Source organism: Pipistrellus kuhlii, unplaced genomic scaffold (genome assembly GCF_014108245.1).
Source record: "Pipistrellus kuhlii isolate mPipKuh1 unplaced genomic scaffold, mPipKuh1.p scaffold_m20_p_8, whole genome shotgun sequence".
NCBI classification, from domain to species: Eukaryota; Metazoa; Chordata; class Mammalia; order Chiroptera; family Vespertilionidae; genus Pipistrellus; species Pipistrellus kuhlii.
This window is the reverse complement of record NW_023425584.1, coordinates 53,934,183-54,004,112: the sequence shown is the minus strand read 5'-3', so window position 1 is coordinate 54,004,112 and position 69,930 is coordinate 53,934,183. Positions and strand designations below refer to the sequence as shown.

Genomic DNA, 69,930 nt, shown 5'->3' with positions numbered 1-69,930 from the left:
TCCAGGGAGATCCCAGCTTATGCCATTTGGCAAGAGACAGATCCATGGTACCAGCCACCACGAGGCTTCAACCTCAGCATAAACTGAAAACTCAGGCAACAGCTGTGAGTAATCTGATTGTGAAAAGTGGATCCCTCTTTGGCAAAAGAGCAAGAAGGGACAATAATAGAATGCTCAAGTGCCTTCCCGGGAGGCCTTCCACACAGTGGAAGGGATTAAATCCTTTCATATGCTTTTAAATTGTTGCCAAACATTCAAAGAATTAGTTTGTAAGTTTGTTTGGTATATACTGGTATAGAATATCAAAATTATGATGACATTGTAGAATAATATCATGTAAGGATATTCTTTACTCAAGGCCATGGAAATTCAATTTTAAACTGGCTGTCAATTTCTTTTCAAATAGATAAGGTCTTAGGTACATTTTCTGCATCTCTCCCAAGAGAAAGTTGTGATAGTCCCCTACTTCTTTGCCCCATCCATGTTGCTCTTAGATACTACGTTAGGTGGGGGATCAGCCCATGTAAGGGTTCTTACCCATGAAGGGTCAGGAGCATACATATGAAATACTTCCACATTTGCCCCAGGTAATATTATGGTACAGATGATTACTGTTAGCATGGTAAGAAAGACGTTCTTGGGCATTAGGTGTCTATACTGTCTTCTTTACCATGCGCCAGGTGGTCTCCGGGCTGTTTGTTGTCTGGCTCATCCTCCTTTTGCTTCTCATCTTCAGTGGACTCATTGGAGTCGCTGCTCTCTGTGGCTGAGGTAGTTGATTGTCTGCAGCTGCATGGTGTGGCTCCAGGTGCAAGGTTCTCATTAGTCTGGCTAGTTTCTCTCTTGGACTCCTGTTGCAGTTTAATATTTCTAACAGGAATCCACACTGGTTTTGAAAAATTCTCTGGGAATATACAAGCATACCCTCTGCCAAAGGTTAATAAAGAATTGTGTCCCTTCCATAAACCAGGATCGGGATCCTTCCATTTAACTAGATCATTTTCTTTTCTTTTATTCTGATGCCAATGTAGTTCCATCGGTGTCCTACCTTCATCATTAGAAGTGAAAAAATTTAAAGTAATTAAGGCTTGGTGCAGCCCACCTGCAGGTGATTTCTCTACCATCACTTATGCCAAGAGAGGTACTTGAGGAGGAGGAACCAAGATGGTAGCATATGTAAACACCTGAACTTCCCATTTCGCAAAACCACATCAAAACTACAACTAAAAGAAAACATGGATATCATCCAGAACCATGGGAAGGCTGGCTGAGCAGAATTGCTACAACAAGAAGGAAAGAGAAAAGTGCATTTAGACTTGTAGGAGATTCAGAGGTGCAGAAAAGTGAAGGTATGGAGGCACACACAGAAATGGACTGTCAATTGGATATGCTGTAGTCTTTTAAAAAATATATTATTATTATTATTATTATTATTATTATTATTATTATTATTAATGGTCTTTTTCAATTGGGAGGGAGACACAAGCTCCCGACTGCTCTGAACTCCAGTTTGGATGAGACTCTGGGGTCTCATACTCATATGGGGAGAAACAGGACCGTCTGGCATCAGGCAGGAACACGAGGGTGGCTTTCTTTCAGAGGTGATTGCAGTGTTCGTTGTTCTTGCACATTGCCGAGGGACACAGAGACCCAGGGACCATTGCTGTTTGCACTGCCCCATGATTCCCTGAGACCATGCTCCAACCAATTTACAACCCCACCCAATCTGTGGGCAGAGGTGTTTGCATATGAATGGCCTGGCCTTTTGCAACCTAACCTAACAAACTGCAGCTGGGTCAAAGAACCCCAGAGCTTCCAAAAGAAGGCCTAAGGCTCGTCAGCAGCATGTATTTACAGCTGCACCTCATCTGAGCACCTCCAAACCCCAAACTAAGAGGAGGACTCTTCGGATCTCTGTAACTCCTACTGAGTGGCCCCAAGCAGGGTTTGACTTTGCACCTCTTTGGAGATACAAGAGCCAGCTTACCCAGTGGTCGAAGTGAGACCACACTAGATTACAACTCTTCAGATCCATAAGAGATACACTCAGGGGGCAGACTCAGTGAGCACCAAAGCCCCACTGAAGCAAGTTCTGCTCCATAAGGGTGTTTCCAGCACAGCAGTTCTCCCATTGTAGAAAAAACTGGTCCTCACAGCCAATTGGTCTGGAGGTCAATTCTGCCCAGTGATACCAACAACAATCAAGACTTAATTACAACAAGACTGTGCACACAGCCCACAAAGGGGTGCACCAAGAGTGTCCAACTCAGGTGACTGGGGAGGCTGAGCCACTGGGCCATATAGGAAATCTAGCACACAAAGCCACTCTATCAACACAGGGAAGCAGCCAAAATGCAGCGACAAAGAAACATGTCACAAATGAGAGGAATGGAGGAAGCAAATGACTGGATATAAAGTTCAAAACCACAGTTATAAGGTTACTCAAGAATCTTCTAGAAACCTCCAAGAAATTTATTTTTTATTTAAAATATATTTTATTGATTTTTTACAGAGAGGAAGGGAGAGAGATAGCTAGAAACGTCAATGAGAGAGAAACATCGACCAGCCACTCCTTGCACACCCCCCACCGGGGATGTGCCTGCAACCAAGGCACATGCCCTCAACCAGAATCAAACCCAGGACCTTTCAGTCCGCAGACTGATGCTCTACCACTGAGCCAAACCAGTTTCAACACCTCTGAGAAATTTAGTGAGACCCTCAAGGATATGAAAAAAGACCAACTAGAAATTAAACATACTCTGTCTGAAATAAAGAATAATATACAGAGATCCAACAGCGGACAAGAGAATCCCAAGAATCAAGTCAAAGATTTGAAATACAAAGAAGCAAAAAACACCAAACCAGAAATGCATAAAAGCAAAAAGAATCCAAAAATATGAAGATAGTGTAAGAAGCCTCTGGGATAACTTTAAGTGTACCAACATCCAAATTATGGGGGTGCCAGAAGAAGAGAGAGAGCAAGATATTTAAAACGCATTTAAAGAAATAATGACAGAAAACTTCCCCTACCTAGTGAAAGAAAGATACAAGTCCAGGAAGTGCAGAGAACCCCAAACAAGAAGAATCCAAGGAGGACCACCGCAAGACACATCATAATTAAAATGCCAAGGGCAGCCGAAACCGGTTTGGCTCAGCGATAGTGTCGGCCTGCGGACTGAAAGGTCCTAGGTTCGATTCCAGTCAAGGGCATGTACCTTGGTTGCAGGCACATACCGGGTGGGGGGTGTGCAAGAGGCAGCTGATCAATGACTCTCTCTCATTGATGTTTCTAATTCTCTATCCCTCTCTCTTCCTCTCTGTAAAAATCAATAAAATATATAAAAATAAATAAATAAATAAAATGAAATGCCAAAAGCAAAAGACAAAGAGAGCATATTAAAAGCAGCAAAAGAAAAAACAGTCACCTACAAGTGAGTACCCATAAGACTGTCAGCTGATTTCTCAACAGAAAATATGCAGGACAGAAGGGAGTGGCAAGAAAGTATTCAAAGTGATGAATAACAAGAACTTACAACCAAGATTACTTTAGTCAGCAAAGCTATCATTTAGAATTGAAGGTAAGATACAGAACTTCATAGATAAGAACAAGCTAAAGACGTTCATCACTGCCAAGTCAGTATTGTATGAAATGTTGAAGGGTGTTCTTTAAGAAGAGGAGGAAAAAGAAAAAGGTAAAGATAAATGTGAACAACAAAGTGACATCAAATACGTATCTATCAACAAGTCTAAAAATCAAGTGAATAAAAAATATGATGAACAGAATAAACTCGTGAATATAATAGAATAAGGGGCATATGAAGAGAGTAGACTGACAATTCTCGAGGGGGAAGAAGGTGTGGGAGGGTGCGGGAAGAGTCTGGACAAAAAATGAACACCTATGGATGAGGACAATGCAGGGGGAGGGTAAGGTTATGGGGTGGAGTGGGAACCGGTAGATGGGAGATTCACCCTATGCGCCTCTGTCAGTTAGAGCGGAGCTGAGCGGCATGGTGCCCAGGATGCCCAAGGAGCCAGGGCTGTCAGGCCAGACTCACAGGGAAGTTCCCGGGGCAGATGTGCACCTGGGCTGGGCGCTCGCCTGAACCCGGCATGTGCAAGCCCCACGGGGACCAGAGAAAATAAGACCAAAGTTGGCTTTTCACGGACCCCATCCCATCCTGAAGCCTCCTCTTATAACCTAGCACACTGGACCAGCCCAGCTCAGGAAGAACTGCCTCCTGCCCTGGTGGCTGTAGGGGAGGGTGGCTTCCCCTGTCACCTCCCCCCCACCCCTCCCCCCCACACACACACAGTCTACCCCAACGCCACCCCCAACTCTCCTCCCTCCTCTACTTTTGAGCACTCAGATCTTCCAGCCTGCCCCCCTCCGCCATTTCCGGACCTTCGAGATCAAAGCCCCAGTCATCTTGACCTCTCCACCTATTCTGAGGAGCCCCATTCATTCCGTTGCATTTAGACATTAGTCTCAATGATTTGTTTTCTAATGGATCACCAACGTTTCAAAATAATAGAGCTTCACATTGCTACCAAATAATGAATGTTTTAAGGCTTATTTTACTTAAATGAAATATCTGCTATAGGATTAAGTCAAACTATTGTAAATGCCCATGTTAATCTATTTATAAGTTTTAGGAACTTTTCATTCTAGCACCCATCATTAATGTACATTTCACTAATGTCTAATTGGAATCAGGAATTATGGCAAACAGTAGCTTTTTACCTCCCAACACTTGCATTCTTCTTCACCCCTTGCAGAGAAGTAGCACCTTGCAATGGCTTTTAGAAAATGGAAAAAGAGAAAAGAGTGTGTCTCTTCCTAGTATTGGCTGTCAGTTCTCACGGTAGCCACTCAATGCACCCTCTTTCTCTGGCTGTAGTGACCCGTGCTGTGACAGCACATGATTGAGGGAGGGAGGTCCCTGGGTGGGTAATAGAGCAACACCCTGCTGGACTACAAGACACTAGTTTATAAGATAAGCACCTGAGATCACCACAGCAGAGCAGGGCTACTCTGATCAATGCAGGGAGAACTTGTACCTCAATGGGAGCTCTGCTGAGCATTTTTTCAAGATATGGAGATAGCCAGAACAGCTTGGCTCAATGGATAGAGTGTCAGCCTGCGGACTGAAAGGTCCCAGGTTTGATTCCGGTCAAGGGCATGTACCTTTGTGGGCACATCCCTAGTAGGGGGTATGTAAGAAGCAGCTGATTGATGATTCTCTCTCATTGATGTTTCTAACTCTCTATCCCTCTCTCTTCCTCTCTGTAAAAAGTCAATAAAATATATTAAATTAAAAAAAAAAAGATATGGAGATAGTCAAACAGTACAGAGATATGCAAACTACAACTTTATTTCCAAATTGTTAACAATTCACATACAGGCATACAAACAGAAGCATGCTCAAAGGTGGGCAATTTCACATAAGGTCAAAAGCAACCATGTGACCTTTGGAGGTCATACAGAGATTGTCAAAGGCAGGTTTACAGCCCTGTCTGGGTGGCTCAGTTTGTTGGAATGTGGTCTCTTACACCAAAAAGGTCGCAGATTGGATTCTCATCCAGGGCAGTTTTCAGGTTCAATCTGGTCAGGGCAAGTACAGAAAGCTACTGTTTTGGTGCTTCTCTCTCTCATAGATGTCTCTCTCTCTCTCTCTCTCTCTCTCTCTCTCTCTCCCTCTCTCTCTCTCTCTCTCTCCCTGTCTCTCTCTCTCTCTCTTCCTCTCTCTCAATATCAACAAACATATCATTAGGTAAGGATTTAAAACAAAAGTATATAGTATTTACAGTGGTTAATGCACAAAAGTTTATTCTTGTATTATTTATTATTACTGTACGTATTTGTATCCTTACAATCAATCTGCTTTTCTCAGCCCTATACATGAAAATTTTATGAGTCAAAAATAAGACAATTCGAATTCCAAGAAAATTATGTGAAAATAATACAAAGTAAATAATGTGTTTCTTTTTAAAAAATATAAAAGTTTTATTGGTTTCAGAAAGGAAGAGGGGAAAAGAAATATCAATGATGAAAATTATCCATTGGCTGCCTTCAGCACGCCCCCTACTGGGTATTGAGCTAGCAACCAAGGCAAGTGCCTTGACCAGAAATCAAACCATGATTCCTGGATTATAGGTCAGCACTCAACCACGGAGACACCACTGCTGGGCTGGAATGTGTTTCTTACCAAAACTTCTTAGATCAATTAAATCTATAACACAGCCTCCTGTTGGGAGCCTGCAGAGTTGAGGCAAGCAACTCAGTCTTAAGGAAATAGAATTAAGTTCCTTCTAGCAGAAGTTATGAGGTGCCCTGAGGGCTTGGCCAGAAGATAAGATTAACCTGGGGTTTAGCATCTCCTGTCTTCCTGCCTCTTACCCTTCCTGATCCTCCCCCCCTAGATAGCCCAGCCTTGGAATGTTGCACCTTGGAATGTCACACCGCCTCTGGCAATTAGTCAATCCTGTGTTGCCATACCAAAGACCCCCCTGCATAAGCGGCCCTGCCCCCCTTTGTCTCTGCTGTATAAATACAGCCATTTCAGAGAATAAAACTGAGGCTTGATCAGAACCTTGTCTTGCCTCCATTCTTTCCGCGTTCCTTGTTTGATTCATTCTCTTAGGTGGTTCCTGCGTACCCCCCATTGTTGTCCCGCGGGTCGGGACAGCCTCCCTAGAACTCAGCAATTGCGGAACAAACTTCAAGGACACCCTTCCTAGGGAACCAGGATGTGGTGCAACCCAAAGCCAGAGGAGGGAGCCCTGGAAGGGTGCTTCATATCTAGAAAATCCTGCTCACAATGTCAATGGTGGTTACCATTTTCATAGGCAGGGTAGAGCCATCCAAAATTGGTTTCAAATGTTCCCCGATGACTCAGCACATATCAGAAGAGTATGAAAAAGTTTATTACTCACATGATGAGGTTTTGGATGGACAGAAGGGTGGATATTAGAGTAGGTCCCAAAATGACTGAGAGAACAGGAAAAAGGGACTAGCTAGCAGTATTTATGGTGGTTAGTGGGTGTTATTGGTGAAAGCTTGCTTGAAACTTTCCTCCTGCACCCAACTTTCTCATCAGCACCTGGACTTTCTCATCAACTTTCCTAGGCTTAAAGTCAGGGAGGAGAGAAGTGTGCATCCTAAAATCTCTCAACATTCAAACATCAAAACTCGAATCAAGATCTTTATTGTAAGTACTAGAAGCCCAATGCATGAAGATCCATGCTAGAATAGGCTTTCCTTTCCCTGGCTGCCAGCACCGCCTTTACACTCTGGCCCAGCCCCTTTCTGCTCAGGCCCTGGAGCCGTCTCCTTCCGCTCCAGCCCCACCTTCCCATGCTGCCCAGAGGCCCTGAGACACCAGGGGTGGGGCAGAATGACTGTATATGCAAATCAACCGCCATCTTTGTTGGGTTAATTTGCATATCACTCCTGATTGTCTGGTGTTATTGCAGAGGTATGGTTAATTTACATGTTTGTCTATTATTAGGTAAGATTGCTTTCAATAAGAAGGGAAGAAAATAAGCACATACAAAATTTCTTCCAGATTTTAAAAAATATATATTTTATTGATTTTTTTAGAGAGGAAGAGAGAGGGATAGAGTTAGAAACATCGATGAGAGAGAATCATAGGTCAGCTGCCTTTTGTACACCCTGTAGTGGAGATGTGCCCACAACCAAGGTACATGCCTTTGACCGGAATCGAACCCGAGACCTTTCAGTTCGCAAACCAACACTCTATCCACTGAGCCAAACCAGTTTCGGCTCTTCCAGATTTTTTTTTCTCATTAGACTCTGATGATTCTGATTAGAAGAGAGTCTAAAGATGCAATGGAGAAATAAGGCCTAAGTTTTCCTGTAAATGTAGCAGTGATTCCATACAAGTATGAGTAGTTATTCAAATTATAAAATGAAACCTCTCCCAACTCATAGTCCAGAAAAACACCAATCTGTCTTTGTCCTAAAGGGAAAGGGCCAAATGTATGAATCCAGCATCCATTGCTTGGGGATGGTGATATGAGAGTATTTCTGGGGAAAGATTCTTTACATACACCTAACGAACATTCACCTATGCCTCTTATTTCTACCTGCCAAAAATGCCTGCCAGCTTCAAAACCCTCACAACTCAGGACAGCTGGGTAAGAAGTGTGTGCCTGGGAATTATGAAGATCAAATGATGGCCTATAGCACACAATTTTTCTCTTTCTTGAGATAATGAGACTTGGATGGGCAGTTTCAGGATCCAGTGTCAAATCTACAGGAAACGTGTGGGTCATTTTATGCAGGCCCAAATAATTTGGGGGGAGAAAGAAACTATCCTTCTTTAATTCACATGCAAATAATGCTGGGGGCTCTAGGTTCTCATAACTGTTATGGTTACTTTCAATACCTATAAGTAAGTCCAGGTCTGTCTGCAAACATTTCTCTTCTATTTCAATTAACAGATTGCTTAGCCTAAACATGTGGTTTGAAATGTGCCTTCCATTCTCAATTAGTTTTTCTTCAACATCCTTCTCTTCTATAAACAGATTAATATCAATCTCATCTTGCTCTATTTCCAAGGAATACTTAAATTGATTACATTCACAGTGCAATTCCTCCCTCCACTTTTCCATCTTTTCCTTCACTTTCCAAGTATTTGCAACTTGTGTAAATATCGTTTCAGAAACTTCAAGGTGATTAGTGAAGATCCAAATGAGCCCTTTGAGCATCCACCTGTGACTAGCTGCAGCTTTCTCAATGGGGATCAGGCGCTGATCCTGGTGATCGGAGGAGAGCCTGCACTGAGCACACAGAAGCTCCATGTTTTCCTCATCGAACAGGGTCAGAACCTCATTGTGCTTCCCACACAGGGGTATTTCTCCCTGCAGTTTCCTCTGGCTCCCTGAGGTGGAGATCTGCTGAACAATCTTAGTCATGTCACATAATTGGGGGTTCCTCTTCAAGCTCCTGTCAGGGCAGTGGTGGAGGCAGACAGGACAAGGAAAGGTGCCCCGTAGACCTTCCCAGCGCTGGCGGATGCAGGAGGAACAGAAGTTGTGCCCACAGTCAATTGTCACTGGGTCTCTCAGGTGAACCAGGCAGATGGGGCAGCTGGCCTCTGCTTGGAGCTTGGCCAGGGAAGCGTCAAAGGCCATTGTGCAGTGAGGGTGTCTATTAGAAAGGGCTCTCGTCAGTCCGTGTGATCCTGCAGGAGTGAGGAAAAGTGAGTAGCTGAGGTCTGCTCAGGCCTTCCGCTCTATGTTCCTAAGCAGAGCTCCCCTGGGCAGCTGACATCCAGCATTCCTTTCACCTTCTCCTGTATCGAATGTCAGATTCCCCAAGTGAAAATCAGCTATAGACTCCAGTCAAAAACCAAGCAACATGCAAGTCAGAAGTGGTTTCTGTGGACAAAAAGAGATTACCATTAAAAGTTCAGTCAGCATTAACCCTTCCCTTCCTGTATGAACAGCTTGTCAGGTAGTCCAAATCAGTTATCTATACTAATAATCTTCTATACTAATAAAAGGGTAATATGCACACCAAAACCAGTTTGGCTCAGTGGATAGAGCGTCGGTCTGCGGACTGAAAGGTCCCAGGTTCGATTCCGGTCAAGGGCATATACCTTGGTTGTGGGCAAATCCCTAGTAGGGGGTGTGCAGGAGGCAGCTGATCGATATCTCTCATTGATGTTTCTAGCTCTCTATTCCTCTCCCTTCCTCTCTGAAAAAAAATCAATTATATATATATATATATATATATATATATATATATATATATATTTTTTTTTTTTTTTTTAAAGGGTAATATGCAAATTAACCATCACTCCATGAAAAAATATGGTGGCCCCCATAGCCACAAAGATGGTGGCACCACCTGGCTTTATGGTTGCTACCAAGCCACACCTCCCCAGGGCGACGAAGGAAACCAAACCTGGGGCCAGCTGCCGAGGGAGACATGCAGGAAGAACTCAACATTCCCTGTCTAAAGTTCTAAGTCCACTGTTGGTTCCTTTCACCACTGACTAGAGATATGCAGAGTGTCCCCCAAAAATGTATACACACTTTGAATACCTACTAATTCCAATGGGTTTAAGCATGAAAAAAAAGAAACAACAATGCAGCTGTCATCCCTGAGGGGTCCCAGATTGGAGAGGGTGCAGTCTGGACTTAGGTTCCCCAACACCCCCACCTGAACCCCCATGCACCAATTGCATGCACGTGGCCTCTAGTTATAACAATATTTAAGGGGGAGTTAGAAGTAAAGTCTATCTATTTTGCAACTTAAAAGGAATTAATCAATTTAGGTAAATTCATCATTGCCCTCAACCATCACACACAAAAAAAGTGATCTTGTGCTGTGGGGAAGAGAGAAGGATTTGTGGACTATGGCTTTCAGAAGCGAGGTCCTGCCTACCAGATGTTGCCTCTGTGCAGAGACCCCAGCTGAAACACCATGCATGTGGGTGACCAGGAGGCAAAACCCTCAACAGGGAACTTGGGGAATAAGGAAGGAGGATATTCAACTCCAAGTCATTGGACAGGACAGCAATAAGATTCACTTTAAAGTGAAAATGACAACACACCTCAAGAAACCCAAACAGTCATGCTGTCTAAAATGGGGAGGAGTTCCAATGAACTCAGGTTCTCTTGGAGGGAATGGAGGAGGAAGATGTGAGTGAAGTTTATCAGGAACAACAGGGGTCATTTAATGGTTTAGAAGATATTCTTTCTTTTTCCTCAACCCTTTCTTATCGCTAAAAAAAAGTTTCTTGGTAATTGAGTATTCAAACTGGAATTGATCAGTCACCACACTACCCCCTCCTCCATCACTTTAAAACCCCTGTTAATTTGAATTCTAGTGGCCATTATTCATTATTGTTTTCATTGTGCTGATTTTGGGTGATCAAGACTCAGCCTCCTTCACATTGCCCTCTCCTTTTGAAATATTACCTGTGCACAGGGAGGCCAGCCTTTCCAGGACTATGCATTCTGAGGCTTGTGATAAATGAGGTGGACAATGCAAGTGATTGTAATACTTCTAATTGGCCCGGAAGTCCTAGCAAGTGATTACCTCACTCCTGGACTATGGCTTTCAGTGAGGTGAAAGTTTTTCAGTGAACTGAACTGTGGAAAAATGACCTTTCATGAGCTTGAAGCTACTTTTAAAATCTGAAGGTCTGACCAAAAGGAGAGAAGATCAAGTTGGAGTCAAGATGACAGATAAGGTGAGAGTAAAGACTCACACCAAAGATGGCTTCACTGAAGAAAAAGCATTTCCATCGTAAAGAAAAATCCTGTCAGAAGATTCCAGAAAAGTTTTCATTTTTGTCAACATTTAATAAGGTTATTCATGCAGAAGTGTGTGAACGCTACTCTTTATTTTTACTTTATTTGTACATTTCGGCCTGGGATATGACTTTTATTTATTTATTTATTTATTTATTTATTTATTTAGGAGACCAGTTTAATTTAGAAATAAGCTTTGAACAGCCTCCTGATCAGAAGGAGCCTAAGGCCCCCAAGTGGGGAGGGAACCAACTGCATGGGAGCTGGTCCTCCCTCAGAGGATACTGGCAGAGCCTGACGTGGTGAGTGGAACAGCTTTCTCAGAGAAGGGGCTGAGATTGCAATTGCGCTTGCATTTGCACTTGCCACTCAGAGCGAACATGATTCCAGCGATGCAGAGGAGTGCAGCGCAGATCATCCCGCCCAGCTGCAGGGTCTCCCAGTCGTAAGAAAAGGAACTGTCTTTATCAATCAGGTCACTGGCTTCCAAGGCAGGCAGGCCTGCCAGCACAAGGAGAAGGCCCCAGGTCACTCCCTCCATGTCACAGCTGCAGGGCAGGGCTGAGAGCAGGGTGGGAAGAGCAGGTCTGGGGAGGCCTCTGGGGCTGTAGGGATAAGACTTTTAAATGGGCATTGTCTGTACCAACTTCATTAAAGTAAAAAAATATTGGAAAAAAGGTGATCTTGGCCAGAGAGCTCAGTTGACTGGAGCATGGTGCAGATCTGTCAAGGTTTCAGGTTCAGTTCATCACCAGTGCCCAAGTAATAATCAAGGAATGAATGCAAAAACAAGTTGAACAAATCAGTCTCTCTCTCGCTCTCTCTTACTCCCATTTCTCTAAATCTAAAATCCTATTAATAGAAAAATATATAAGCATATATTTTTTATAAAAGTGGGGTTAGAATGTTGTCCAGTGCACCAGGTCACAGTTCCATCTTTGGTTGGGTCATGTAAGAGAGATAACTAATCTAGGCATCACTCTCACATTGATGTTTCTCTGGCACTCTCCCTCCCTCTCCAAAAACAAACAAAAAAATAGACATCATAGAACTGTTGGAGGGACTATACTATACCATTATTTGTAAGGAAGTTCTGCCAGATAAATGAATATAAATCCAGAGTTCCAAAGCACCCATTTACAGGAAACATGAGGGACTGAGAAAACTTTCAAATAATCTGGTTAATTTAACCTGCCAACTTGATAGCCAGGTAACAGCTGACACACTGATTCTGGGTGTGACCGTGACTGTGAGGAGATTACTGGGAGAGATTAGTATTTGAATCTGTGGATGAGCAAAGCAGCCCTCCACATGTCAATGGGCAACATCCACTCCACTGAGGGCCTGAAGAGAACAAGCACCTGGGAAGGCTGAATTCCCTCTCTGCTGGACTCAGTACACCAGCACATCCACCTCCTGTCCTGGGTGCACCTGGTTCCCAGACCCACCCTGGAATCTGTACCGCCTCTTCTCTGACTCAGGCCTTCAAGTACACAACAGTGGAGTTGACTAAAAGCCATAGAAGTCAGTTATTATGTATGTACTGTATAAATCTAATTTCATTTCATTTTGAAATATTTGATCAAAATTCAGTTGGAAGTTGGATATTTGAGGATTAAAAAACCTTGTTGATAATTATGTTACATTGTGGTAATGAATGGCATTAGTGGTATGTAAATTGACCTGGCCAGTTAGTGCAGATGGTCCCAATATGCAAAGGTTTCAAATTAAATCCAAAATCAGAGTGCTTATAAGAAGCAACCAATAAATGCATGACTGAATGGAACCACAAATCAATGTGTCTCTCTCATTCCAAATCTCTCTTTCTCTCTCTGCCTTGCCGCATCCTCTCCCTCTTTATAAAAAAAATAAATTAATTAAAAAGAAAATAATTTAAAAAATTTAAAGTAGAAGGATGTAAAAGGAGAGTCTCTTTTAGAAATATATAATGAAAACTTTACAAGTAAACTCATAGAAATTTAATGCCCAGAAATGGCAAAAGGTTGGTAGAAGTTGCAAAAAGGTTAGTTATAGAATATGGGTTCTTCATAATGAGTTTATAAGATTTTCTCTCCTATTCTGAATACCTAGAATACTCTATAATTTACTTTTTAGAAACCTGACAATTTGAATTCCATTTCAGTGTTTCTCTGCTCTCTTCTAGCCAAAGGTTTCTCTTACTCCTTTAAGCTTCATCCATTTCCCTTCATCTCAGAGCTCTCAGATCTACTTCATCTCCTTTCTCCCCCAGTTGTTTCAAACTAGTCCCTTTCTCCACTCCAAATCCATCATCTGCTTCCCTGTTCCCAAATCTCAGCATTCATATCCAATTAGATAAACTTTTTGGAAATTCTGGCTTTATTTTTATAATATATTTTTATTGATTTCAGAGAGAAAAAGAGGAGAGAGAGAATAGAAATATCAATGACAAGAATCATATCCTGTCTGCCTCCTGCAGGCCCCACACTGGGGATGGAGTCCACAACCTGGGTATATGCCCTTGACAAGAATTGAACGCTGGCATTCTATCCACTGAGGCAAACCGACTAGGGCAGAACCTCTGATTTTAAGCAAAAAGAATTTGACAACAGACACTGAGACATTCTAGAAGAAGATTCCCACAGGCAGCTTCAGACCACCACTTCAAGGTACTTTGCAAGAACAGATATTTGTCACCCCATAGTGGGATCCTGGTATCTGTATTTTTAGCAAGCATTTTTATGACATGGGGCAAGGCTAACTGAGTGACACCAGCAATAATGAAAGCATGTGTCTTAAAATAACCTGAATCCGAGTGATCATTGGCTTATGAGGTAAAGTCAAGGCCCTGCTAGAGTAATCACCCAGAAAGCCAAGGGCAGGGAGCAATACCTCCATGGCTCTCAGTTTGGTCCCACCTTCTGCACCAATATCATCCCGATTCCCAGCTTACCTGGAGCCTGCAGCTTTGAGTGAGTCCTGAAGTGTGTCTCCAAGAAGAGTCTCTGAAGCCAGTCTCCTTCCAGTTAAATGCTTAGTAATGTGACCCTGGCCTATATATATATACCACTAGGAGAGTCAATCCCTTTAAGACCTCACCCACTAAGGCTCCTCCCTGGAGGTGGCACTCCTGGGCGAGGGCAGGGATAGGAGGATGTTTAGAAGTCTAGTTGATGGGATCTCCTCTTATTCCTGCAGGCTAGGGCAGACTAACCTTGTTAATATGTGTAATCTAATTTGCACCTTTATAATCCTCCCTTAAATTTCTCTACACTTTCAATCCCATTTGGCTGAGGTGGAAACTGAAATGAAAAGTAAAATCTTGTCCTAACTGATTTGGCTTAGTGGATAGAGCATGGGCCTATGGACTAAAGGTTTCCAGTTTTGATCCTGATCAAAGGCACACACCCAGGTTGCAGGCTTAATCCCCAGTAGGAGGCAGGTAGGAGGCAGCTGATCAATGATTCTCATCATAGATGTTTTATTTCCCTCTCCCTTCCTCTCTGAAATCAATAAAAATATATTTAAATAATGATAAACGTAAAATCTTTTCTTCCTTTCCAATGTGGGCCTGGCATAATGGCTCCCGCAAAGAAGAGTGGAGAGAAGGGCCTTTCTGCCATCAGGGAGGTAGTGACCAAAGAACACATCATCAACATCACAAGCGCCTCTCTGGAGTGGGTTTCAAGCAATACATGAAATATGTCTGCATGTGGCTGTGAAAACAAAACAAAAATCTGTACATATACTTTTTGTAAAAAGAAATTATAGGGAACATTTGATATCTTGCTTCCCAACAGCTGTCATCATTTTGGGCTCAAATAAATGCTTGTAAATTATTTATTTATCTTTTGTTAATCCTCACTCAAGAATAATTTTTCCATTGAAATTAGGGAAAGTGCAAGAGAGAGGGAAAGACCAAGAGAAACATTGATGTAAGAAACAACAATTGGTTCCTCCTGCATGAGCCTGCAACCAAAGTATGTGGCCTTGATCAGAGTTGAACTCAGACCCTTTGGTCCACAGATCAACAGGCTATCAACTGAGCCAATCTGGCTAGAGTTCTTCAAATTACTTTTTAAAGAGGAAATTGTAGAACACACCACATAGTAGTCTCATATAATATTATGAAACAATTAAAATATAATGAGTGCCTATGCTTGTGTATTGCATATTTTTAGGATTTTTCCCCCCACTTGGTGGATATGATGACTGTAAAGATGAGCCAAGTTGTTTATCCTGGGATCGTGTCTCGAGATGCTGAATGAGCTACATGGACCAGAAGATTTAAGCAAGAGTATGGAAAATTTATTAAAGCCGGTTTAGACTCCTGGCAAGGGGAGAGGGGCTCAATAGTGGGATGCCTATTAAAGCCTTGTAGTCAAGGGACGTGTATTTGCCACAAGCCTGCTTTTGTCCATCTGTGTGATCACCTGTGACTCCCTGAATTGTTTTTGCCCAGCAATGCACTTTCTCTGTTTCTGTGTTATTTCTCTGTTCCTATGATGAGCTTTTTCTGTCGCTACCTGTTCATACATCTTGTTTACTGCAGGCACTGCTTCAGTTTCCCATGACTCCTGCTTTGAGTCCACAAACATTTTATTACTGGAGGCCTAGTGCACCACTGGAGTCCCTCAGCCTGGCCTGCAGGACCGGGCCAAAGTTGGTTCTCCTTGAAAGGTCCTGGGTGGCAAGAGGATGCAGGCCAGGCCAAGGGCCCCACCAATGCACCATCAGGGCTGGGGAGGGATATGGGAGAGCTCCAGGGCATGCCCAGCCAATCTTGTTCAGTCCCAATGGGTGGGACGCCAGCACCAAGCTAACCTAAAAGTCGGAGCATCTGCCTTCTGGCGGTCAGTGCACATTATAGCGAGTGGTTGAGCAGCCTTAACATATTATTAGCATATTACATTTTTATTGGTTGAATGGACACTTAATTCGGCTTTTATTATATAGTATTTCTTGTGTGGTTGATTCCTGTGATTAGACTGACTCAGCCTTCCATGTCTGCCTCTGCCAATGTTTCACCTGATTTGTTTTCCACTGGACCCCTGCCCTATCTGCCTGCATTTCTTTTGTGTGTGTGTGTGTGTGTGTTTAATTGATATTTTACAGAGAGGAAGGGAGAAGGATAGAGCGCTAGAAACATCGAAGTGAGAGAAAAATCGATCAGCCGCCTCCTGCACACCTCCTACCGGGGATGTGCCCACAACCAAGGCACATGCCCTTGACCGGAATTAAACCTGGGACTCTTCAGTCCGCAGGCCAATGCTCTACCCTCGGAGCCAAACCGGTTTCGGCTATCTGCCTGCATTTCAAGTTAACCCTCTTCGATACAGAACACAGGTAAGGATGGTCAGACAGGAAAGGTCTAAGGAGATTGGGTGAGAGATGAGATGAGAGAGAAATTTGCTTTTCAGTGTGTTCTACTTAACAAGTGATTTTCATTAAATTTATCTATATTGTTCTAATTTTTAAAATGCTTCCCAACAAATAACCCGAAATGATATCCATTGGAAAATTGCTATAATCCAGGTGTTAGTTTTGCTCACCCTGTTTGGACACAGCCATTCCTGTGGAGAAAGTCCTCAAGTTACATGATCTCTATTGCCTGGGGGGTCAGTTCTTTCATAGTGGGGACTGAGGTGATCTGTGCATCCAGGCTTCTTGCTCAGTGCCACATACCTATTAAGAGCTCATAAAAGGTTTGCTGGATGGCCCTGTCAGGTTTGGCTCAGTGGATGAAACATTGACCTCAAACTGAAGGGTCCAGGGTTAGATTCTGCTCATGGGTAGATTCCTTGGTTCCAGGTTTTGTCCCAGGCCCTGGTCAGGGTTTGTGAAGGAAGCATCCAATGTATGTGTCCTTCACACATCGATATTTATCTTTCTCTGTCTCCCCACTACCTTCCACTCTCTCTGAAAGTCAATGGGGGGGAAAAAATTGCTGGATGCATAATTTAATAAGATGTCTAAATGGGCTTGATGAGATAAAGCAAACCTGCATTAGAAATTCAGATCTGGCCAAAACCGGTTTGGCTCAATGGATAGAGCGTCGGCTTGGGGACTGAAGGGACCCGGGTTCGATTCCGGTCAAGGGCATGTACCTTGGTTGCGGGCATATCCCCAGTGGGGTGTGTGCAAGAGGCAGCTGATCGATGACTCTCTCTCATCGATGTTTCTAGCTCTCTATCTCTCTCCCTTCCAATCTGTACAAAATCAATAAAATATATATTATATATATATATATAAAAAAGAAATTCAGATCTGTTTTCAGCCTCCCATGCAGATGATTTTGTTAGGATCAATGGACAGAATACGTGAAAGTTTCTATCCCAACCAAACCCGTGTTTGCCTCTAAGCCTCGAGGGAAGCCTGGATGGCTGCTGCCCCCAGGCTGCTTGGTAGAATAACAGTGCAGTGCAATGAAGCTGTAACTGTCAGGTGGACCCTGTTCTTCCAGGGAGCCCAGGGCTGAAGAACCGAAGATGTGATTTGAGCATGGAACCATAAGAAACCTGTGAATTCCACGCTTTTTACATCCTCACCTGAGGGTGTGTTATAGAAAGAACTAGGCAGAGGGAGAGGGAGAGGGGTCTGTTGTACCTCAGTGAAATCTCTGCTGAGAAACTCTTACAGCTATGAAGAGACAAATAGTACAGAGATATGCACAGTAAAACTTTATTTCCAAACACTGTAAACAATACCATACAGGCATCCATACAGGAGCGTGTTCTTAAAGCTTCACAATTTCACATAAGGTAAAAAATGAGTATGTGACCTTGGCAGGTCATACACTGTAAAACACAGGTTTTCAAGCCTGGCCCAGTGGCTCAGTTCCTTGGAATGTCTTGTCATACCAGAAAAAGTGGTCTGGGAGCACAGGGAAAAGGGACTAGCCTGTGGGGTTCATGGTAGTTACTGGGTGCTGTTGCTGGGAGCCTGCCCACACTAATTGGAACTTCCCACCTGCACCCAAGGATGGAACACCGGGGTTTTCCCATCAGCTTTCCCAGGTGTAAGGTCAAAGAGGAGAGGAGGGTGAGTCCTTTTAAGATTTTAACATTCAAACATCAAGACTGGAATCAGGATCTTGATTCCTTTCAATAAAGTATTCCTTTCAATAAAGAGGGAAGAAAATAAGCGCATACAAAATTTCTTCCAAATTGTTCATCACTAGACTCTGATGATACTGATTGTAAGAGATTCTGAAGAAGGTGCAATGGAGAAATAAGGCATGAGTTTCTCTGTGAAGGTGTCACTTAATCCATTCAAGAATGACCTGTTATTCAAATTATAATATGAAACCTCTCCCAACTCATAGTCCAGAAAAATGCCAATGTGATATTGTCCTGTACAGACAAGGCGGAATGTTTGATTCTTCTGCTGGTATTCCCAGCATGCATTGCTTGGGGATGATGATATGAGAGTATCTCTGGGGATACATTCTTTACAGAAACCTAATAAACATTCACCTGTGCCTCTTATTTTTACCACCCAAAAGTGCCTGCCAGCATCAAATCCCTCAGAACTCAGGATAGCTGGGTAAGAAGTAAATGTGTGGTGATTAGGAAGACCATCTGATTTCCTATAGGTCACACTTTTTCTATCTTTTGAGATATTGAGACTTGGATGGGCTATTCGAGGATTCAGTGTCAAATCTACCTGAAACGTGCGGATCATTTTATGCAGGCCCAAATAATTTGGGGGGAGATTGTAAGACTCCTTCTTTAATTCACATGAAAACACTGCTGGGGTCTCTAAGTTTCCATAGCTGTTGTGAATCCTTTCAATATCCGTGAGTAAGTCCAGGTCTGTCTGCAAACAGTTGTTTTCTATTTCACTTAACAGATTGCTTAGCCTAAATACATGGTATGAAATTTGCCTCCCATTTTCAATAAATTTTTCTTCAGCATCCTTCTCTTCTATAGGTAGATTGTTATCAATTTTGTGTTGCTCTATTTCCCAGAAACACTTAAGTTCTTTATACTCCAAGTCCAATTCCTCCCTCAATTTTTCCATCTTTCTCTTCACTTTCCAAGTATTTGCAACTTGGTTTTTATACTCACTTTTGGCGTTTTTAAGTTTATTAGTGAAGACACCAATGTGCCCTTTGAGCATGCTCCTGTGAATAGCTGCAGCTTCCTCAATGGAGATCACGGGCCCATCCTGGTGGTCGGAGGAGACCTTGCACTGGGCACACAGAAGCTCCATGTTTTTCTCACAGAACAGGGTCAGAGCCTCATTGTGTTTCCCACACAGGGGTACTTCTTCCTGCAGTTTCCTCTGGCTCCCTGAGGTGGGGATCTGCTGGACAATCTCAGTCATGTCACATAATTGGGGGTTCCTCTTCAAGCTCCTGTCAGGGCAGTGGTGGAGGCAGACAGGACAGGGAAAGGTATCCTGTAGACCTTCCCAGCGCTGGTGGATGCAGGAGGGACAGAAGTTGTGCCCACACTCAGTGGTCACGGGGTCTCTCAGGTGATCCAGGCAGATGGGGCAGCTGGCCTTTGCCTGGAGCTTGGTCAAGTAAGCTGGATAGGCCATAGTGTAGTGAGGGTGTCTATTAGAAGAGACTGTCCTTCAGTTTGTGTGATCCTGCAGGAGTGAGGAAATGTGAGAAACTCTGCTCTGGCCTTCCTCTCTGTAGAAGGCACTAGGAGCTTCCAAGAAGAGTTCCAGTGGGCAGCTGCCGTCCAGTCTTCCTGTCACCTTCTCTTTTGTTTAATGTCAGGTTGCCCCAAGTGAAGATCAGCTGTGGACTCTAAAACAAACAAACAAACAAACAAAAACAAGCAACATGAAAGTCATAAGTGGTTTTGTGGACAAAAAGATATCACCATTAAAAGTTCAGTCAACATTAACCCTTCACTCCTTGTATGAACAGCATATCCAAATGAGTTATTATAATATTTAAGGATTTAGAAGCAAAGTCTATCTATTTTTCAACTTAAAAGGAATTACACAACCTAGACTAATTCACCCTTGCCCTTAACCATCACAAAAAAAAAAAAAAAAAAAAAAAAAAAAGTGATCTTATGCTATGTAGAAGAGAGAAAGATTTGTAAGCCCAGGAGCAAAGTCCTGATACCAAAGTTTGATTTTATGCAGAGACCCCAGGTGAAGCACCATGCACATGTGTGACCAGAAGGCAAAACCCTCAACAGGGGATTAGGAGAATAAGAAGGAAGGAGAATACATTCAACTCAAAGTCATTGGCAGGACAGCAATGAGTCATTGGGGTGAGTATTTTGATCGTCTAGTCTTCCTGAGACACATGGAACCAGGAAAATAGCACTCAACTGCCCCTTCTGTTTGGTGTCAGCATACACATCTACTTAGGTAAACCTCTTGGAATCTCTGGTTTTATTTTAAATTATATTTTTATTGATTTCAGAAAGAAAAAGATAAGAAGAGAGAGAAAGATCAATGATGAGAGAGAATCATTTATTGGCTGCCTCCTACAGGCCCAGCACTGGGGATGGAGTCCATAGCCCAGGACTGAAATTGAACCCAGGACCACTATCTACTAAGCCAAACAGACTACAGCAGAACCTCTGGCTTTAAACAAAAATATTTGACAACAGTCACTGAGACGTTCTAGAAGAGGATTCTCACATGCAGCTTCAGGCCAGTACTTCAGGGCCCTTTGCACATGCAGATAGATCACCTCTTAGGTCATATTGGGATCCTGTTATCTGTATTTTTAGCTAGCATTTTAATGATCTAGTAGGGGTGTTGAACTCAATCAGAGAAGGGGCCAAAATCTAAAATCCAGCCTAAATCGCGGGCCGAATGGTTTACTGAACAGTCATAAACTGTCATTGTGATGGAAACGCAGCGGAGTGCAGTGATGACAGCGCGGTGCGGGCCACATTGCAAGGCCTGGCAGTCCGGATTTGGCCCGCGGGCCTTGTGTTTGACACATGTGATTCTAGGGCAAGGCTGAGGGACACCAGCAATAATGAAAGCATGTATCTAAAATAACTTGAATCCAGCCGGGACTGGTTTGGCTCAGTGGATAGAGCGTCAGCCTGTGGACTGAAAGGTCCCAGGTTCAATTCTGGTCAAGGGCATATACCTTGGTTGTGGGCACATCCCCAGTAGGATGTGTGCAGGAGGCAGCTAATGGATGTTTCTCTCTCATCAGTGTTTCCAGCTCTCTATCCCTCTCCCTTCCTCTCTGTAAAAAATCAATAAAAAATATTTTTTAAAATAACAAATAAATAAAATAACCTGAATCTGTGGTTTTAAACAAAAATATGTGACCACAGTCCTGAAGAGGATTCCTACACGCAGCTTCAGGACAGTACTTCAGGACCCTTTGCAAGTCCAGATAGATATGTGTCACCTCATAAGTCAGTTTGGAATCCTGGTATATATATATATATATATATATATATATATATATATATATAAAATTTTTTATTGATTTTGTACAGAGAGGAAGAGAGAGAGATAAAGAGTTAGAAACATCGATGAGAGAGTCATGATCAGCTGCCTCTTGCACACCCCCTATTGGGGATATGCCCGCAACCAAGGTACATGCCCTTGACCAGAATCAAACCCGGGACCCTTCAGTCCCCAAACCGATGCTCTATCCATTAAGCCAAACCAGTCTCGGCTGGTATTGGTATTTTTAACGAGAATTTTTAACCTGAATCCGAGTGATCATTGTCTTATGAGGTAAAGTCAAGGCCCTGCTAAAATAGCCACCCAGAAAGCCAAGGGCAGGGAGCAATACCTCCATGGCTCTCAGTTTGGTCCCACCTCCTGCACCAGTATCATCCTGACTCCTGGCTTACCCGCAGCCTGCTCCCTTGAGTGAGTCCTGAAGTGTGTCTCCAAGAAGAATCTCCGAAGAAGCCAGTCTCCTTCCAGTTAAATGCTTAGTAATGTGACCCTGGCCTATATATATATACCACTAGGAGAGTCAATCCCTTTAAGACCTCACCCACTAAGCCTCTTCTCTGGGGGTGGGACTTCTGGGCGAGGGTGGAGATAGGAGGATGTTCAGAGGTCTGGTTGATGGGATCTCCTCTTACTCCTGCAGGCTAGGGCAGACTAACCTTGTTAATATGCATAATCTGATTTGCACCTTTGTAATCCTCCCTTGAATTTCTCCACACCCTTCAATCCCATTTGGCTGGGGAGGAAACTGAAATGAAAAGTAAAATCTTGCCTTAGCTGTTTTGGCTTAGTTGATTGAGCATCAGCCTGTGGACTGAAGGGTCCCAGGTCTGATTCAGGTCAAGGCTACATACCCAGGTTGCAGGTTGAATCACCTGTGGGGGGCATGCAGTAGGCAGCTGATCAAGGATTCTCTCTCATCATTGATGTTTCTTTTTTTAAAATATATTTTATTTTTTTATTTTTATTTTTTTAAAATATATTTTATTGATTTTGTACAGAGAGGAAGGGAGAGAGATAGAGAGTTAGAAACATCGATGACAGAGAATCATCCATCAGCTGCCTCTTGCACACCCCCTACTGGGGATGTGCCCGCAACCAAGGTACATGCCCTTGACTGGAATCGAACCGGGGACCTTTCAGTCCCCAAGCCGACACTCTACCCATTGAGCCAAACCCGTCTCGGCTATTTTATTTTTTTTAATATATTTTATTGATTTTATACAGAAAGGAAGAGAGAGGGATAGAGAGTTAGAAACATTGATGAGAAAGAAACGTTGACCAGCTACCTCCTGGACACATCCTATTTGGGATGTGCCCTTGACCGGAATCGAACCCAGGACCTTTCAGTCTGCAGGCCAACGCTCTATCCACTGAACCAAACTGGTTTCGGCTATCACTATGTAAATTGACCTGGCCAGTTAGTTCAGATAGTCCCAATATGCAAAGGTTTCAGATTAAATCCGAAGTCAGAGCACTTACAAGAAGCAACCAATAAATGCATGACTGAATGGAACCATAAATCAATGTCTCTTTCTCATTCCTAATCTCTTTCTTTCTATCTCTGCCTTGCCCCATCCTCTCACATTTTATAAGAAAATAAGTTAAGCCGGGACCGGTTTGGCTCAATAGATAAGAGCGTCGGCTTGGGGACTGAAGGGTCCCGGGTTCGATTCCGGTCAAGGGCATGTATCTTGGTTGCGGGCATATCCCCAGTAGGGGGTGTGCAGGAGGCAGCTGATCAATGACTCTCTCTCATTGATGTTTCTAACTCTATCTCTCTCCCTTCCTCTCTGTACAAAATCAATTATATATATATATATATATATATATATATATATATATATATATATATATTTTTTAAAGAAAGAAAATAAGTTAAAAAAAAGAAAATAATTTTAAAAACTTTAATGTAGAAGTATGTAAATAAGAGTCTCTTTTAGAAATATATAATGAAAAGTTTATAAGTAAACTCATAGAGATTTCCTGCTCAGAAATGGCAAAATGTTGGTTCGATTATAGAGGTAAGTTGCAAAATGGTTAGTCATAGAATATGGATTCTTCATAAGGAGTTCATAAGATATTCTCTCCTATTCTGAATACCTAGAATACTCTATAATTTACTTTATAAAAACCTAACCATTTGAATTCCATTTCAGTGTTTCTCTGCTCTCTTCTAGCCAAAGGTTTCTCTTTCTTCCTTCCTTAAGCTTCATCCATTTCTCTTTATCTCAGAGCTCTCGGATCTACTTCATCTCCTTTCTCCTCACAGTTGTTTCAAACTAGTCCCTTTCTCCACTCCAAATCCATCATCTGCTTCCCTGTTCCCAAATCCCATTCCCACCCAACAAATCTCACGAAAAGAGATTAAGAAAAGATCCAGGCTGGCATTAAAGTTTCATTTGCTTGTAGGTTCTGTGGGCTTGATTTCAGATTTGATCTCAGTCATTGACGATGGGATTTTTGAACATCCCAGAGACAGATGCAACCAGGAAAATAGCACTCAGCTTCCCTTTCAGTTTGGTGTCAGCATACACATCAACATAGGTAAACCTCTTGGAACCTTTGGTTTTATTTATTGTATATATATATTATATTGAATATTTTATATATTATATTGAAATATATATATATATTTCACAGAGAAGAGAGAGAGAGATAGAATCATTTATTGGCTGCCTCCTACAAGCCCAACACTGGGCATGGAGTCCCCAACCCGAGTATATGCCTTAGACCAGAGCAAACTCATTAGTCAACAGAGTCAATGATTGAAATTTCTTTTGAGAGCCGAAAACCAACTTCTGCGCATGGGCCAGGAAGTTTCAATTGCACTGTACATGCGCGTCAGCACTTGGTATTTTGTGGAAGAGCCACACTCAAGGGACCAAAGAGCCGCATGTGGCTCTTGAGCCACAGTTTGCCAACCACTGCCCTATACCAGAATCGAACCTGGGTGCTCTTTCCACTTAGCCAAATCTGCTAATAAGGAACCTCTGGTTTTAAACAAAAAGAATTTGACAGCAGACACTGAGACATTCTAGGAGAAGATTCCCACAGGCAGCTTCAGACCAGGGCTTCACACACTTTGCATGTGCACATAGATATTTTTCACCCCATAGGGCAGGATAGATTCTGGTATCTGTATTTTTAGCAAGCAAAATTAGTATGATATAGGGCAAAGGCTGAGTAACACCAGCAATAATAAAAATAGGGGTCTTAAAACAACCTGAATCCAAGTGATGATTGGCTAGTGAGATAAAGTCAAGGCCCTGTCAGAGTAGCCCCCCCAGAAAGCCAAGGGTGGGGAATAATACCTCAGTGACTCTCAGTTTGGTCCCACCCCCTGCACCAGTATCATCCCGACTCCCAGTTTACCTGGAGCCTGCTCCCTTGAGTGAGTCACCGAAGCCAGTCTCCTTCCAGTTAAATGCTTAGTAATGTGACCCTGGCCTATATATACCACTAGGAGTGTGAATCTCTTTGAGACCTCACCACCAAGGCTCCTCCTTGGAGGTGGGACTTATAGGAGAGGGTGGGAATAGGAGGATTTCAGAAGTCTGGTTGATGGGATCTCCTCTTATTCTTGCAGGCTAGGGCAGACTAAACCTGTTAATATGCATACTCTAATTTGCACCTTTGTAATTTTCCCTTGAACTTCTCAACAATCCCATTTGGATAAAAAAGGGGAAAAAAATAAAAGAGACAGTAGGGAAAGCTGAAACCAGGTGGAACAGCTGCCTCTGATGGAGAGACAGTGACCCAGAGCCAGAGCAGTACATTTATTTATACAGTATAATTCCAGGAAGTTTTATTAGAGTTTAAGACAAAGAAAATTATGTTTAATTATGGTTAAAGATAAGCTGTAATTCTTCTTTCTTGTGGCTTCTTTGTAATTGTCACTCCTGGCTAAGCCCAGATAATTGTGTCCTTTCCCTCTGCCTGGCTGAATTTAAACAATGAAAGCTAAGGGTCAGGCTGACAACATCCCTGCCTCTAGCATGGTATGTTTCCAAAACATGGTTCTGCCAATGCCACTGGACTCAGCTGACAATAATTTAAAAAAATGCTCATGTGCCTTCCCAGGCCCTCTCTACACCCCTATATCCATTGCAGCATTATTCGTGGTGGCCAAGAGTTGGAAACAGCAAAAGTGCCCTATAACAGATGATTGGATAAAGAAGCACTACACAGACATAAGAAACAGTGAAATAGTGTTATCTACAATAACATGGATAGACCTTGAGAACATTATGTGAAGTGAAATAAGCCAAACAGAGAAAGCTAAGAACTATATGATTTAACTCATATGCGGAATATAAAACTGAAACTTATGTACACAAACAGCAGAATAGTTGTTGCCAGAGGGAGGGAGATGGGGGAAGAAATGGGGTCCTAAATGAGGTGGCAGGAGAAGATTTGACTTTGGATGATGGGCACATGGTTCTGTATAAAGATTTTGTAAATGAGTAATCCACACATGTAACTTATATGTTCATGCCAGGGGTCTTCAAACTACGGCCCGTGGGCCACATGCGGCCCTCAGAGGAGTCTGATCCGGCCCGCCAGGTTTTTTGGGCAGTGAGCGCAGTCGAGGTGTTACAGTAGGAATTAGTAGTTCATATAGTCCGGCCCTCCAGCTCTCTGAGGGACCGTGATCTGGCCCCCACTTTAAAAAGTTTGAGGACCCCCGATTAGACTAATGTCATCCCAATGAAATGTTTAAAAATGGAGACAAAATAATGAAACTGAATAAATTATTTGTATTCAGGAGGCATCTTTCCTTCCCTTCACCTTTCATTCACTTGCAGATGGTAAATTAGAGAAATGATGGGGTGCTATTTGTATGGATTTACTATATTTCCTGTCAGATGCATTGGACAGTGTATTTGAAATAGACATGTACTTATTGAACATCAAATGAGAGACAGAGAGAAGAAACTGTATTGTAGGCCCCAACCCCTTCAATGTAGTCAGGGAATATAATACAAGGCAGCATAAGAAATATTCTAACTGAATATTAAGGGTAGTATGTTTCATAAGAATTTTAAAGTAGAAAGAAAACACTGGTCTAGACAAGATTTTTTTAACCTTTTTTTTTTTAATTAAATTATTATCTATGTACATATTTTAACATTCCCTCCTCCCATACATACCCTCTCTCCCCAAAGTTTTGTGTCCATTGGTTGTACTTATATGCATGTATACAAGTCCTTCAGTTGATCTATTATCTCCCCCAGATCTCCCTACCCTCCCTGCTGTAATTTGACAGTCTGCTTGTTGTTTTACTGTCTCTATATCTCTTTTGGTTCATCAGTTTATAATGTTCTTTATTATCCATAAATGAGTGAGGTCATGTGGTGTTTCTCTTTCATTGACTGGCTTATTTCACTCAGCATGATGCTCTCCAATTCCATCCAGGTTGCTGCAAATGATGAGAATTCCTTCTTTTTATGGCAGCATAGTATTCCATTGCATAGATGTACCATAGTTTTTTGATCTAATCATCTGCTGATGTGCACCTAGGCTGTTACCAAATTCTAGCTATTGTAGATTGTGCTGCTATGAACAGAGGGGTGCGTATATCCTTTCTGATTGGTGTTTCTAGTTTCTTGGGATATATTCTTAGGAGTGGGATTACTGGATCAAATGGGAGTTCCATTTTCAGTTTTTTGAGGAAACTCCACACTGTTCTCGGTCTAGACAAGATTTATAGAGAACATATGTTTTGTTTGGTTGGGATCTTGAAAGATGAGTTGGATTCTGAAAAGATTTTTAAAAAAGTGTATTTGTGGGCATTCCAGAAAGCTCATTCAAGCTAGAGGAGAAGTACATAAAACGGAAGTCATGGAAACAGCCATTCCATTTCCATCAGCACAGTGCACTCTACAACGAGACTTAGCAGGCCTTTAAGTGAGGAATTGTACAGGTACTTTGAAAATGCAGTTATATTAGCATTTTCTTTACAATAGCCTTTTCTCCATCTGCTAATCTTGAAAGAAGTGCTTCTTGACCTCATTCTAAAAACTGCCTCGGGTGCTCAACTTCAGAGAGTAATTCCAGCCTTTGTGTCCCCACCTTCTCCCTCAGTTCTAAGGGTTTTTTGCTTTCAATGCTTATTGATTTATAAATGTTTGCTTCCTGCTTCCTCAGGTGCTCAATGTAACTGTTTAGCCTTTTTCTGTAATGAGAGGCAGCCTCCTCTATGAGCCTCACCTGGTGGCCCTGGTGGTCAGGAGGCTCAGTGCCCAGGGCACACAAGAGCTCTAGGTCCTCCCCCCAGAAGAGGGTCAGGACACTGTTACTCTCTTGCACAAGTACCTCACTTCCTGCCTCTTCTTCTTGCACCTGGTGGACTGGAGAAGCTTGGCCATGTCAACCATCCTTCTCAAATAGTTTTGCTCCTCAAGCACCTCTCTTGGCACACAGGACAAGGGAGTCTGTCCTGCAGATCAGCCCAGGACTGCTGGATGCAGCAGCAACAAAAGCTGTGCCCACATTCGATGGTGACAGGGTCTCTCAGGCCATCCTGGCAGATGGGACAGTTGATTTCTTTCGGGAGTCTTCCCAGAGCTGCAAGTCCTGTGAGTCATGTGAATCCCCTGACCTTTTCATTCCAGCTGCCAAGAGAAGCCCTTTCCCCAACCTGTAGCCAGTCACAGCTCAGCTGGACAACCGCTCCTCCAGATTTGGAAGCTCAGAGAACATGCAGCCAACTAAGCAGCTCTCTTGGTCAGAAGAGCAGTCCTTACCTGAAATCATTAGTTGCTATGTGTGAGAAGATATTTCTTCCTTAAATCCCTGGGTTTATTTCAAGTGGCTCCACCCACTACCACAGTCAAACACAGATTTCTCTCTCCTGTAAGAAATAAGATCAGCCCCCAAATTCTGGGGTACTGGTAGAACACAAAACATACTCGGGGGGCCAGGCAGCAAGGCAAATATCTTTACTTCTAGGTAGAAGGGTACACACAGGTGGTCTGGAAGCATGTGCACACCCTGCAGGTATTCTGCTTGGATTTATAATCCCTGAAGCATGTGACCTCATGAGGTGGGGTGGGGGAGATTATAATGGGCTACCCGTCAAGGCCTTGTGTCCAGGGGTATATATATATGCTATAAGCCTGCCTATGACATCACCTGATTGATTCCCTCAATTGTTCTTTCCCAGCAAAGGACCTGAACTTCCCCTGTTTCTCTGTGTCCTCTCTCTGTTTCTGTGCTGAACTTTCTGTTTCAGTGTCAGTACACCTTATTGCTGTAGGTCCTCCTTTGGTTTTCCATGACTCCACTTTTGACACCAGAAACATTTTATTATTTCTGCTTGGTTGCTTCCTGTGGTTAGGGTAGCTCAAACTGCCACGTCTGCCCCACCTGCCTTTGTTTCAAGTTAACCCTCTCAAATTCATACATCTGGTGTTCCCATCTCTTTCAGGGCATCTTTCTGATCTGTTTGAGTGACAGAGCAGCAAGCTTCTTGAAACCCACTCCATAGATGTGCTTATGGATGTTGATAGTGTGTTCTCTGGTGCTAGCTCATGGATGGCACAAAGGCCCTTCTTCTCTCCACTGTTTTTTGCTAGAGCCATTATGCCAAGCTCAAGTTGGAAAGGAAGAAAAGACTTTGCTTTTACTATTATTTTTAAAATATATTTTTATTTCAGAAAGGAAGAAAAAGGGAGAGAGGGAGAAACATCAATGATAAGAGAGAATCATTGATTGATAGCCTTCTGCACAACCCCACTGGGGATCAACCCCAAAAACTTGATATGTGCCCTTGACCAAAATCCAACCCAGGACCATTCAGTCCACAGGCTAGTGTTCTATCTGTAAGGTCAGGCCTGTTTCTAACTGCCCAGGAAACGGCCAAGAAATTGCAATCTCAACCTTATGTTTGCATTTCCCCAGGCCAATTTGCCAATTTCCCCAGGCCACCTGCGTGTGGTTTCTGCCTATAAAAGCTTGTAACTAACCTCTGTTCAGGGCTCTCAAGCGGCAGTCTTTTTCTGGACTGCTGCTTGTGGGTCCCTGCGCAGCGCTTGGAATAAACCTCCTGCTCTTTGCATCAAGACTCGGGCTCTGCGTTTGATTTGGGGTCGCCGCTCGTCCTTTGGACCGGGGGTCTTTCAGGCCTTACATTCTGGGGGCTCGTCCGGGACCGAGCGGCCCCCCCCTCAAGCCCAGAACCGATCTTGGAGGTAAGAAGGGGTACCCCGAAGTTGTCTGTCTTTGTCTTGTGTTCTGTTATCTGATCTGGTTCTGTGTGCGCACTTCTGTAATCTGATCTGGTTCTGAGTTCGCAGCCGTTCGGCAACTCGTGAGAGTGGCCGAACAGTGGTCGGTAGACGTGTCGGAGGGCCACAGGCTGCAACCCTGGGGGACGCCCCAAGGGTGCAGGAGAGCCAGGGGCGCCTGGCGGTCTCCTATCAGGTGTCGGGTTCGAGTCCCGGCAATCAGGTGTCGGGTTCGAGTCCCGGCAATCAGGTGTCGGGTTCGAGTCCCGGCAATCAGGTGTCGGGTTCGAGTCCCGGCAATCAGGTGTCGGGTTCGAGTCCCGGCGAAGATCGGATAGGTTTGGTTACTGAGACAGTGAGGCAGCCGCGACCGTCTGCCCCAATCGTGTGTTTGTGGAAGAGATTCAAGTGGAGACTCCTTGGTTCTGTCTGGGTTTGGAGTCTGGAGATTCTCTGGTTCTGGTCTGAGTGAGTGTTTTGTGAGTGTTGAGAGAGTGCGGCCGCAATCGAGTGTGTGGGAATTGGTAAAAGTGCAGTGTTTTTGTTTTTACTCTTTTGGATTTGTTTTGGAATTATTTGTTGCCTAACAAATTGGGAAGAAAGAGAAAAATGGGGCAAGGAAACTCAAAGGAGAGTCACCTGACTTTTCCCAAGTCATCCCCTTGAATGCATGGTTAAAAATTTTCCGGACTTCAAAAAACGAGGTGAAGGCTATGGTGTTTCGGTAGATGCCTTCACTCTCCGGAGACTGTGAATTGGAGTGGCCGACATTTGGGGTTGATTGGCCTTCAACAGGGACCCTAGACATGGGGCCCTACACGGGAGTCCGGCGGATAGTCTATAGGAGCCCTGGGCATCCGGACCAAATTCCATACACTGATATCTGGATTGATGTTCTTTTTGATAACCCCAAATGATTGAAGGAGTGTGGTTGTCTCCTTGACAAAGGAAAATTGGGAAAGAGACCTCCCAGGTCCATCTTACTCGCCCGGCCACAGGCGAGCAGAGAGAAAGAAAGAAACCTTTAATTTGTTTAAAGCTGAGTGCTCTGGTGGCAGCACCGCCTTCGTCACCTGGGACCCGTTTGCTCCCTGCCTCCATTCACCTCCAGGAGTTGAGTAGCTGGAGGCAGCAGATAAATTAAAAACTGGTTTCCCAAGTCATTGTAAGCAGCTTTTGAAATTCCCTACCATGAGGCGGAAACTACCTCGTTGATAACGATAACGGTAAAGGCTAGGAGTCTTCAGCTAAAGAATGTGTTCAGCTGCATTTGAATGCTAATGTGATCTGCAGAGGGTGGCAGGTAATTCCATGGCCTTGCTTACAATGTTTAGTTTTTGTCATTGATACCAGCTAAGCAGAGTCTTATATTGTAGCTACTTAAGTATGAATTGTGATTGACCTATGATTTTCTGACATTGTCTTAAATCCTAGTAAACTGCCTCTGGTGTGGAGAGGTCTAGGGGAGGCCGGAGAGCGAAAGACTATTAGTTCTCCTACAAAGAGATTATTCAGTGCTTTGTTTGAACTTGCCAGCTTTAAAAGTTCAAAGTATAAATTGAATTAGGAAAAGTTAATTGCAGTAACTAGATGCCTAGAATATGGCAGGCTAAACTGTATTATATGTGTTTAGAATAAGCAGTAATGATTCTCATTTGTCAGATGAAAAAGTATGTAATGCTTACACTTAAGAAATTATTCTAAGTCGGGTTTTCTGAAGTAATGTTTAATGTAACATGAAACTTTTGTATTTGATTTGTTTTGTTTTGCTTTTTCATATGCCATTGTTGTCAATTTGGGCTTGTACCTGCATCTTGTATTTTGTACATTCGGTTGTTTAAACTTTGGGAATCATTTTTGGTTTCAGTCATGTGTATCTACTTTATAGGTTTAAGTAGACTTCATCACAAAGGTTTATAATTTATTTAGAATTGTGTTAAAACAATGTGAAAACGTGGTTTAACCCCCCGTAGAAGGTTTAAGAGCTAATGTAAAATAGTGAAAGTTTTTATAAAAGTTGTACATGTGATGAGAAGGTAGGGAGCGACTGACAGTCTATCTCCAGATTCTAGTGGCCGGCCTCAGAGGAGCCGCGCGTCGGCCCACCAATTTGGCTAAGGTAAGGGATGTCCTTCAGGGACCCACGGAGCCTCCCTCGGTCTTTCTTGAGCGACTAATGGAAGCATTCAGGCGGTACCCTGCGACCGAGGGGCAGCGGGCTTCGGTGGCTATGGCCTTTATTGGCCAATCTGCTTTATACTTTGCAGGACTTAGTTAAGGAGGCAGAGAAGGTGTAGACAGGAGAAGAATCTCACGCGCATCTTGGCAGCAGTGGTAGGTGATAAGGGAGAGGTAAGGGTAGAACCTGGGCGATCGCCTCCCACTCGACCGAGATCAATGTGCCTACTGTAAAGAAAAAGGACACTGGAAGAGAGAATGCCCAAGAAGGCAGAGGAAGGAGAAGGAAGCCAAGACCATTTTGGCCTTTCATGAGGACAGTGACTGAGGGGGACGGGGCTCGGAACCCCTCCCTGAGCCCAGGGTAACCATCCAAGTGGAGGGGAAACCAGTAGAATTTCTGGTGGACACAGGAGCACAATAAAAGCTCCCTTGGGGCCGATATCTAAGAAAACTTCTTGGGTCATTGGGGCCACCGGTAATGAGCAATACCCGTGGATGACTAACCGGACTGTAGATCTTGGGACTGGGACGGTCACCCACTCTTTCCTTGTGACCAAAGTCTCTTGTTGGACGAGGGGAGAGTCCAATTCGGGGCCCCCGTGACATTGAATCCTGCCTCTGCTACCAGAAGCAGACTTGGAAAAGAGAGAGATTCTGCATTCCTGTCAGAAGATATTGGCTGAAGAAACGGGGGCCAGGCGGGATCTCAGAGACACACCCCTACCCGGGTCCCCCCTCACTTGGTTCACAGATGGCAGCAGCTACCTCTCGGACAGGAAGAGGAGGGCAGGAACCGCGGTAGTCAGCACGGATGAGGTAATCTGGTCTAGCAGTCTGCCAGAAGGCACCTCAGCACAGAAGGCAGAACACAAGCCCTCAGGTTGGCTGAAGAGTCAACATCTACACTGACAGCAGAGGCCATACATGCCCCCAAAGAAGTTGCCCAGGGCACCAAAAGGGGACGTCTGAGGTGGCGGAAGGGAACAGGAAGGCAGATGTTGAAGCAAAACAGGCTGCCTTGGGACTAAACATCCTGCCGCTAGCAAAAGTCTCTTTGGACCCTCCTAGGTCCTTCTCTTACTCCCCAGAAGAGGAGGGGGAGATGGCCAGAAAGCCTGGCAAATACGTCAAGGATAAGTACGGGGTCTGAAAGGATAAGGCAGGTGAGAAGATAATCGTCCCTGAAGAAATGGCAACACCGCCTCACCCATCTGGGTCCAAAATCCGAAAGCTCACCTCCCTAGCCGAGAGAACTGTCCCACCCCTCGAAAGGGAAAGGGGAAATAGGCCGGGCAGCTATTGGGAAGTTGACTTTACGGAAGGAAGTCAAGCCGGCCCGGTAGTCTTTAGCGAAACGGCAACCACAGTAGCCAAGATTGAAGACATCTTTCCCCGGTTTGGAGTTCCAGAGGTAATTGGTTCAGATAATGGGCTGGCATTCATCGCCCAGGTAAGTCAGGGAATTGCCAAGGTGCTGGGGATTAATTGAAAATTGCATTGTTCATGTAGACCCCAAAGTTCAGGACAGGTAGAAAGGATGAATAGAACGTTAAAAGAGGCTATGACTAAATTATCCTTAGAAACTGGCGTGACAGACTGGACAGTCCTCCTTCCCTTTGCCTTATTCCGTGCCCGGAATACGCCCGGGCCCCTGGGAGTAACCCCTTTTGAAATCCTTTTCGGGGCCCCACCACCACTCACTGCTGACCCGTGGACAGAAACTCACGCCCCTCAATCCCTGCTCGCTAGGTTGAAGGCGTTGGAGACGGTCCAAAAGGACGTGTGGGTCCCTTTGGCTGACCACACCAGTTCCAGGTTGGGGACTTTGTCTACGTTCATCGTCAGTGGACAGCCAACTTGGAACCCCGGTGGAAGGGACACCCACCGCCATCAAGGTAGACGGCATCGCCTCCTGGATCCATGCCTCTCATGCCAAACCTGCACCACCGCCTGACGATGGATGGACTGTGGAGACTGCTTATAGACACTCTTTGGGGATGGTGGCTGCCACTGACTCCTACTCGCGGCGGGTCTTGATGATGCCCCGCCCAATCAGTTCCCCTTTTATGGGAGAACAAGGAGTGAGGCCCGGCGGTGTGGAGGGGCTGAGGTTTTCTTTTGTAAGAGCTGGTTTCACTAACCCTAGCTGTCTTGCTGGGGCTAGGGGTAACCGCCGGGGTGGGGACTGGGACAGCAGCTTTAATCCAAACCCCACAGTATAGAAGGGCTCAGAGTGGCAATACGAGCCATTGAACAATCCATCACTATCCCTGACCTCGCTGTCTGAGGTAGTAAGGACGGTGGCCTGTGTGCAGCTTTGAAAGAGGAGTGTTGTTTTTATAGATCATTCAGGCATGGTGAAGGACTCTATGGCCAAACTGAGAGAAGCTCAACAGGGGTGGTTTGAAAATTGGTTTATTCTGCTCCTACTTCTAACCCTCGGGCCCTGTATCGTACCTCTAACTGGGCAAGGGGAAACAGAATATGAGTTCCAGGGTTGAAACTCAGTCCTGAGAAGAGGAGGGAATGTAAGGTCAGGCCTGTTTCTAACTGCCCAGGAAACGGCCAAGAAATTTCAATCTCAACCTTATGTTTGCATTTCCCCAGGCCAATTTGCCAATTTCCCCAGGCCACCTGCGTGTGGTTTCTGCCTATAAAAGCTTGTAACTAACCTCTGTTCAGGGCTCTCAAGCGGCAGTCTTTTTCTGGACTGCTGCTTGTGGGTCCCTGCGCAGCGCTTGGAATAAACCTCCTGCTCTTTGCATCAAGACTCGGGCTCTGCGTTTGATTTGGGGTCGCCGCTCGTCCTTTGGACCGGGGGTCTTTCAGGTCTTACATATCCACTGAGCCAAATTATGCAGGGCAAGATTTACTTTTAATTTGTTTCTTCCTCAGCAAAGATGGGATTAAAGGGTGTTGAGAAATTCAAGGGATGATTACAAAGGAGCAAATTAGATTATGCATATTAACAAGGTCATCCTGCCCTAGCCTGCAGGAATAAGAAGAGATCCCATCAATCAGACTTCTGAACATCCTCCTATTCCCACCCTTACCCACTACTTCCACCTCTGGGTAGGAGCCTTAGTGGGTGAGGTCTTAAGGACATTCACCCTCTTAGGGTGGTATATATAGGCCAAAGTCACATTACTAAGCATTTAACTGGAAGGAGACTGGCTTTGGAGACTCTTCTTGGAGACACACTTCAGGACTCACTCAAGGGAGCAGGCTCTGGGTAAGCTGGGAGTTGGGATGATACTGGTGCAGGAGGTGGGAGCAAACAGAACCATGGAGGTATTGCTCCTCACCATTGGCTTTCTGGGTAGCTACTCTAGAGCAGGGCCTTGACTTTACCTCAAAGTCAATGATCACTGGGATTCAGGTTGTTTTAGATACATGCTTTCATTATTGCAGATGTCCCTCAGTTAGCCTTGCCCTACATCATCAAAATGCTTCCTAAAAATCCAGATACCTGTGGGGTTACGAATTACTGCCTCTGCAAAGTGCCCTGAAGTGCTGCTCTGAAGCTATCCATGGGAATCCTTTTCCAGAATGTCTCAGTGTCTGGTGTCAAATTCATGTGTTTAAAACCAGATGTTCCGAAAGGTTTACCTCAATAGCTTGGGAAGAGGTTCCCCCCAGCACAGCCCCAAGCCTAAAGCCTCCGCCTCAGACTTTAGGCTTGGGAAGTGCTTCCCCCATCCCCACCTCCGATCCCAGGATCTGCAGAGGCTTTCAGCCTGGGAAAGGGAGCCCTGCCCCTCCGATGGCAGGCTGGACTGGGAGGTGCTGAGGAGGTTCCCCAGACCCAGGTATGTATGTCGGGTTAACTTGCATATTCACTCTGATTGGCTGTGGGCGTAGAAAAATTTACATGTTTCTCTATTATTAGGTAAGACTAGAGGCCCAGTGCATGAAATTCATGCATGGGGGTGGGGGTGGGAGGGTTGTTTCTCACCCTATCCTGCACCCTCCAATCTGGGACATCCTTCTCACAATCCAGGACTGTTAGCTCCCAAATGTTCACCTGCTGACCTTCCTGATTGGCCCTAATCACTTCTGCCTGCCAACCTGATCACCCCCTAACCACTCCCTGCCAGCCTTATTGATGATGCCTAACTGCTCCCCTGCTAGCCTTATTTTCCATAACTGCCCTCCCCTGCAGGCCTGGTCCTTCCCAACTGTCTTCCCCTGCTTGCCTGATTGCCCACAACTGCCCTCCCTTGCAGGCCAGGACCCTCCCAACTGCCCTCCCTGGCTTGCTATCTTTTGGTGGCCATCTTGTGTCCACATGGGGGCAGCCATCTTTTACCACATGGGGGCAGCCATCTTGTGTGTTGGAGTTATGGTTAATTTGCATATTACTCTTTTATTAGCTAGTATATATTAGAAAAACCCACCCCCAGTGACACAGGCAGTCTGAGATCGGACCTGAAATCCAGCCCACATACCTACAAAGAGATAGAACTTTAATGCCAGCCTCAGTATTTTCTCAGTCTCAATTTATTTCAATAGAGATTTGTTGGGTGGTGATGGGATGTGGAACAGGAAAGCAGATGTTTGATTTGGAGTGAAGAAAGGGGACCAGTTTGAAAAACTGTGAGGAAGAAATCAGTTGAAGTGGATCAGAGAGCTCTGAGATGAAGGGAAATGGCTGATGCTTAAGGAAGGGAGTAGGAGAAACCTTCTTTGCTAGGAGGGAGCAGAGAAACACAATGGAATTCAAATGGTACCTTTTAAAAAAAAAGTAAATTACAGATTATTCTAGGTATCCAGACTAGGAGAGAAAATCTTATGAATTCATGTAACCTGTATTCTATAACTAACTTTTTGCAACTTCTACCTATAGTTGTACCAACCTTTTGCCATTTCTGTGCAAGAAATCTCTACAATTTTACTTGTAAACTTTTCATTATATATTTCAAAAAAAAGACTATTTACATATTGCTACATTAAAATTTTAAAATTATTTTCTTTACAATAAGAGAGTGAGAGGATAGGGTAAGAAAGGTGGGGAGAGAGAGAGAGAGAGAGATTGCAAGTGAGAAAGAGACATTGGTTTGTGGTTCCACTCAGTCATGCATTCTTTGGTTGCCTTCTAAGTACTCTGACCTTTGGTTCAACCTGAAACATTGGCATATTGGGACTAACTGAACTACGAGGCCAGGACAATTTCATACCTCTAATGCTATTCATTATCTCACTGTAACATAATTATCAATTATTTTTTTTAATCCTCAAATATCCACTTCCAAATGAATTTTTAAAAAATACATTTTGTTGATTTTTTACAGAGAGGAATAGAGAGAGATAGCTAGAAATATCGATGAGAGAGAAACATTGACCAGCCGCCTCCTGCACACCCCTCACTGGGGATGTGCCTGCAACCAATGTACATGCCCTTGACTGGAATCAAACCTGGGACCTTTCAGTCCGCAGACCGACGCTCTATCCACTGAGCCAAACCGGTTTTGGCATTATAGCTTTTAAGTCTACGTTAATTTCTACATCCTTCCATGTGTTTTTTTTTGGGGGGTGGGGTTTCAATCCGGAGGCAACCAATCAATGATTCTCTCTCATCATTGATATCTCTTTCTTTCTCTCTCTCTCTCTCTCTCTCTCTCTCTCTCTCTCTCTCTCTCTCTCTCTCTCTCTCTCTCTCTCTCTCTCTCTCTCCCTCCCTCCCTTCCTCCCTCCCTCTCCTCTCTGAAATGAATAAAAATATATTAAAAGAAAAAAAAAAAGTCATAGTGCAGGAGTGAAACAATCACTTGCTAGAACTTCCGGGCCAATTAGAAGTATTATGATCACTTGCATTGGTCCACCTCATTTATCACAAGCCTCAGAATGCACAGTCCTGAAAAGGCTGGCCTCCCTGTGCACAGGTAATATTTCAAAAGGAGAGGGCAATGTGAAGGAGACTTGGGCTTGATCACCCAAACTCAGCACAATGAAAACAAACAATAATGAATACTGGGCACTGGAATTCAAATTACCAGAGGTTTTAAAGAGTCTGGAGGGGGTGTCAGATTTGCATTTCATCGGGAACACCACATTACAAAAGAACTATTTTTAACAATAAAAAAGGATTGAGGGAAAAGAAAATCTAAACCATTGAATGACCTCCTATTGTTCCTGATAAACTTCACTCACATCTTCCTCCTCCATTCCCAGTTCTCTTGGAGTGTGATTATCAGCCATTCTCTGACCCTCCAAAAGAAACCTGATTGAGTTCATTGGAACTCCCATCTTAGACAGCATGATTGTTTGGGTTTCTTGAGGTATTCTGTCATTTTCACTTTGAAGTGAATCTCTGCTGCCCTGTCCAATGACTTTGAGTTGAATGTTCCTCCTTCCTCTTATTCCCCAGATCCCCTGTTGAGGGTTTTGCCTCCTGGACACACATGTGCATGGTGCTTCAGCTGGGGTCTCTGCAGAGAAGCATCCTCTGGTAAGTAGGACCTCGCTCCTGGGCTTATAAATCCTTCTCTCTTCCCCACAGCACAAGATGACTTTTTTTTTTTTTTTTTTTTTTTTTTTTTTTTTGTGATGCTTGAGATTGTCTAATTCCTTGTAAGTTGCAAAACAGACTTTTCTTCTAACTCCTCCTTAAATATTGTCATAGTAACTGATTTGGACTACCTGACATGATGTTCATACAAGGAGGGAAAGGTTAATGCTAATTGAACTTTAAATGTTGATTTCTTTTTGTCCACAGAAACCACTTGCTTCCTTTTTAGACCAGAGTCCACAGCTAATCTTTACTCAGGGAACTTGACATTAAACACAGGAGAAGGTGACAGGAAGACTGGACATCAGCTGTCCACCGGAACTCTTCCTGGAAGCTCCTAGTGCCTAGAGCGGGAGGCCTGAGCAGACCTCAGCTTCTCACTTTTCCTCACTCCTGCAGGATCACACGGACTGACGAGAGCCCTTTCTAATAGACACCCTCACTGCACAATGGCCTTTGACGCTTCCCTGGCCAAACTCCAAGCAGAAGCCAGCTGCCCCCTCTGCCTGGATCACCTGAGAGACCCAGTGACAATTGACTGTGGGCACAACTTCTGTTCCTCCTGCATCCACCAGCGCTGGGAAGGTCTACGGGGCACCTTTCCTTGTCCTGTCTGCCTCCACCACTGCCCTGACAGGAGCTTGAAGAGGAACCCCCAAATATGTCACATGACTGAGATTGTTCAGCAGATCTCCACCTCAGGGAGCCAGAGGAAACTGCAGGAAGAAATACCCCTGTGTGGGAAGCACAATGAGGCTCTGACCCTGTTCTGTGAGGAAAACATGGAGCTGTTGTGTTCCCGGTGCAGGGTCTCCTCCGACCACCAGGATCAGCACCTGATCCCCATTGAGGAAGCTGCAGCTAGTCACAGGTGGGTGCTCAAAGAGTATATGGCAGACTTCACTAATCACCTTGAAAATATTGAAAAGGTATATAAAGTCCAATTTGAAAATACTCCATTGGTAAGGATCAGAGAATGGAGGGATAAACTGTACAATGAATTTAGAGAACTTAAATCTTTCTTGGAAATAGAGAAGAGTGAACTTGATAACGCTCTACTTACGGAAGAGAATGATGTTGAAGGAAAACTAGTTAAAAATAGAAGGCAAATTTCATACCACATGTTCAGGCTAAACACTCTGTTAACTGAAATAGAAGAGAAGTGTTTGCAGACAGACCGGGTCTTACTCACGGGTATTGAAAGGATCCACAACAGCTATGGAAACCTAGAGACGCCTGCAGTCTTTTCATATGAATTAAAGGAGGTGATTTTCACTCTCCCCCCACATTATGTGGGCCTGCATAAAATGACCCGCACGTTTCAGGTAGATTTGACACTGGATCCTGAAACAGCCCATCCAAGTCTCTTTATCTCAAGTGATAGAAAAAGTGTGACATATAGGGGACTAGATGGTCATTCCAATCCCCAGACACTTTCTTATGCAGATGTCCTGAGTTCTGAGGGATTTGATGCTGGCAGGCATTTTTGGATGGTAAACATAGAAGGTAGAGGTTTATATTACTTAGGTTTGTGTAAAGCATCTTTCCCCAGAAATACTCTCATATCAGCATCCCCAAGCAACGGATGCTGGCAACATCAGCTCTGGAATCATACTGAAGAACGGAAAATTGGCATTTTTCTGGACTATGAGTTGGGAGAGGTTTCATTTTATAATTTGAATAATAGGTCATACATGTATGTAATCACTGATACATTTACAGAGAAACTTATGCCTTGTTTCTCCATTGCATTGGCTTCAGAATCTCTTACAATCAGCATCATCAGAGTGAAGTGATAAACAATTAGGAAGAAATTTTGTATGTGCTTATTTTCTTCCCTTGTTATTGAAAAAAAAAAATACTTAAATAAAGATCCTGATTCCAGTTTTGATGTTTGAATATTAAAAACTTTTAGGATGCATTCTTCTCTCCTTCCTGACCTTATTCCTGGGAATGCCTATGAGAAAGTCCACCTTTGGGTGCGGGTGGAGGGGGTGGGGGGGTTTTCAATCAAGCATGTTTCCAATAGTGTCAACAATCTTCCACCAAAAGCACCCAGTAACCACATCAATACAAGCCAGTCCCTTTTCCTGTGCTCTCTGTTATTTCTTATTCTAATATCCACCCTACTCTCCCACTAAAACCTCAGCAAGTAATAAACTTTTTCATACTCATCAGTGTGCACATTCGAAACCAATTGTGGATGCCTTCCACCCTGGCCAAGCAAGCTGGTCACCACCACTGACATTGTCAGCAGGATTTCCCAGATATGAAGCACCCCTCCGCCCTGCTCATCTGGGGCTTCCTCCTCTGACTTTGGGTTATAGAGCACCCTGTTTCCCTAGGCAGTTTGTGCTGCAAATGCTGAGTCCTAGGGAGGCTAGTAGATTTCACTGATCTAAGTCAGGAATTAGGTAAACACAATCTAGCCCAGCCTGCCATGCTCAGTGGTTGAACATCCGCATATGAGCCAGAAGTCATGTTTAGAGTCCTCCTCAGAACACATGCCCTGGTTGCTGGCTCAATTCCCAGTAGGGCCAGTAGGGGATGTGCAGAAGGCAGCCAGTGGATGATTCTCTCTCATCAATATTTCTCTTTCTTGCTTCCTTTCTGAAATCAATAAAATATATCATTAAAAAAAACCACATTATTTTTAAAAATTATTTTCCATATCATTTTGGGGCAGTTAGGGGTGGCCAGGACTGCAGGAGTGGGGGGCTGTTTGGTGTGACTAGGCTAGTGGAGTGGGGGGGGGGGGCAGTTAGGGTCGATCAGGCAGGCAGGCAGGTAGGTGAGCAGTTAGGAGCCAGTGGTCCTGGATTGTGAGAGAGATGTCTGACTGCTGGTGTAAATCCAATTCCCAGAATTGAGCCTAATCCCCTGAAGGGTCCCGGATTGGAGAGGGTGCAGGCTGTGTGGGCCCCTAGTATATATTAAAAAGGCTAATATGCAGCCAAAACCGGTTTGGCTCAATGGATAGAGCGTCGGCCTGAGGACTGAAAGGTCCTGGGTTCAATTCTGGTCAAGGGCACGTACCTTGGTTTCGGGCACATCCTCAGTGGAGGGTGTGCAAGAGGCAGCTGGTCTATGTTTCTCTCTCATCGACATTTCTAACTCTCTATCCCTCTCAATTCCTCGCTGTGTAAAATCAAGAAAAATATATTTTAAAAAATTAAAAAGGCTAGTATGCAAACTGTCCCCACAGAAGCTCCACCAGTTCAATCGCTTGTTATGATGTGGACTGACCACCAGGGGGCGGCGCAAAACTAAGGAATGCCCAGGGCAGTAGCCAGCAGCCAGGGAAGGGAGGCCTTGGCTGGGAGCTTGAAGAAAGGCCCTAGAAGACCTCAATGAGCTCCTATTGCCGGCTAGGCCTAGGTACTCTATCCATGCACAATTTCATGCACCAGGCCTCGAGTGTTTTATAAAATTTTTATGTACAGGGCTGAGCAAAAGCAAGTTGGCAGGAGGGATACAAATATGTACAGCAATTAATAAATAACATAAGAAACTGTTTCATATTAACCACTGTAAACACACTTTTGTTTTAAATCCTCACCTGGTGATAAGTTTATTGACTTACAGAAAGAGGGAGAGAGAGGAAAACCTCAATCTGTTGCTTTTTTATACTCACCCTGACCAGGAATTGCACCTGATACTTATGTGCCCTGAATAGGGATAAAATCTGCTAGTTTTTTTTGTTTGTTTGTTTTGTGTAGGAGACCACATTCCAACAAACTGGGCCACCCACCCAGGGCTGTAAAACTGCCTTTGACAATCCCTGTATGACCTCAAAAGGTCACATAATCATTTTTGAATTATGGGAAATTGCCAACCTTTGAGAACATGCTTCTGTTTGTATGCCTGTATGTGTATTGTTTACAATATTTGGAAATAAAGTTTTACTCTGCCTATCTCTGTACTATTTGTCTATCAAACATATCTTGAAAAGATGCTGAGCAGAGCTCCCATTGAGGTACAAGTGACCTCTGCATTGATCAGAGTCGCCCTGTTCTGCTGTGGTATCTCAGGTGCTTACTCTTGTAAAGTGTAATGTAGGCCAGCAAGGCGCGGTTCCATTATTCAACCAGGGATCTAACTCCCCCAGTCATGGGTTGTCACAGCACGGATCACTACAACTAGGGACTGGTTTGGCTCAGTGGATAGAGTGTCGGCCTGCAGACTGAATGGTCCCAGGTTCAATTCCAGTCAAGGGCATGTACCTTGGTTGCAGGTACATCCTCAGTAGGAGGTGTGCGGGAGGCAGTTGATCGTTGTTTCTAACTCTCCCTCTCCCTTCTTTGTAAAAAAAAAAAAAAAAAAAAAAAAAAAAAAAAAAAAAAAAAAAAAAAAAAAAAAAAAAAATCAATAAAATATATATTTTTTAAAAAAAGAATTGAATCTAAAAATCAAGTGAGGGCGCGCCATGGCGGTGCTGGGCGGGGACGGGTCGAGTCTGCTGTCAAGACCCGAGCGGCAGCCCAAGTCAGCGGCTCTGGGAGGTTCGGGCCCCGGGCTGTGCTGCTGGGTGTCTGTGTTCACCTGTCTCAGCCTCTCCTGCTCCTATGTGGGCAGCCTCTACGTCTGGAAGAGCGAGCTGCCCAGGGACCACCCTGCCATCATCAAGCGGCGCTTCACCAGTGTCCTAGTGGTGTCCAGTCTTTCGCCCCTCTGTGTGCTACTCTGGAGGGAACTCACAGGCATCCCGGTACAAAGGAGGCGGGGCAGAGGGCAACAGGGGAGAGACCTCAGGGGTCTTTGGGGGAGGGAGCAAGACTGATGCTTCCTTTCCTGTGGCTCAGCCAGGCACATCCTTGCTCACGCTGATGGGCTTCAGGCTGGAGGGCATTTTCCTGGCAGCACTGCTGCCTTTGCTGCTGACCATGATCCTTTTTCTGGACCCACTGATGCAACTCTCAGTGGATTGCCCCTGTGACCTGGCAGATGGGTTAAAGGTTGTCTTAGCCCCTCGCTCCTGGGCCCGCTGCCTCATGGATATGCGTTGGCTTCGGAACCAAGTGATTGTGCCCCTTACAGAGGAGCTGGTGTACCGGGCCTGCATGCAGCCCATGTTAGCACCGTGTAAGGGCCTGCACCCTGCCGTGTTCACCTGCCCACTATTTTTTGGAGTTGCCCATTTTCACCACATTTTTGAGCAGTTTCAATTCCGTCAGAGCAGTGTGGGGAGCATCTTCTTGTCTGCAGTGTTCCAGTTCTCCTACACAGCTGTCTTTGGTGCCTACACTGCTTTCCTCTTCATCGGTACAGGACACCTGATGGGGCGAGTTCTCTGCCACTCCTTTTGCAATTACATGGGTTTCCCTGCTGTGTGCGCAGCCCTGGAGCATCCACAGAGATGGCCCCTGCTGACAGGCTATGCCCTGGGTATAGGACTCTTCCTGCTTTTACTCCAGTTCCTTATGGACCTGAAGCTACAGCAGTCTTCTCCTTTGTGTGCTTTTGGAGCAAGCAGGGGACTCAGAGGCTCCCCGGTGCTCCTGACCCATGCTTCTGTACACCTATAAGCTCTCATGGGCTCCTTAGCCCCTCCCCACCAAGGGGTCCTGGAGGGGAGGAGCTGGCTGGGGACCGGAGATCTCAGGAATTCTTGTAGGTGATTGAAGCTAGAGCTAGTTAAATCCCAGGGAACAAGAGAAAGGAGCAGATGGCTACATAGGAACCCAAGGCTCTTCACACTTCCCTTAAGCACATACTGTATGGATCCCCAACTCACCTAGTGCCAGCTTTCTGTGGGCCAGTCTGTGGACTGAGTCTCCAGGAAGGGTGTGGGATGCGTCTTGTACCATTTGTGAAGTTAGTGCTGTGACCCTGGCATTTATATTCACATGCCTGCATTTCCCACTTGATCTGGTCATGCAGGAGGCAGCCTTTACATGATTCTCTCTCATTCTCCACTTTTCTATCTCTTTCCTATCCCTCCCTCTTTTAAATCAATACATAAGACATACTTTAACTAAAAATTGAAACATTTTATTACATATTACCAATCTAAAAAAGAATGATTGCTACAATGCAAAAACTAGTGACATAAAAATGAAATAGCATTCAAGTGACTTTGCTGCTAGATGAGCAATGAAATCACTAAACACTATTTCAAATGAGTTGGTAAGCTCAGGTATTGTTACAAGGGGACCCTGTGTGGGCTCAGGCTGCCTGTCGCTGTGTCCAATAAAGAAGGCAAGGTTGGATCATATTAGGTGTTTATTTAGAAGGCTAGCCAACCAAGAAGACATGGTGCTTACAAGCATCAAATCCTGCCTCCCAGCAAGGTTCAGGGGAAAGGATTACAAAGGGGAAGGGGCTGGGTATCGAGGAATACAGCTACCTGCTGGCCTGGGGGGGTCCTCAGACTTCAGCTATTATAACTAGTCATCAGGCCATGAGATGTTGGTTTGACTCCTGGTGGATCAGCCTGACCATGTTTGAGGGTTCTAATTGTGGGATTCTCAGCTGACTCACCTCCCCAATTCCTTCCCACAGACCTTGAAAAGGAATCTTGACGAAAAACGTAATTACCTATTAACACATAAGAAACTCAGGGAGGAAAGGAGGGTGAGTCCTTAAAGCTTTCAACATTCAAACATCAAAAGAGGAATCAGGATCTTGATTCTAAGTATTCCTTTCAATAAAAAAAGGAAAAAACAAGCACATACAAAATTTCCCCCAAATTGTTCATCACTAGACTATGATGATACTGATTGTAAGAGATTCTGAAGAAGGTGCAATGGAGAAATAAGGCATGAGTTTCTCTGAGAAGGTATCACTTAATCCATTCAAGAATGACCAGTTATTCAAATTATAAAATGAAACCTCTCCCAACTCATAGTCCAGAAAAACGCCAATGTGATGTTCTCCTGTACAGAAAAGGTCAAATATATCAGTCTTCTGCTGGTATTGCCAGCATCCATTGTTTGGGGATGGTGATATGAGAGTATCTCTGGAGATAGATTCTTTACACACACCTAATAAACATTCACCTGTGCCTTTTATGTTTACCATCCAAAAATGTCTGCCAGTATCAAATCTCTCAGAACTCAGGACAGTTGGGTAAGCAGTAAGTGTGTGTGGATTAGAAAGATCCTCTGATATCCTAAAGGTCACACTTTTTCTATCACTTGTGATATTGAGACTTGGATGGGCTGTTTCAGGATCCAGTGTCAAATCTACCTGAAACGTGCGGATCATTTTATGCAGGCCCAAATAATGTGGGGGGGTATTGTAAGACTCCTTCTTTAATTCACATGAAAACACTGCTGGGGTCCCTAAGTTTCCATAGCTGTTGTGGATCCTTTCGATGTCCGTGAGTAAGTCCAGGTCTGTCTGCAAACAGTTGTCTTCTATTTCACTTAACAGATTGCTTAGCCTGAACATGTGGTATGAAATTTGCCTTCCATTTTCAATTAGTTTTTCTTCAACATCCTCCTCTTCTATAAGTAGATTGTTATCAATTTCCTGTCGCTCTGTTTCCCAGAAACACTTAAATTCTTCACATTCAAAGTCCAATTCCTCCCTCCATTTTTTCGTCTTTCTTTTCACTTCCCAAGTATTTGCAACTTGTTTTTTATATACAATTTCAGCATTTTTAAAGCTATTAGTGAGGTCTCTAATGTGCCTTTTGAGCATCCACCTGTGACTAGCTGCAGCTTCCTCAATGGGGATCAGGTGCTGATCCTGGTGGTCGGAGGAGACCCTGCACTGGGCACATAGAAGCTCCATGTTTTTCTCACAGAACAGGGTCAGTACCTCATTGTGCTTCCCACACAGGGGTATTTCTTCCTGCAGTTTCCTCTGGCTCCCTGAGGTGGGCATCTGCTGAACAATCTCCATCATATCACATAATTGGGGGTTCCTCTTCAAGCTCCTGTCAGGGCAGTGGTGGAGGCAGACAGGACAAGGAAAGGTGCCCCGTAGACCTTCCCAGCGCTGGTGGATGCAGGAGGGACAGAAGTTGTGCCCACACTCAGTGGTCACGGGGTCTCTCAGGTGATCCAGGCAGATGAGGCAGCTGGCTTCCACTTGGAGGTTGGCCAGGGAAGCGTCAAAGGCCATTGTGCAGTGAGGGTGTCTATCAGAAGAGTGATCCTCCAGGAGTGAGGAAAAGTGAAAAGCTGAGATCTGCTCAGGCCTCCCTCTCTGTAGAAGGCACTAGGAGTTTCCAAGAAGAGTTCCAGCCACCAGCTGCTGTCCAGTCTTCTTGCCGCCCTCTCCTGTATTTAACACCACGTTGCACAAGGGATGTAGAGCGCTCCTGGTCAAAAACCAAGCTCAATCCAAGTCATATGCGGTTTCTGTGGACAAATGATATTGCCATTTAAAAGGCTGTTCAAGCAGCAGTAACATCAGGTAAACAAAATCATTTATCATGACAATATCTAAGGAGATGTTTATAATAAAAACTAAGAAACATTTTGCAACTTTAAAGAAATAATATTAGGAAAATTGATCATTGACCACAAATATCACAGAAAGAGTGACAAACACAAACAAGATAACTATTGAAGAGATGACATAACATTATTTCTGAAGAATTGTTTTCTAGCCCAGGCTGGATTGGCTCTGTGGATAGAGTGTCAGAATTCGAACTGGAAGGGTTCTGGGTTCCATTCCCAGATTTCGGGCTTGATCCCCAGAAGCAGGCATGCAGGAAGCAGCCAATCAATAATTCTCTCTCATCATTGATGTTTGTATCTCTCTCTTCCTTGCCCTTCCTCTACAGTCATTCAAAATATACTTTAAAAAGTTTTGTTTTCCAGAATATAAAACTAAATGTCATCAAACATGTTCCAAACCAACTATTTATATGAAATATAAGGCATGGAGAAATATGTGAAAATTTTCTTCACCTGTTTCAATTTTAACATGCCATCTTGATTTGTCCCTTGCACAGCCAGACAGCAGGTGGACACTAGTTCTGGGTGTGACTCTAAGGAGAATTCTGGGAGACCTTAGTATTTTAATGAGTGGATGAGCAAAGCAGATGGCCCAGCCCAATGTCAATGGGGATCATCCACTCCACTGAGGGCCTGAAGAGAACAAAAACTGGGCGAGGCTGCATTCACTCTCTGCTGGACTGAACAAGCTAGCACACCCACCTCCTGTCCTGGGTGCTGCTGGTTCTCAGCCCCTCACACCCCTACTGGAATCTGTACCATCTGCTCTCAGACTCTCAGGCCTTCCATCTATACCACTGTCTTTCCTGCTGGCAGATGGCAGACCATGGGATATCTCAGGATCCAAAACCTTGTGGGACACTGCTTTTTAATAAATATCTTTCCAGATCCAGACTATCGCTTCGGTTTCTCTGGCAAACCTTTAATAATACACCGAGGAAATAATCAGTATAATCTGGATTATAATAAACTCAATTGAAAATTCAATCATGTTGCCTCAACACAAGTATAAAGAGGAAGTAAAAAACACCTGGAAGGAGGTGTTTGTAGGAATTAAAATAGACTTAAAAGGCTTATTGATACGTTAACATGTATCAATCTAATTTCATTTCACTTTGAAATATTTGGCCAGAATTTAACTGAAAGTTGTATATTTAAGGTTTAGAAATACCTGACTAATAATTATGTTACACTGAGATATTCAATCTCAGTAGAAGTATGTAAATTGCCCTGCTCGGTAGCTCCCTTGGTACCAATATAACAAGGTTGGATCCCAGGTCAGGGCGCTAAGAAGGAGCAAACAATGAAAGCATGACTGAATGGAACAATAGATCAATGTAACTTCCTCTTACTCAATCTCTCTATCTTTCTGTGTGTGTCTTTCTTTCCTATCCCTAACAAACCACATTTTTATTTATTTTTTTTTCTTCTGGAAAACAGACCCGTTTTAATTTTTTTAAAAACAAACACAACATCAAATTATGTTTTAACATCTACAATTCGATTGTATCCAAACATTCTAAGACCAAACAGAATTCCCTGCCCAGAGCGGGGAATTAAAATGAGAGACACGGAGTGAATGCTGAAGATCAAAGTTCCAGCTGAGGTCACAAGTCTTCCATTCAAACACACTCCAAAGCTTTTCATTTCAGTCTAAGTGTTTTACAGGAAGTTCTTTAAAATAATTTCATCCCAGACACCAGGTTTCTTCAATGATACACAGCTTTTTGACATTTGTTTCCATCCAAAAGGAATGCAAAGTAGTTTTTATTTGTCTCTCTTGGTAGCATAGAGAAGTAAAACTATTAGCCAGATTCCTTTAGTAATCAATGAGGGAAGGAGAGGTTAAGAAGAGACCTGGGCAGAGCTGCCTGCTGGATTCCACTTGTCTTTCTGAGGGTGTGACTTCAGAAGTGTTAAATCACACTTACGCCACTACAATGATTAGTACTAGTAATCTCTTTTTAGATGATAAAAAGGAAAATACCTAATGGACATAAAAATGGTCAAAAGATTCTTTCCGTAGGTTAATGCACCCCCCCCTCCAAAATATTAATACAAAATAAACATATAATTGGGATGGTAACTCCATTGCATATTCCAATTCACGCCTTTGCTTGCTCCCCATAGAAGGGGAGCAGGCATTAAGTTTTATTAGTAACCTTATAGTAGTAATCAGATGTGTCAATGGCAGCTTATTTGAGGTCCATCAATCAAAGCATGGCTATTGTTTTCTGAATGCCCACATCTGAACACATTCAGCTACTATGGAAACTACAAAGGAAGAAAAAATATATTTATTCCAAGATTCGTTTACTGGGATTTTTAAGCGCTCTGTCTTCTGTAGAGCCCCAGAATGGTGATAATGTGCTAGGGGCTGCTGTGTTTCCCAACATGAGCTCCCATTCTCTGAGGATCCTGAGAAGGATAGTGGATTGGTCCTGGAGCCCTCATGAAAGGAGGTGGTGGTCCCATTGGGTGGAACATATGTGGCCCAAAACCTGGAGGTGGGGGTGGGGCAATTCCAGGCGGTGGTGGCAGGGCGATGTTCACCACAGCTGGAGGGCCACTGGGGGGCAGGTTGAAGTAGTTGGCAGAGGCTTCTTCCTCTGCTGCAGGAGGAGGGGGAAGAGCTCCTGGCAGGCCTGGGACGGGCTCCAGCTTGATGCCAGAGTCTGTGGTTCCGTCTTTCTCTTTTTCTTTTCCTCGGGCTGCTTGGGACCTTCCCCATTTCACATTAAGTCGACGGCCATTGACAATTAGCTTATTAAAGGACTTCTCCGCAGCCACTTCGGCAGCCTGCCTTGTGGCAAACTGGATGAAAGCACATTGCTGTCTCTGCACCACGGTGATCGTCCGAATCTCTCCAAACTGGTAGAAGTGATTTCTTACATCTGTCTCAGTAATGGTATCGCCCAGACCACCAACATAGAGTGTGGTGATAATCTTGTCCTCTGGCGGGTCCAAACGAGGCATTGTTGAAGCCCGCTTTAGAAGCTTATCTGCCACAGGGTCATTGATTCCATAATATCGGTCTTTAATGTTCTGATCAGCAAGGGGGTCATCTGGATCTGTAGGCTTCTCATGTCTATATGGACATTCCTCTCCTCTCTTGCACTCTCCTTTCACCCAGAAGGAGCAAATGTGGGGTCGATTCCTTTTGTAGTAGGGTGTGGTCCGGGCCAGTTTGAGCAGCATGTCACTGGTGGATGTGGCTTTCCCCAGCATGCCAACTGTCCGTGTTCCATCAGAGTTAGAAATCTCCCTCTCCATATTCTGTGTGTAGTACTTTTTGTTGACATCTGATTTTGGCATGTCATCCTTAAAAGACAACCCTGCATCACGAACTTGGATGGGCAGGCCATACTCCAGATCCAAGAGGCAAGTCTGACAGACATTCTTCAGTTTACTACAGGTTTGGCACACTTCAGTCTTCTTGAAACGCATGCGGACTCCGGGGCACCAGCGAAACACTGTGAATGGCCTGGCACAGATTTTGCATTCCTTCCCATACTTTTCTTTGGTCATTCGGATATACGGGTTTTCTCCAAGACACGTCTGGCACAGGATGGGGAAGTCCGCATCCTCCCAGTTCTGCCTGTTGTAGGTGTTGGAACCCAGAGAAGTCGCCATCTTGAGAGCGTCCAGAGGCAGCCGCTGCTTCCTAGTTCCAAACCACATTTTTAAAGTAAAATAATTTTTTAAAATATTTTAACATATAACTATGTAAATTAAGAATCACTTTTAAAACTATATAATAAAAATTTAGAAAGTAAAATCACAGGTATGTCCTGCACAGAAATGGGGAAAGGATGGTACAGCTATAGGTAGAAGTGAAAAAGATTCGTTATATCATATGGGTTCTTCATGCATGAGTTCATATTTTCTCTCCAATTCTGGATACCTAGAATATTCTATAACTTTTTAAACTGACCTTTTGAATTCTATTTCAGTGTTTCTCTGCTCTCTAACAGCCAAAAAATTTTTCTCCTATTCTCTTCCATAAGTTTCATCCATGTCCCTTCATCTCTGAGTTCTCAAATTCATTTAATCTCCTTCCTTCCTCACAGTTGTTTCAAACTGGTCCCCTTTTCCCTCCACTTCAAATCCATCATCTTCTTCCCTGCTCTCACTTCCTTCCCACCCAACAAATCTCTTCTATGAAGATAAAATGAGATTAAGGAAACACCAAGGTTGGCATTAGAATTCTATCTGCTTGTAGGTTATGTGGGCTGGATTTCAGGACTGAATTTAATGCCTGTGTCATTGGGGATGGATTTTTGATCCCCTATTCTTTCAGAGACACATGAAACATAACACTCAGCTTCCCTGTCAGGTTGGAGTCAGAATACACTTCAATTTAGGTTAATCTCTTGGAACCTCTGGTCTTAAAAAATAAGAATTGATCACTAGACTCACCTAACATTCTGGAAAGTGATCCACACAGGCTTCAGCCCAGCACTTCTGGGCACTTTATCACACACCCCTGTTAGTCACCCCTTAGATCAGATGGGGGTCACAGTAACTGTTTTTTACCAGGTACTTAGAGGATTTAGGTCTGGCTCACATAAAAACTTCCACAATAATAAAGGCCTGTGTCTTTATATTTACCTGAATCCAAGCTAGGATTGACTTGCCTGTTGAGGTCCATGACCTGCTAGAGCGGCCGCATAGGAACACAAGGCTCTCACAGACTCACACTTCCCTTGAGCACATACTCTGCCTGAATCCCCAACTCACCTGGTGCCAGCTTTCTGTGGGCCAGTCTGTGGACTGAGTCTCCAGGAAGGGTCTGGGATGCGTCTTGTACCAGTTGTGAGGTTAGTGCTGTGACCCTGGCATCTATAAACACTGCTAGGAGGGTGGAGCTAGGAGGATTTCCCTCCATCAGGCTCCACCCTGGAGGAGGGAAATGTGCCAGGTGGGGCTTAGCAGCTGTTCTGAGTTCCTGGTTGGTGGAAGGCGGTGAATCTTCTTTGAGATAATCTGCTCAGCAGAGGCCTGCAGATCTTCATCTGCATGATCTAATCTGAAATTTTAGGATTCCATGCCCGCCTTCTCAACAGCCTTTAATCTCATCTGTGCTCATTAAGAAGTAGACGCCTGCCGAAACCGGTTTGGCTCAGTGGTAGAGCGTCGGTCTGCCAACTGAAAGGTCCTAGGTTCAATTCCAGTCAAGGGCATATACATTGGTTGCGGGCACATCCCCGGTAGGGGGTGTGCAAGAGGCAGCTGGTCGATGTTTCTCTCTCATCGACGTTTCTAGCTCTCTATCTCTCTCCTTTCCTCTCTGTAAAAAATCAATAAAATATATTAAGAAAAAAAAAAAGTAGATGCCTGAAGGCTAAGGGAGGCCCATTTCTTTTCCCACCTTGGAATGTGAGAAGCCCACCACTTTCACCCCGTCATCCCCAGCACTCTGCAGTCCTGCCCTCTCTCCCCACACTCAGGGCCTGGCACCCTCTGCCACAGCACTTTGCACAGGCAGGTTGGTCCGTGGCAGCCCCTTGCCCCTTATGCACTGTTTACCCCTTGCACTGGCATTCTTTCTTCAAATCCCAGCCTAGTTACTTTCAGCAAGAAGCTTCTTTGAGCTCTAAAATTCTTTATAAATTAATTTTGGTCATATTGCTAATTAGGGAATATGGTGTTTATATTGAATTACAAAAATTTACCAGTTTCATTTTTGTTAATTTTTTTTAATGCTGTGCTTTTATTTTTTTAAATATATTTTATTGATTTTTTACAGAGAGGAAGAGAGAGGGATAGAGAGTTAGAAACATCGATGAGAGAGAGTCATCGATCAGCTGCCTCTTGCACACCCCCTACTGGGGATATGCCCGCAACCAAGGTATAATACATGCCCTTGACCGGAATCGAACCCGGGACCTTTCAGTCCACAAACAGACTCTCTACCACTGAGCCAAACCAGTTTCGGCTAATGCTGTGCTTTTAGGTGTGTGTGGTTGTTGGTTTTTATTGGTGGGGTTTTTGTGGGTTTTTTTTGTTTTTTTTTTGTTTTGTTTTTTAGTACATTTTTCTTGATTTCAAAGAAGAAAAGAGAGGGAGAAAGAGAGAGAAACATCACCGATAAGAAACATCATCATTGATCAGCTGCCACCTGCACACCCCCACTTGGAACTGAGCCGGCAACCTGATCCTGTGTCCTTAACCAGAATCGTACCTGGAACCTTTCAGTCAGCAGGCCGATCCTCTAGCCACTGAGCCAAACCAGCGAGGGCTATCACTTATTTTCAATTATGGTTGACACCCTCCACATTCTTTTAATATCAAACATTTGCCCAGTCAGTGTGGCACAGTGTCTGAGCATAGATCTATGAACCAGAGGTCAAGGTCTGATTTCTGGTCATGGCTCAAGCCTAGTTTTCTCACTTGATCCTTTGAAGCTGGTGCAGAAGGCAGCCTTTCCATGTTTCTCTCTTATTCTTGATGGTTCTATCTCTCCCTCCTTTTCCCAACTTCTCTGAAATAAATATGTAAAATATATTTTAACTAAAAATTCAAACATTTATGTTAGCAATCCATGAAAGACTGATTCCTATGAAACAAAACACGTACAGAATCACAGTTGATTCTAGTCAATCTCATTGCCAAGACAGTCATTAAGCAAAGTGACATAAAAATGAAATAGTATTCAAGTGACTTTGCTGCTAGATGAGCAATGAAATCGCTAACCACTATTTCAATTGAGTTAGTAAGCTCAGGTATTGTTACCAGGACACCTTGGGTGGGATCAGGCTGCCTGTCGCTGTGTCCAATAATGATGGTAGGGTTGAATCATATTAGGTGTTTATTGAGAAGGCTAGACAGCCAAGAAGACAGGGTGCTTACAAGAATCAAATCCTGCCTCCCAGCAAGATTCAGGGATGGATTTATGAAGGGAAAGAGGCTGGGGTGAGGAATGCAGCAACCTGCTGGTCTGGGGGTCCTCAGGCATCAGTTCTTGTAATTAGTCATCAGGCCAGATGCTGATGCTGATGAGATGATGTTTTGATTCCTAGTGGGTTGGCTTGACCATGCTAGTGGGTTATGCTTGTTGGATTCACAGTTGAATCCCCTCCCCAGTCACTTCACACAAGCTATATATATGATTTTTTACAGAGAGGAAGGGAGAGGGAGAGAGAGTTACAATAGAAACATCGATAAGAGAGAAACATTGACCAGCCGCCTCTTGCACCCCCCCCACCGGGGATGTGCCCACAGCCAATGTACATGCCCTTGACTGGAATCAAACCTGGGACCTTTCAAGTCCGCAGACCGACACTCTACCACTGAGCCAAACCGGTTTTGGCACTTCACACAAGCTTTGAAAAGGAAACTTAAAGAAAAACTTAACTCCCTATTAAGAAACGTAACCCCCATTTATGTAAATATATGTGTTCTAAGATTTAAATATGATCGTTTTTCAGATTAATACAGATGCTTTATCTATTAGATTTTAAGTTCCCCCTATCAGTATAAGACTGATTTTTGTTCAGTGACTAAAAGAGACCAGCATACAAATTCCTAAAATTTTCTATTCTAAAAGATACCATCAACGTAGAACAATCATCTCCTTAAGTCAATTCCTTTGGGATTGTTTCCCTCCACAAAGTGTTTCTGTCTTCTAACCTTTGCTACACCCTGAAATAGGATTTATAGATCATTACCAAAAAAAATTTAAAAAGCCCTGAAAAAGACATATATTTTCTGGAAAATGTCAGTAGAAAAATGAATGTGAAAGGTCCTTTGGTGACAACACAGAGGAGAATGAGGAAGGTGTTATATGACACTGAAGAAAGGTGACTGTTGTTGTAAAGGGCCAGAAGACATAGTTGTGTGGTACCATGATGTGGAAGGCACACTTTGTAAGTGATGAACTACTGAGGAGAGTAATCCTCTGGGACTGAGACCCCACCCTCTGGGTCCATATTATTCCTACTTTAAGAATTACAGCTGAAACCGGTTTGGCTCAGTAGATAGAGCAGCGTCCTGTGGACTGAAGGGTCCCAGGTTCAATTCCAGTCAAGGGCATGTACTTTGGTTGTGGGCACAACCCCAGTAGGGAGTGTGCAAGAGGCAGCTGATTGATGTTTCTAACTCTCCCTCTCTTTTCCTCTCTGTAAAAACTCAATAAAAATATATTTAAAAAAAGAAAAAAAGAATTGCAATTCAAAAAAAAAGAAAAAAAGAATTACAGTTCATATGCCATGTTTAACTGAAATCTAAACCGGTAATGTACTTGGGTTAAGTAACCATAGCAATTGAATTTGTGCCTGTTGAAAGATTGTTACATGTGAATTGCTTTTGTGATTTTGTGCTGCAAACATACCATAATGCCACCACTGTCTCTCACACATGCCACACCATTCATTTAAGTAATTCCTAGGGCCCTGGCCAGTGTGGCTCAGGTGGCTGAGCATTGTCTCATGTCCCAAAAGGTGGCCAGTTTAATTACTGGTCAGAACACATGTCCAGTTTGCAGTTTCAATCCCAAGTTGTAGCATGTATAGGAGGCAAATGATAGTGTTTATTTTTTTTCTCTCCCCCTCTCCCTTCCCCACACTCTAAAATCAATAAAAACATTTTTAACAAACAGATCTTAAGAACTATTTTTGTGTGTCTCCTCCTGGTGTTGGCCTTCAATGCTCAAGGTGGCCATTCAGTGCTCCCTCTTTCTCTAGTTGTTCTGACACAGTGCTGTGACAACACAACTGAGGGAGTTAGATCCCTGGGTGGGTAATGGAGCAGTGCCCTGCTGCCATACATTACACCTCACAAGAAGTAAGCATCTGAGTCACTACAGCATAGCATGGATTCCTCAATAAAAGCTCTGCTGAGCATCTTTTCAAGTTATGAGAGACAAATAGTACAGAGATATACTAAGTAAAACTTTATTTCCAAACATTGTAAACAATACCATAACAGACAACCATACAGAAGCATGTTTCAAAGGTTGACAATTTTACATAAGATCAAAAATGAATATGTCACCTTTGCAGGTCATACAGTGGTTGTAAATTGTAGGTGTATAGCCCTGGGCAAATAGCTCAGTTCCTTGGAATGTCTTGTCATACAACAAAAAGTTGGCAAGTTTGATCCTCAGTCAGAGCACATAGGCTTGGAGTTCAATCCCAGGTCAGGTTGAGTTCATGAAGTAAATGATAGATGCTTCTGTCTCACATCAATGTTTCTCTCTCTTCCACACCTCTCTCTGTCCCTTCCTCTCCCTCTCTCTCTCTCTCTCTCTGTGGTGTGTGTGAATAAACATCATCAGGTGAGAATTTTATTTTATTTTAAATATATTTTTATTAATTACAGAGAGGAATGGAGAGGGAGAGGGAGGCTGCCTCCTGCACACCCCACATTGTGCATTGAGCCCACCACCTGGGCATGTGCCCTGACTGAGAATCAAACCGAACCATGACCTCCTGGTTCATAGGTTTATGCTCAAACACTGAACCACACTGTCTAGGCTCAGGTGAGAATTTTAAAATAAAGTTATGATCACAGTTGTTAGCATGCAAAAGTTTATTCTTGTATATTTTTTATTAATTACTGTGCGTATTTGTAACACTACTGTCAGCCTGGTTTTTCACAGCCCTGCAGATGAAATTTCTATAAAACATGAGACAAAATATTATAAAACATTAGACAAAAGCAAGACAATTAGAATTCCAAAAAATATTACATGGAAAATAATAGTCAATAGAATGTGATTCTTATAGAAACTTCTGACTTAGGTCAGTTCAATTACAACAGAGCCTCCCGGACTCAGCAAATGCATCACAAACTGCAAAGACACCCTTGCCTAGGGAACCGGGTGTGTTACCACACAAAGTGGAGGAGAAAATCCTGCTCACAATGTCAATGGTGGTGACCAGCTTGCATAGGCAGGGTGGAAGCCATCCAAAATTGATTTCAATTCACAATAATGATGACTCACTACATACCAAAAGATTATGAAAAGTTTATTGCTCACATGGTAAGGTTTGGGAGAGAGAAAGGTGGATATTAGACTAGGTCCCAAAATGACTGGGAGACCAGAGAAAAGGGACTAGCTTGTGGGGTTCATGGTGGTTACTGTGTGCTGTTGCTGGTAGCCTGCCCACACTGATGGAAACTTGCTTGAATGGAACTTCCCACCTGCACCCAAGGATGGAGCACCTGGTCTTTCCCATCAGATTTCCCAGGTAAAGGTCAGGGGGGAGAGAATGGAGAGTCCTTAAACCTTTCAACATTCAAACTTCAAAACTGGAATCAGGATCTTTATTCTAAGTATTCCTTTCAATAAAGAGGGACAAAAATAAGCACATGCAAAATATCTTCCAAATTTTTCATCACTAGACTCTGGTGATACTAATTGTAAGAGTTTTTGAAGAAGATGAAATGGAGAAATAAGGCATGAGTTTCTCTGTAAATATGTCAGTAAATGCATACAAGTATGACCTGTTATTCAAATTATAAAATGAAACCTCTCCCAAATCATAGTCCAGGAAAATGCCAATCTTATGTTGTCCTCTAGGGAAAAGGCCAAATATACCAGCCTGCTGCTGATATCGCCAGCATCCATTGCTTGGCAATGGTGATATGAGAGTATTTCTGGGGAAAGATTCTTTACACACACCTAAGGACCATTCACCTGTGCCTCTTACTTCCACCTGCCAAAAATGCCTGCCACCATCAAATCCCTCAGAACTCAGGACAGCTGGGTAAGAAGTGTGTGCCTGGGGATTAGGAAAACCATCTGGTGTCTTATATGTCACACTTTTTCTATCTCTTGAGATAATGAGACTTGGATGGGCAGTTTCAGGATCCAGTGTCAAATCTACCTGAAACGTGCGGATCATTTTATGCAGGCCCAAATAATGTGCGGGGAGAGTGAAAACCTTCTTCTTTAATTCACATGAAAACACTGCTGGGATTTCTAGGTTTTCATACCTGCTGTGGATCCTTTCAATACCTGTGAGTAAATCTACATCTGCTTGCAAATACTTCTCTGCTATTTCACTTAAAAGCTTTTTTAGTATGAACATACAGTTTGAAATTTGCCTTCCATTTTCAGTTAGCTTTTCTTCAACATTCTTCTCTTCTATAAGTAGACCAGCATTACATACATTATGCTCAACTTGTAAGGAACACTTTAGTTCTTTACATTCATACTGCAATTCTTTCCTCCACTTTTCCATCTTTTCCTGCACTTCAAAAGTTTTTGCAATTTGGTTTTCATATTCTGTTTCAGCATCTTCAACCTCTACCATCAGCGCCCCAATATATCTTTTGAGGTCCCTCCTATAACTAGCAGCAGCTTCCTCAATGGGTATCAGGGACTGATCTTGGTGCTTTAAGAAGTCTTTGCAATGAGGACATAACATCTCCTGGGCCCTGTCAGAAAAAAATGTCAAAACCTCATCATGCTTCCAACACCTGGGTTTTTCTTCCTGCAATTTCCTCTCGCTCCCTGTGGTGGGAATCTGTTTAACAATTTCAATCATGTGACGTAATTGGGTGTTCCTCTTCAACTTCCTCTCAGGGCAATGATGGAGGCAGACAGGACAGGGAAAGGTGCCCGGTAGATCTTCCCAGCGCTGGTAGATGCAGGAGTGACAGAAGGTGTGCCCACATTCAATGGTCACTGGGTCTCTCAGGTAATCCAGGCAGATGGGGCAGTTGGCCTCTGCCTGGAGCTCAGCCAGAGTGGCTGCAGACTCCATGGTGCAGTGAGGGTGTCTGACCCAAGACAGTCTCTTCAGTCAGTGTGATCCTCCAGGAGTGAGGAAAAGTGAGAAGGTGAGGTCTACTCTGTATACAATGCAGTAGGAGAGTCCAAAAAGAGTCCTACTTTTCAGCTGAAGCCCAGATTTCCTGCCACTCTTGCCTGTATTTAATGCCTTTTCCCCCAATTGATCATGGGCTGTGGAGATCTTGTGGTCAAAACCTCAGCACAATCTAAATCATATGTGGTTTCTGTGAACAGAATGATATTGACATTTAAAGAACAGTTCAATCAGCAATCAATCTTTACATCCCTGTATGAAAAAGTACCTCTGGTGCCCTGGCTGATTTGGCTCAGTGAACAGAGCATCCATTTGAGAACTGGAAGGTCCTGGGATTGATTCCGGCTCAGGGCACATGCCCAGGTTTCAGACTCGATCCTCTGCTTCCCCTAGTAGGGGATGTGCAAGAATCAGCCAATCCATTATTCTCTCTCATCATTAATGTTTCTCTCTCTCTCTCTCTCTCTCTCTCTCTCTCCCTCTCCCTCTCCCTCTCCCTCTCCCTCTCCCTCTCCCTCTCCCTCTCCCTCTCCCTCTCTCTTTCTCACTGAAATAAATGGGGGGAAAATATATATATAAAATAACAAAACAAAAAAAAGAATATGTTTCCTTAAATGTTAAAAAGAAAAAGTATCTATGGTAAATGAAATTATTTACCAGGAAAATATTTAAGGAGGAGTTACCAATGAAGACTATAATCTATTTTCCAACTCTAAATGAATTAATTATTGTAAGGAAATTTATCATTGGCCTCAACTATCAGAAAAAGAGTAACTTAATTTCATTTCACTTTGAAATACTTAGCCAAAATTTAACTTGTAAATTGGATATCTGTAGATAAAAACAATTTAAAAATGATTATGTTAGGTTGAGGTAATGAATGGCATTAAAAGTTTGTAAGTAAAGTCTCTTTTAGAAATATATAATGAAAAATTTATGAGTATAATCCTTTGATGTCTTTAGATTTGTTTCACAGAAATAGCAAGAACTTAGTAGGACTATAGGTAAGGAGTTGCAAAAAGTTCATAATTATAGTACTTGGGTTCTTCACACCTGAATTCACAATATTCTCTCTCCTTTCCTAAAATATTCCTTGATTTTAAAAAGTTCTTTTAATTCAATTTCTGTAATTCTCTGTTTTGTTCTAGGTAGTTTTCTCCTACTCCTTTCTTTAAACTTCACCTCTTTCTATTCATCTCAAAGCTCTCAGATCTATTCCATCTATTTTTTTCCTCACGGATATTTCAAACTGGCCCCCTTTCTCTTCCACTCCAAATCCATCATGTTCTGTGTTCCCACTTCCCATCCACACTCAAATCTCCCCAAATTGAGACTAAGGAAATTGAAACTAAGGAAAGACAAGGAAGGCATTAAAATTCCATCTTCTGTGTTATGTGGGTCGGATTCTAAATCTGATTCTCAGACTACCTGTGTCATTGGAGTGGGTTCTTTAATCACCTTTTCTTTCAGTAACAGATGGAACAAAGAAAGTAACACTCAGGTTCCCTTTCAGTTTTGTGTCAGCATAAATATAAATAAACCTCTTGAAACTTGTGGTTTTAAACAATAAGAATATGTGTGACACAGAACTTAAGAATTTCTGCATAGTATTTCCATTTTTCTTTTATGGTACAACTAGAAATATATACTTATTCTTTACACTTAATTTCTGGTACAGAACTCCTAAAGCCCTTGAAATTTCCCGAGTGATAGGGGGATATATATTTTTTATTGATTTTCTTTAAAAAAAATATTTTACTCCCCCGTTGGCTGGTGCATTCCAGTGGTGAGCTGAAAGGAACCCCCAGCTTAGGAAACAGGGTTATTCTTCATGTGGATGACTCTGTGCCGAAAGCATGGGGACAACCAGGAAAAGAAAAAAAATATATATTTTTTATTGATTTTTTTACAGAGAGGAAGGGAGAGAGATAGAGAGCTAGAAACGCCGATGAGAAACATTGCCCAGCTGCCTCTTGCACACCCCCTACCGGGGATGTGCCTGCAACCAATGTACATGCCCTTGACCGGAATCGAACCTGGGACCTTTCAGTTCGCAGACCGACGCTCTACCACTGAGCCAAACAGGTTTTGGCGTAGATAGGGGTATATTTTAGTAGTTATTAGCAACACCCTTTGAGCACATCTGAACTTACCTTAATGATGTGACTGCATGGGGCAAGATGGACACCCAGTAGCTTGATCACCAAAAGACCAATTGATGAGATTAGACCTTTGGGCCCCACCCACCGAATTCTGGGAGGTTAGGTGGGGACTAGAGATTAACTTCTATGAAAACAATACAAACTTTTGGAGATTTGAAGAGTCTGTGTTGAGGAACATGTGCAAATGCCAGGAGGGTGGCACACTCCAGTTCCACAGGGATAGAAGCTCCTGCCCTCCACATATTTCCAGATCTCTCCCTTTGTACCTCTTCATCTGGCTTGTCATCTGTATCCTTTGAAATAAAGGTGGTAAACCCAAGTAAAGGCTTGAGTTCTGTGAGCCCCACTAGCAAATTAATGGACCTCAAAGAGGGCGTTGTGGTGACCTCTGATTTAGGCTATTGGATCAGAAGTACAAGTAGCAACCTGGACTTTGGACTGGCTTCCGCAGTGGGAATCTGATGCTGTGGGGTCTGACTATCTCTAGCTAGCTAGTTTCAAATTCACCTCAGTGTCTGCTGCTTTTTAGAGAATTGCTTGGAGGTGCATTGTCCTTATTTGGATGATTTAATTGTAGGTCTGCTGATTTTTCTCAACACTGACAAAATGCATTTAATGTACAAATTCAGTTTGAAGTCCTTGGAAAACCGAATACCTCATGATTTCACCAAAACAAATTAAACAGTTTGTTGCAGAGTAAAAAGGGAACATATGAAGCCATTAAAATATCAGTAAATATGTCATCTTTAATTAAGTAAATACAAACACATGTGTAAAACCTTAACTAGAGCACATCCAGTGTGGCTCAGTAGTTGAACATGCCAGGGTTACGCCTCAATCCCCAGTGTGAGGCCCGCGGGAGGAAGCCATTCAATGATTCCCTCTCGTCCCTTTGAAACGAATAAAAATATATTTTTAAAAACAACCCCTTAAACAGGGAGTACATGGATAAAGAAAGTGGAACAGCCATGAGCCCAGGGCCTGGCACCCAATGTCCTCACCAGGAGCCCTGGGGCTTTGACGCAGCTCCCTGGGCTGGGGCCCCGAGGGGGTTGGGGGAGCAAGGAGGGCTGAAGTAGGGGTCCCTCCGCAGCCACCGCCGGAACTTCCCCTCCGGCCTCCTCCTCTGAACCGCAGGACCCACTCAGCGGCCAGAGCACGGGTTCCAAACGCCCAGTGAGAACCGCGCCCCGCAGCCCTCAGCGCCCTGGCGGCCATTTCCACCATGGCCGCCCTCACCACCACTAAGGGGCGCCAGCGCCGTCGCCGGGCCGCACCCCCGTCCCGGCCTCCCGCACCCCCGCCCCGGCCTCCCGCACCCCCGCTCCCGCAGCTGGTCCTCCTGAGTCCCGCCCTCCCGCGGCCTGGGACCCGCTCACCTACAGCTCCGCTCGGCCTCTGCTCAGCGCTGAGCCGGGTCCTCGAGGTCTAGGGGGCGCTGTGTGCTCCTTCCGCCCGCAAAGCCAGAGACTTCCACATCCGGGTCAAAGGGCGCGACCTGGTTCTTTCCCCCCCTCCCCCATTTCCTTCACTCTGGTAAAGAGAATGTGGACGGGTCAGGGGTGGCCCTAAGGTGTCAATGGGAGGGAAAAGGGCAAATATGTAACACTTCCCTCAATAAAGGTTTAAAAAAAAACAGAAAGAAATTGTCTAAAAGTCTCAGCCTGTTTCTTTAGAGGTTGTCTTGGAAGGAGGTGTTTCCACATCCGGGTCAAAGGGCGCGACCTGGCCCCCGTTTCCTTTCACTCTGGTGAAGAGAAATGAACGGGTCAGAGTGGCCCTAAGGGGTCAATGGGAGGGAAAGGAGCAAATATGTAACACTTCCCTCAATAAAGGTTTTTTTTTTTAAAAAAAAATAGAAAGAAGTTGTCTAAAACTCTCAGCCTGTTTCTTTACTAGAGGTTATCTTGGAAAGAGGTGTTTCCACATCCGGGTCAAAGGGCGCAACCTGGCCCCCGTTTCCTTTCACTCTGGGGAAGAGAAATGAACGGGTCAGAGTGGCCCTAAGGGGTCAATGGGAGGGAAAGAGGCAAATATGTAATACTTCCCTCAATAAAGGTTTTAAAAAACCAGAAAGAAAGAAATTGCCTAAAAGCCTCAGCCCGTTTCTTTAGAGGTTGTCTTGGAAGGAGGTGTTTCCACAGCTTGTCCTTGTCTCGTTTTCTGCTTCACAAAATCATCCTGTGGTTCCCATCCAGACCAGCGCCCAGCAGCACCATTTCTCCTGTCGGGAGAGGGCGGCCTATGGGTGCGGAGGGGCTGTCACAGGCCCGCGGTGGGCGTGCCCTGTGCTGGGGAAGAAAGGCCAGTGCTCACTTGGGCAAATATGAGTGTGACTTAATTTATGTTTGTATAGAGAACATTGTCCCTATATATTTTCAAAAGAGAGCAATCTACACATCCTACACCTGCCTATGTTTCACATACTTCCATCCTGTATCAGCACATTGTCTTATTTTTCATTTTTTCAATATATTTTTATTTTATTTTAGTGAGAGTGGAAGGGAGAGGCAGACAGAGTGAAGCATTGATGTGAGAAACAATCTACTGCCTCCTGCACAACCACCACCACTCCTCCCGCTATTCATCCCCCCATCCATCCCCTTCTTCCCCCCCCCCCCCACACACACACACTCACACATGGGGAATCAAGCCCCAAATCCAGGTATGTGACAGTTTGGCTCAAATAAACTCACAAAAATTCTTTACAGGTTTCAATGGTTTTTTTTTCCCCTTAACAGGGTGAAAGCCTGGGGCAGAGTGGGAACTGGTTTGTGGAGGGCAAGGGGAAAAATTGAGAGGAGGGCCATCTGTAATATTCTCAACAATAAAGATAAAAACATCTTAAAGGTTATACGAAGTAGAGATAATAGGATAATCAACCTCCCAGTGTCATTATTAGTATAACAACTTCATCACTTAAAAATTCTGTTCCTATATGTGTCAGATAAAAAGAACATCATTTAGCCTAAACCTGTTTGGCTCAGCGGATAGAGCGTCCGTCTGTGGATTGAGGGCTGTCAGGTTCAATTCTGGTCAAGGGCACATGTACCTTGGTTTCAGACACATCCAGGGGGTGTGCAAGAGGCAGCTGGTCTATGTTTCTCTCTCATCAATGTTTCTAGCTCTCTATCCCTCTCCCTTCCTTTCTGTAAAAAATCAATAATATATATATATATATATATATATATATATATATATATATATATATATATATATTTTAAAGAACATCATTTATGTTTGATTTTCCTTATAAAATCAGTTGGCATTTGTGAAGCACAGCTTGTATCATTGGGCACCCTCAGTGCTAATTTCTGTCAAGAAGGTCTGTCTTTGGGGGAGGGGGGGAGAAAGGGTGGGGATAAAGACACATATGTAATACATTAAGCAATAAAGGGGGGGGGGGTGTCATTCTACAGTAACCTGGCTAGCAGACTCTGGGTTGACATTTCTTTTTTTACTTTCTCAACTTCTCTGTGCCTCACTTTACTCATTTAAAAATATATAAATGATAAACAGAGCTACATAGTTATGAGAAATAAGATCCAAAGCTTTTAGATCAAGGCACTGACTATAATCACAGGAGAAACCCCACTTTCTTTCTCCCCTTCCTCTCCCCCCACCCCCACAGCTGCTCCCATTTCCTGGAGCAGCTGTGTCTTTGCTGGGTGGAGTCCTTAAAGCCACACTCTCCCAAGCTGTATTCCAATTGAGTTGTCTGTGGCTTCTTACACTGAGAGAGGATCTGTTCCTGAGCCCCCCTGTTCCAGGTAAGTGTGGAGATGGGAGGATGTGGGTGCAGGAGGCTGGAGTGTGGTAAGAGGATTGGCCTCCTGTGCAGGTTCTTGGTTCCCTGGACAGAGCCTGCCTCGCCAGGGAATCCAAACTCAGGTTCCTATTATTTCAGAACACATCCGTATGTTATGGTTCCTGGTCCCTCAACCAGTTTTGTGCAGAATCACCTGTAATATTTGTTAAATATTTGTTCCACTTAGGATAGATACCCAGGTCCCACCCTGACCTAAAGGGGAACAATATCTGTGTGTGGTTAAGCAGAGGTGCTGGTCTGTGGCCAAGTGTGAATGTGTCAATGAGAGGTTTGTGTACTGGGGGAGTAGAGGGATGAGAATTATGGGCTACATATCTCTGATCCTCAGGCCCTGTGTGGCCTTGATCTTCCTTTACCTAACTAGTCAACCTTCGTATAGAAGGCTGGCTAAGCCAAATCCAGTTTGGCTCAGTGGATAGACCGTCGGCTTGCAGACTGAAAGGTCCCAGGTCGATTCCAGTCAAGGGCATGTACCTTGGTAGCTGGCACATTCCCAGTAGGGGGTGTTCAAGAGGCAGCTGATCAATGTTTCTCTCTCATCAATGTTTCTGAAATCTCTATCCCTCTCTCTTCCTCTCTGTAAAAATCAATAAAATATATTAAAAAAAAGAAGAAGAAGAAGAAGAAGAAGGCTGGCTAAGGCTCAGAGAGGTTCAGTAGCTTACCCAAAGCCACAGAACTCCTAAGGGAGCACCAGCAATTCAATGCAACAAATATACAACTTCCTATTTAGTGCCAGGCAATGAGCTGGATGTAATAGGAAGAAGGATACTTTCTCGGTGTTTTAGTGGTTAGTGGGGAAGACAAATCTAGACCTCAAGTCACTACAATGATTAAGTTTTATAGAAAGTATGTGATACTGAACCTTGAAATTGGATGTTGGGAATGGAGTGAGTGAACTCTGAAGGAAGAGTAGGAGCTAAGGAAGGAGTCTGATAGCTGGTAAGCTTTGCTGGTATTCAAATGACCTGGGTCAATTGTATCTAAATTAAGAAAACCTGGTGTAAATGCTGGTTCTCAGGACCAAATAAAGCCTTCTGTGGGGCCGCCAAAAAAAGGGGGGGGGGGTGGTAGTACTTGCAATCTGCCTGGAGAGAACAGGATTGAATCAGGAAATGGGAGTTACACCTACTTTGTACTGTGTGTAGAGAAATAAAGAATTTCCAATCACTCCCCCTCAAAAATTATCTTTGGAGCTTATTAGGTCAACCTGTAGAAAGTGAAGAAACCTGGCTGAAGCTCGCCTAGAGTGGGTTTGGTGCCAGAAAAGAGATAGACCCTGAGCCTTGTGAGCTTGGGAAGGTACTGGGGAAACCGGGGCACAGTCTAGCCTGTACCTGTGTAAACAGAGACCTGGGAACACTAGTCCCAGGTCACAGGGTCAACCTACAAGAGCCCACAGGCTGGGACCCAAACTGCTGTAAAACAAGTTTGTTTGTAAAGTTTGTCGGGTTTTTTGTTGGTTTTTAATCCTCACCCAAGAATATTTTTTCTCTTTTTTTTTTTTTTTTTTTTTAAGAGAGGAAAAGACAGAAATATCATAGAGAAACCCATTTGATTGTTTGCAAACTGCAATCCCCCTGACTAGGACCTGATCTGGGGAGCAGCCTAAAACCGAGGTACCTGCCACAAGATGGAACCTGGGACCCTTTGGTCTGTAAGCTGAGGCTCGATCCACTGAGCCAAACTGACTAGTGGATTTTTTGCTAAACTTGGTTCAAATTGTATTTGGCAAAACATCACTTGACATGATAGTTTTTAATTATCCCAGTTGGTTTGAACACAGGTGCATTCTACAATAATTACATTGAGTTTGATTAGGAAGTGTTTTCCCAGATCATTCTGTGGATGTTTACAAAGTACATGAACTATATGGCATATTCATGGTCTAAAATACAAAATTCTGAATACACTTATTGCGGTCAGTGGTCTGAGACAACACCTGGAATGCAATGGAGTGGGATGTTTACCTACTTTCTTCAGTCTACACGGTTTAGTGTGCCTCCTTCTAGATCAGTACATTTGGCACTACCATCTTTCTTTAAAATCAGCTTGCAGTCTCTTGAACTGAATGTGTTTCAAATGTTTGCAATGTGGTTTATTCAGCCAACACTGGCTTTAGGTATTTTCAATGTTTCTACTTCTTTGAAGTTTAAACCTGTGCTGAAGAGAACATCTTTGTATATATCTATTTTACTCTTCTTTTTTGTACATAGTTTTTATTATTTTGACTAAATTGTATGGGTGTTAAAGAACAATATTCAATTCATAATAAGTAAATTTTAAAAGATCTTACTAGCTTTGTTCAGTGGTTCAATAGGCAGCATTTAGTCTTGCAGCTTGAAAGAAGCTCTGAGGAACTACAAAATAAAATGCTTTTATAGGCAGAAGGGAGCCAGAAAAAAAGGTTAGTTATTGCAGGTTTACTTTCCTTTGGGAATAGCAATGGCTCATCAGGGAGCTGGTCTAACTAGTGCTGATCAGGTGATTCCTGGTTGATGGGGTTAAGATTCAACTTCTGGGAAAGCTGAATTAAGTTTGGCATGGGGCTTAGGAAACAAATTAAAGGAAGGGCTTTTGGAGTTTTGGACTGAGGAAACTATTGGTAACAAACTAATGTGGGGGGAGAAAGAAAGGTGGGGCAAGGAAGGGTGAAGGAAAAGACATGGAGGTTTTAGGAGATGTCCAGAGGAAGAACTCAATAGAATATTCAACAGTTTTCTTATAGTTTCCTTTCAGGGTTGTGGTCTCTACTGATTGACTAGCAGGCACCAGAGCTAGAGGTAATTATTCAGTGCAACAGCTAGTCCTGAGGCTGATTGATTGCTTATCTGGGCCTGGAGCTGAAGTAATACTGAGGATTGATTGCTTATCTGGGTCTGGAGCTGAAGTAATACTGAGAAATACGTGATTTTTTGGACCATAAGACGCACTTTTTTCCCCCCAGAAGTGGGGGGGAAAAGTCCCTGCATCTTATGGTCCAAATATAGCCTACACATATACTTTAAAAAAAAAGTTTTTTTACTTGCCCGGCTCTGTGTGGTCTCTGTGTGCTTGCCCGGCTCTAAAATGGTTCTAAATGCTGCTGTTTACTTTGATTACAGGGTTGATTACATGTGTTTATGACTGTGATGTTGGGTTTTAATGCACATAAAATATTTTAGGACACTATTTGTTTCAGGATCTTTTTTTCTTCATTTCCCTTCTCTAAAAACTGGTGCGTCTTATGGTCCGGAGCATCTTATGGTCCGAAAAATACGGTAGATGTTATCTTGTTACTTATAGGGAGGAAAGGTCAGGGGGTCCAAACTGTGTGGATATGCTGGGTGAGGAAAAGTCACCCTGGGGGAAGAGTCCCATCCTACAATTGATTGCTTCTTGCTAGGCACCTGGGCTTTTCCACCCTGGTGACCTTCTGTACCTGGCTCTGGGTCCTTGGCTCCACTGAAGTCAGTGTAGCACACGTGAACAATAGACAAAGTTTTTAATTAATTCTTTTTTGTATGCAGGATTTTCACAAAGGTTGGAGACTCAACTGGTGGTCAGAGAAGTGAGACTTCTATACCATATGGAGGTGAGAAAAGGCTAGGGTCCTGGAGCCTCTGGGGTTGTGGGAGGCAATTCACTGGAAGGTGAGAGGAAGAAATGTTTGGTAAGCAAAGGTGGTCCAGTTAAAGGTGAGTCTCAGGTGAAAAGGGTAACTCTGGTAATAGTTCTCTTCCAGCTCCAAAGGCCCCTTTTCTGATGGCAATTTCCTGTATAATTGCTGATTACCTCATAAATGCAGAATTTGAAACCTTGAGAGTGGCAGTGAAGGAAGAGCTCAGGGCTCTTCCTGAGTTTATTGGATTTTGATTGCCATCAGCTCAAAATAACCCCCATCCAAAATGGCATATTCTGAAGTCACATGTTGTGAACCCCTTCAGGATGTCAAATAAATTCTCCCAAGTTACATGGATCGGTGGCCAAGGCTGCGGTGTAATTTGGGTGGGTCACACCCATCTGTCCTAGATCCCTTCCATAGCCCAGGTGGGTGAATGGAAAACAGATTCATGGATGGCTGTGCCCAGTGGGTGCAAATAGATGGGCTTAATGATAAAAGCATGAGAAGGAAAGATTGGGGTTAGGAGAGAAAAATCTGTGTTTGACTGCAGTGTGGTAGTGGGTGGAGCTACTTGAAATAAACCCAGGGATTTTAGGAAGAAATATCTTCTCACACACACACAGCAACTAATTATTTCAGGTAAGGATTGCTCTTCTGACCAAGAGAGTTGCTTAATTGGCTGCATGTTCTCTGAGCTTCCAAATCTGGAGGAGCAGTTGTCCAGCTGAGCTGTGACTGGGTGCTGGTTGGGAAAAGGGCTTTTCTTGGCAGCTGGACTTAAAAGGTCAGGGGTCTCACAGGTCTCACAGGCCACCAGATAAGTGAGGACTGAGATTTCTCATGCATCCACTTCTCACTGCATAACCTACCTTTCTGAAGAAACCCACCTCAGTCCCATCCTTCTTTCAGATCCTAAAGGTGATTGATGAATGTCTGGAAAGACTCATGGAAATATCCAAGTGTCCCCTCTGTCTAGATGCCCTGGAAGACCCTGTCACCATCACATGTGGGGACAACTTCTGTCGCTCCTGCATCGAGCCGAACTGGGCTGGTTTACAGGACAGGTTCACTTGTCCTATGTGCCATCACCCATGTCAAATGATGTTCTTGAGTAGCAACTTCCAGCTGGGAAGGATGGTTAACCGTGTGAAGATGCTCCACTCTATCAGGAGCAAAAGAAGGAGGCAGGAAGAGAGGGGCTTGTGTGACCAGCACAACCAGCTCCTGACCCTTTTCTGTGAGGAGGACCTAGAGCTGTTGTGTGCCCTGTGCAATCAGTCCCCTGACCACCAGGGCCACCAGGTGAGGCCCAAGCAGGAGGCTGCCTCTCCTCAGACAAAGGCTCAGCACTTAACAGTGAGCCCCTGAAGAAGCAGATGGCAGACCTTCAAAATCAATAAGCAGTGAAAACAAAAAACCCTTAGAACTGAGAGAGAAAGTGGAAATCCAAAGGCTGGAATTACTCTCTGAATTTGAGCACTTGAGGCACATTTTAGAATGGGATCAAGAAGCAGTTCTTTCAAGATTAGCTGATAAAGAAGAGACTGTTGAA

General features: G+C 43.8%; 7 protein-coding genes and 4 pseudogenes across 8 annotated transcripts; 4 read left to right on the top strand and 7 right to left on the bottom strand.

The window, feature by feature from the left end:
- Positions 1 to 7,806: 7,806 nt before the first annotated feature.
- On the bottom strand, positions 7,807 to 9,233 carry LOC118711108 (tripartite motif-containing protein 60-like). Its single transcript, XM_036424061.2, has one exon. The coding sequence runs from the start codon at positions 9,154 to 9,156 to the stop codon at positions 7,807 to 7,809; it is 1,350 nt and encodes a 449-aa protein (XP_036279954.1). The 5' UTR covers positions 9,157 to 9,233.
- A 9,117-nt stretch (positions 9,234 to 18,350) lies between these two features.
- Positions 18,351 to 19,812, bottom strand: LOC118711105 (tripartite motif-containing protein 60-like). Its single transcript, XM_036424059.1, has one exon. It carries the CDS (start codon positions 19,810 to 19,812, stop codon positions 18,442 to 18,444), a length of 1,371 nt encoding a protein of 456 aa, XP_036279952.1. The 3' UTR covers positions 18,351 to 18,441.
- Positions 19,813 to 27,618: 7,806 nt separating this feature from the next.
- LOC118711327 lies at positions 27,619 to 28,434 on the bottom strand (annotated as a pseudogene).
- Positions 28,435 to 38,190: 9,756 nt separating this feature from the next.
- LOC118711114 lies at positions 38,191 to 38,490 on the bottom strand (annotated as a pseudogene).
- A 554-nt stretch (positions 38,491 to 39,044) lies between these two features.
- On the top strand, positions 39,045 to 40,439 carry LOC118711109 (tripartite motif-containing protein 60-like). Its single transcript, XM_036424062.1, has one exon. The coding sequence runs from the start codon at positions 39,045 to 39,047 to the stop codon at positions 40,389 to 40,391; it is 1,347 nt and encodes a 448-aa protein (XP_036279955.1). The 3' UTR covers positions 40,392 to 40,439.
- A 2,582-nt stretch (positions 40,440 to 43,021) lies between these two features.
- Positions 43,022 to 44,266, top strand: LOC118711113 (CAAX prenyl protease 2-like). The gene is given in 3 exon segments (XM_036424065.1): positions 43,022 to 43,303; positions 43,398 to 44,026; positions 44,028 to 44,266. Coding segments are annotated over 3 exon segments (981 nt in total). The 3' UTR covers positions 44,098 to 44,266.
- A 905-nt stretch (positions 44,267 to 45,171) lies between these two features.
- Positions 45,172 to 46,665, bottom strand: LOC118711106 (tripartite motif-containing protein 60-like). Its single transcript, XM_036424060.2, has one exon. It carries the CDS (start codon positions 46,663 to 46,665, stop codon positions 45,295 to 45,297), a length of 1,371 nt encoding a protein of 456 aa, XP_036279953.1. The 3' UTR covers positions 45,172 to 45,294.
- A 2,111-nt stretch (positions 46,666 to 48,776) lies between these two features.
- Positions 48,777 to 50,671, bottom strand: LOC118711111 (pre-mRNA-splicing factor RBM22-like). Of its 2 annotated transcripts, XM_036424063.1 has the most exons (2): positions 49,729 to 50,671; positions 48,777 to 49,639 (listed from the first exon to the last, which is right to left on the bottom strand). In XM_036424063.1, exons 1-2 carry the CDS (start codon positions 50,637 to 50,639, stop codon positions 49,231 to 49,233), a joined length of 1,320 nt encoding a protein of 439 aa, XP_036279956.1. In that variant the 5' UTR covers positions 50,640 to 50,671; the 3' UTR covers positions 48,777 to 49,230. The 2 variants fall into 2 exon arrangements, with proteins under 2 accessions (XP_036279956.1, XP_036279957.1); XM_036424064.1 differs by having other exon boundaries at positions 49,289 to 50,671.
- A 5,921-nt stretch (positions 50,672 to 56,592) lies between these two features.
- Positions 56,593 to 58,964, bottom strand: LOC118711104 (tripartite motif-containing protein 60-like). The gene has a single exon (XM_036424058.2). The coding sequence runs from the start codon at positions 58,718 to 58,720 to the stop codon at positions 57,350 to 57,352; it is 1,371 nt and encodes a 456-aa protein (XP_036279951.1). The 5' UTR covers positions 58,721 to 58,964; the 3' UTR covers positions 56,593 to 57,349.
- A 1,578-nt stretch (positions 58,965 to 60,542) lies between these two features.
- LOC118711943 lies at positions 60,543 to 60,651 on the top strand (annotated as a pseudogene).
- An 8,645-nt stretch (positions 60,652 to 69,296) lies between these two features.
- Positions 69,297 to 69,930, top strand: part of LOC118711326 — a 1,396-nt pseudogene continuing 762 nt past the window's right edge.

Excerpts from the sequence above, each read along its gene's own strand:
- LOC118711108 (XM_036424061.2), bottom strand. The coding sequence starts at position 9,156 with ATGGCCTTTGACGCTTCCCTGGCCAAGCTCCAAGCAGAGGCCAGCTGC.
- LOC118711105 (XM_036424059.1), bottom strand. The coding sequence starts at position 19,812 with ATGGCCTATCCAGCTTACTTGACCAAGCTCCAGGCAAAGGCCAGCTGC.
- LOC118711109 (XM_036424062.1), top strand. The coding sequence starts at position 39,045 with ATGGCCTTTGACGCTTCCCTGGCCAAACTCCAAGCAGAAGCCAGCTGC.
- LOC118711106 (XM_036424060.2), bottom strand. The coding sequence starts at position 46,665 with ATGGCCTTTGACGCTTCCCTGGCCAACCTCCAAGTGGAAGCCAGCTGC.
- LOC118711111 (XM_036424063.1), bottom strand. The coding sequence starts at position 50,639 with ATGGCGACTTCTCTGGGTTCCAACACCTACAACAGGCAGAACTGGGAG. Across the intron at positions 49,640-49,728 it reads CTTAATGTGAAATGGGGAAG|CTCTTCCCCCTCCTCCTGCA; the intron begins GTCCCAAGCAGC and ends GCCTGCCAGGAG.
- LOC118711104 (XM_036424058.2), bottom strand. The coding sequence starts at position 58,720 with ATGGAGTCTGCAGCCACTCTGGCTGAGCTCCAGGCAGAGGCCAACTGC.